General features: G+C 44.5%; 1 long non-coding RNA gene across 2 annotated transcripts; it reads left to right on the top strand.

The window, feature by feature from the left end:
- The first annotated feature begins 4,160 nt into the window (after positions 1 to 4,160).
- On the top strand, positions 4,161 to 52,376 carry LOC147108341 (uncharacterized). Of its 2 annotated transcripts, XR_015080717.1 has the most exons (5): positions 4,161 to 4,490; positions 23,295 to 23,455; positions 38,340 to 38,395; positions 42,874 to 43,020; positions 50,656 to 52,376. It is a non-coding gene; the product is annotated as an uncharacterized LOC147108341 (long non-coding RNA). The 2 variants fall into 2 exon arrangements; XR_015080716.1 differs by lacking the exon at positions 23,295 to 23,455 and having other exon boundaries at positions 50,656 to 52,374.
- The last annotated feature ends 19,713 nt before the right edge of the window (positions 52,377 to 72,089 follow it).

The following is a 72,089-nucleotide window of genomic DNA, read 5'->3' on the forward strand; positions in this document are numbered from 1 at the left end:
GGAGCATGTGTCGCACCTTCGGACTCTCTTCCAACGCCTCAGCCAGCACGGCCTAATCGTCAACCCGGCCAAGTGCCAGTTCGGGCTGTCCTCGATCGACTTTCTCGGGCACCGCATCACGAAGGATGGGGCGGTGCCACTGCCATCGAAAGTGGAGGCCGTGATGGACTTCCCGCGACCCCTCACCGTGAAGGCCCCACAGGAGTTTTTGGGCATGGTGAACTTTTACCATCGTTTCGTCCTCCGAGCAGCCCAGCTTATGCGGCCCCTTTACGAGGCCCTCAAAGGCAAGCCCGACAAGCTCGCCGTCGACTGGTCCGAAGAGATGGACAATTCTTTCATGGACATGAAAAGGGCCCTGGCTAACGCGACCATGCTGGCGCATCCGTTACCTGATGCGCCGATCGCTCTCACCACCGACGCCTCGGACTATGTGGTCGGCGCCATCCACGAACATTGGGTCAACGGCACCTGGCAGCCGCTCACCTTCTTCAGCCGGCAGCTCCGCCCCATCGAGCGGAAGTACAGCACCTTCGATCGCGAGCTTCTCGGCCTCTACCTCGCCGTCCGACACTTCCGTTTCCTACTGGAGGCTCGCCCGTTCACAGCGTTCGTGGACCACAAACCGTTGACCTTCACCATGGCCAAAGCTTCCGAGCCGTGGTCGGCCCGTCAGCAACACCAGCTGGCCTTCATCTCAGAGTTTACAACGGACATCCAGCATGTGGCTGGGAAAGACAACCCCGTTGCCGACTGTCTCTCCCGGGCCATCGCCAGCGCTGTACACCTCGGCATCGACTACACCCGCATGGCGGATGACCAGGCCTCCGACCCGGATGTCCAGGCCTACAGGACGGCAGTTATGGGCCTTCAACTAGCGGACATCGCGTTCGACGACGCCGGCACCACACTCCTGTGCGATGTCTCCGTTGGGCAGCTACGTCCCGTCAGGCCCGACGGGTGGAGGCGGCAAGTTTTCGATGCCATCCATAATCCTTCCCACCTGGGCAGGAAGCCGTCACAGAAGCTGATGGTGGCTAAGTTCATCTGGCACGGGCTCAGGAAAGACGTTCGCGACTGGGCCAGCACCTGCGTAGTATGCCAATGCTCGAAAGTGCATCACCATACTAAGGTCCCATTGGCGCCTTTCGCATTGCCTGAGAGGTGGTTCGACCATGTTAACGTGGACCTGGTGGGGCCCCTGCTGCCCTCGCGCGGGTTCACCCACCTCCTCACAATGGTCGACAGAACCACCCGATGGCCGGAAGCCATCCTGCTGTCTTCAACGACGTCCGCCGATATGGCTCGGGCTTTCATCAGCACTTGGGTCGCCCGGTTCGGCGCCCCATCTGACATTTCCTCCGACCGGGGGCCTCAGTTCACGTTGGAGCTCTGGAACGCTGTCGCCCGAGGCCTCGGGTTGAGACTCCACCGCACCACAGCATACCACCCTCAGGTTAACGGACTGTGCGAACGGTTTCATTGCTCCATGAAGGCCACGCTCCGGGCCAGCCTCCGGGACGACAGTTGGATCCACAGACTCCCGTGGGTCATGCTGGGACTCAGGACCGCCTCCAAGGAGGACCTCCAGTCCTCGTCCGCTGATCTCGTCTACGGACAGCTGCCGCGGGTTCCTGGGGATTTCATCCCCAATGCAACGGAACCTTGGTCCGCAGCCCATCAGCAGTCCGACCTTCTGGACAACGCCAAGGTTTTCGCGCCGGTGCCCACGTCACAGCACGGCCTCCCACAGTCCCACATTCCGCTCGACCTTCGTGCGACAGAATACGTTTTTGTCTGCCACGACGCCCACCGGGGACCTCTTCAGCCACCCTACGATGGACCATTCCGCGTCCTGGAAACCGGGGACAAGACCTTCGTAGTGGATGTTGGCGGTAAGCCAGACTGCATTTCCGTGGACCATCTTAAGCCGGCCCACCTGGATCTAGACCGACCCATTGAGTTGGCACAGCCCCCGAGGCAGGGCCGACCTCCGGTTTCTGCACCCTCAGTCCACCACCGAGCGCCCGAGGTCCCTCCGACGAACCCCCCGGTCACCGCCCTGGAATTGAGGAGCCGTTCCGACCATGTGATCCGGCTCCCCCAACGACTGACATTGCCAGTGCTAGTGAATTCTGGGGGGACGTATGTGGCGGAGACCACATAGGGACAATAACACAATGTATAGCCAATGTTGTTATATGTACCTAAACACAATTCACTATGTATAGCCAATGTTGTTATATGTACGTACTTGGTTGGGTTATCGGGGCAGGGTCCCTTTAAGAGCATCGGTAGCGTGATGACATCATGCGTCGGTAGCGTAATGACGTCATAACCCTGCAACGAGGCTGAGACCCTCTGTCCTCATGGAGAGTGAATAAAGTAACACGCATTTTGCTTTTGCTGCAACAAAAGTCTCAGAGCCTGTTGATTTCTAGCGACCCCAACAAGACCATCTTAGGATACTTTTAAACATAAAAAAGATGCATTTCTATAGTGCCTTATCATGAAACATCCCAAAAAATGTCACATATAATTAATTACTTAGAATTGCAATCACTCTTATGCAGGCAAAAAGTAACCATTTTGCACACAGCAAGATCCCACCAATAGCAATGAGATAAATGACCAGTTGAAATGTTTTTTCAGTGTTGTTGCTCCCTCAAAACAACATTGGCCAGAACACAGGAGAACTCCCTGCTCTTCTTCAAAATAGTGCCCTTGGATCCTTAAGGTCCACCTGAAGAGGCAAGCTAGGCTTCAATTTGATCCCTATCTCTGTAACCTCCTCCAGCCCTACAACCTACCCAGATCTCTACACTCCTCCAATTCTAGCCTCTTGCGCATCCCCAATTTTAATCACACTGCCATTGGCAGTCGTGCCTTCAGCTGCCTGGGCGCTAAACTCTGGAATGCTCTCACTAAAGCTCTCCACCACTCTCTCCTCCTTTAAAACACTCCTTAAAAACTATCTCTTTGACCAAGCTTTTTGTTATCTGTCCTAATGTCTTCTTATGTGACTCAGTTTGATAACGCTCCTGTGAAGCACTTTGGAATGTTTTACTATGTTAAAGGTGCTATATAAATGCAAGTTTTTGTTGATGCCTAATCTGAGGGATGGACATCCAGCAATGAAGTGCTACCTTAGTATCACACCAGAATCTCATCCAAGGTTATGGAGTGGGGCTTCAACCCAAGACCTTCTGACTCAGAGCTGAAAACACTATCAAATGAGCCAAGCTGACAAATTAAAATTTAAACAAATTTTACATTATAAAGAAAGAAATACAGTACCAATTGGTCATGAACTATTCATGGAGAGTGTGTACAAAAAACAGGCCTCGTTTAGCTGAATGTCTGTGATCACTGTGACTTTTTAAATTACACTCAGTTACAACAAAATGGTCACATGAAGGATCTAGCAAGCAACAAATGTAAAATGAGAACTTAGACTGAGTTCTGAGTGATTTAGGATATCATTTTTATTAAAAATTGAAATATCAATTTCTGCAAGTCAGTTGCGGCAATTTCCCTCCAACCTTCTTCACACGCAAAATATTCAAAATGATGTATCGGGATCTGCTCTTCAAGAGAAATCTTTGATATTTATATATCGACCCTCATCTTCCCCCCGTCCCTCGCATCTAGTGCAGAAAATTACAACAGTCTCTGTTCACAATCACAAAACAAAGTTCAGAATTCGTCTCTCCCTTCCTTCAAAAGCCTATTAAGAATCGATCTCTTTGATGTCTCCTGTGGTCCTCCCTCCTTCATATTCCCATCTCCTGCTCAAAGTCTTCGTCGTCCCCTTAAAACCCTCTGATAGATGTTTCATGTAAAGGACCCTGTATAAACGTTGACTTAAATTGGGAGGTTTTCGGTATGTTAAAAAGAATTGTAAGAGTTACTCCCCCTCAAAAAAAATCAGTGACACTGGGCAATACGTATGACAAAAATAAATTAGAGAGAAGAAAGGTGCATTGATTGGTTTTATTTTTGAAGCAGATGCAGTTGTTCCTGATGCAACTCCAGAATCTTTAATTAACAGGCTTTGTGGCTTTGTGCACATGACCGCCTCTCAGTTGCTCCGCCCCTTGTCTCAACCTTCAGGTATAAAAAGCCTGGGGAAAGGCTGCTCTTTGGCACATCACCAGGAAGCCAGGCGAGAGGCACTAGCCGTCACCTCCCCAGCACAAAAAAAAACAACACCCCAACACTCCTCGCAAGACGTTGCCAGCGTTCGAATAGAATAGATGTTTTTTTTTGAATTAATAAAGTCATCACACAACCTACCCCGATCGCCTCGATGATTGGTGCTTAAACTCGGTTTCGGTTTTTGATAAGCTGAATATGTTGTCACTTCAGTCCCGTTCCCGCCCCTCTTCATAGTTCGGTTGACGTGCAAGGAGCCTTCCCGTTCCTGTCTGAGATGTTGTTCATTTATTTTTTTTTAAACTTTTTTTTAAAACTCAAAACGACTGTTTCCGGTAAGAATATTTTTCTATTTGTATTTTGCCAAGTATTTTGTGGTAAAATGAATCCTAATGAAAATGTTATTGTATACAATGTGCCCAGACAGTCTTAACTGCAGGGTAATGATTTCACTTAAACTAAATAAATCATGAATATATTTTTGTAATATTCGATTTCCATTCATATTAAACTAGTGTTTTGGTAAATTATTTGAACTCTAACTGATTCGGTTTAATGCAGGATGCTCTGTAAATTAAAATAAGCTTTAGACCGTTTCATCAATAATAAAAATAGAAAATGCTGGAAATATTCAGCAGGTCGGGCAGCATCTGTGGAGAGAGAAACGGTTAACGTTTCAAGTCGATGTGTTTGGAATAGTTTTGTAACTTTCACCCTATTAAGTGAAGAAATTGCAATAATTCTTGATTGTAATTCCTATACTGCAAAATAAAATTGCAGTCCATTCGATTCAAATGTTAATCCAAATCTGATTGTTAGTAAATTCCTACTTCCCCACGTTTACAAACGATGTTGAGTGTTAAAAAAAAAATCAGCAGTAGAGTTAATGGAAAACCTCGAAACAAAAATACCCATTGAACTTTGTCTGAAATGATTGGCAGGAAGACTTTGTTTATTAGTTGTAACATTTTGTTCAATTGCAATAAAAAATAATGAAGGATTTTTGCAAAGCAAGTCCAGCTCAATGAGTTTATAATTTTAAGGTCATTTATTGATGGGGAGGGAGAAAAGGGTGTGTTGAGATTTGCCGTGGAGATCTCTACTTATTGCTGATTGTAAAACATCAAAAAACAAGCTGCAGATCAAAGAGCTGGCAATACAAAGCATCCCAGGAAAAGCAGGTTAACGTTTCGGGGCGGAGACCTTGAGACCCAAAGTCCTGACTAGGTCGACACCTGAAGTTCCCCTTCTAGTTTTGAGGAGAACCTGTCGAGTAAAATTCAATCTTAATCCTAGGGTGGAATGCCAGTTCCCGGTGGTTAGTAGCCGAGTTACTTGTTCCGAAACTCCTTCACTAAAAGCCGATTATAATGTTACAGCATGTAAGAATCAAGGCAGATCGGATAGATACTGGGCTATAGAATTCAATTTAAGAAACAGATGGCTTTTAATCTTTAAAATTATTTTTGAATCAGTAACAAAACTGTTATTAATTGGTCTTAAATACCAGATTTGTATTTTCCAATATGCATTAATGGATTTGCATAAAAAGGATTTGCAATTTTTCCTACTACATTTATCACGTTCTGTCTAATTAATCATTCACTTTATTTCCTTAGTGTTAACATTTCTGGGTTTTCTATTTGAAATGTTTGCTTTATAGCTAAATGTTTAAAAATAAAATGCTTCCATCATTTCCCATGGGAAGGGGAAAAGGGACTCACTTTGCTATTTAACACGTTTATCTGCGGTCATTAGCGATGTGTGGGGGTTCCGGAGTTAAGTGAATTGACGGGGAAATTCCACTGTTAATGAGGCTGCTTAACAACCAGATCGAGCGAGTGGAGGTAATTACTCAAATCTGGCGTAAAATTGTGCTGGAGAAGATTTTTCCACCGTCAGTTTCGTCTATCACCTGACGACTATTTAAGCTAAAACCACGTTGTTGTATTAAACACTAGCATTTTATCTCGGTAGAGACGTTTGGCTACAGAAATGGGTTTTGTTCTTGATCCCGCTTTCTCCTTTCCCTGGGGGGTCTTTACACAAGGCACCTCATTGGCCATTCTTCACATGCCAGCCCAGACATTAGTGCTGGAAGGCTATTCGACTAAGGAGGGCAGTGTCTTTTTATAGTTTTGTTTATTAATGTCCATACGATTCCTGTAACAAGGAGTTGGGTTGTTGGTTGTGACTAAAACAATACCCGATTCATTGCTAACAATCTGCTAATTAATTGCTTCTCCAATTTGTTTTAATGACACAGACTGCCTGTGAAATGGGAAAGCTCTCTGCCAATACGCTCTCATCCTAAAGGCCCTCAGCAGGCACCCGAGCCTGCTGCTGTCTGAAGCATAGCCCGTGAACCTAGTTTTTACGGAGTGACCGTGGCGTTGGCGGAGGGGAATCCGCCAGCTAAGGTTCGATAGTAGCGAATCGAGAGCAATTCTAGCTCATTTCTCAACCCAGCACACTGCACTTCAAGTAATTGATTGTGTGAAGCGCTTTAAGATGTAATACATTACGCAAATGAAAGTAATGGTATTAATTAATCTTCCAGCAATTAGTTACTTTGGAAGAGAAGCTGCATTTCGTAAAAGTTTAAAAAAACTCTTATTTACGTTTTACATATCCAGATCTAATAATGTCCTCACCCAACAGTCCCGGCATCCAAGGGTTAATCCCGCGCTCTCGGCGGGAGGCTGCATTTGCAGGGCTGTGGGTCGCAGAGTTGGTGCTACAGGGCGGGAAGACCCATCTCTGGCCAAACTTCCCCTCCCTGTAAATGTGCTCGCTGCTGTGCCCGGGGGCGGTGGGTCTGCAATTACTTGGACGTGTCTTTTGAATCCATTTACCAGGCGGGGAAATTGTATTTTCAATGTAAAGATGGATGTTGATGCATTTGGTCATCAAATCACCACTTCTCAATATTGTACATTGGGTATATATTTAGTTATATTTATGAATTTAAGCCCATATTGAATACACATGTAACATTATGGATATGCAGAGTAGGTCGGTCAGCATCTAGAGACGGTTCACCGTTCTTGTAGGGAGTCTCGCCCGCAATGTAGAGATGCCTTGCCTTTCAGCGGCTGTTGGACTGCTTATTTCCAGCATTTTACACCCTTTGCATCATTTCTCATCAATACTGACTAGACTTCCGCTGATCTCTTCCCCACAAAATATACACATTAAGGCGATTATCGTGGCAAAATTATGCACTTAAATTGAAAGTAAATGCTGTGAAGTATGGGTTTTTTATTTTAAAAATACAATGAAACCTTAATTGGAAGAAGAAACTGGGAGACAATTTGATCGCAATATACGGTTTGGAAAAGAACCAGGGCTATTTATTTAAAAAAAAACTGATTTCCTTTAATGGAGAATTTTCATCTTTTATATTCAACCAATGACTAACTTTTTTCACATAGTAAATATTAAACGAAAATGTAATGTCCTCGCCCCACACAATGTGGGTTTTATTTTGTTCGATAGCTGAGTGTTTATCTAACCGTTGGTACACAGGTGTTTGCTTTAAATAAAAACTTCAGCAAAATATTAATTTAAATTAGCTTAATTGGTTCCACTGTATAGTGTAGCAAATGGGTGAAGATCTTGATCGAGAGGACATAAAGGAGCAGCTGTTTGGAGAGATCACCGCACTCTGATTCTCAGCTGTGCTTTTTTTTTAAAAAAAGCTGTTTGCAGTTTTATTGCAGAATTTATAACTGCGCAGAAAATAGAATAAAACTGTTAATGTTCGCAGTAAATTCAGCAGTCGGTAAAAGTGACTTGTAATCTGACCACTTAATTTCCATACACCGCTGCTATTTACAATTTCTGATCTCCGCATAACGTTGAAATCATTTCGTTTGACTACTGAAGAGGATTATAAAGGCAGGTTTCAGCATTAATAGTTAATTTCTGCTAACTACTTTTAACTTTTTGTTCTCCCTTTTCCCTCTATTACTGATTTGGTTGCAAGGTAAATGATTAACTCGTTTAAGCACAGTTTTCAATGCAAGAAAAAAATCTGTTTGCTAGTGTTCCCCGTGCAGTGCCAGCCTGGATAAGCAGTCGTCGTCATTTCTAGCGCAGTTGTGCCGAGTGGATGTGAGTTATGCCAAACGGATCATTGATTTGTAGTAAACGAATGCTCTGGTCCCAAGGCCGGCACACTACAAATTGCACAGTTTAATCTGGAGTCTATATATGGTTTTTAAAATCCTGTGTAAATTCTAAGCAAACCAGCTCATTATTGGGGACGATAACAAGAAAAAGGTAAATTATGGAAATCTGGAATAAAAACAGGACATGCACGGCAGGCCTGCCAGCGTCTGAAGAGGAAAAATAGGTCAACATTCCAAGTTGGACCCTGCAGCAGACTCGCTTTTTATTGGATCTGGGGATCTGCCCATGTACAGAATACTTTGATCATCTGATACACCAGAATAAATACTACAGTCCTCCTGCCCTCCTCCTTACACAGGGACACTGCAGTTTTCCCCTACTTTCAGTTCGACTTGCTGTGATCTTCCCATATAGACAGCAGCTTCCACCTGTTCCTTCAATATCAATAAATCATCTTTCTGACCCCAGCCAGCAATGAGCACTTAAACTGTTGTGTTCCTTGCCTTTTCTCTTAAAGTATGTTTGCCTCTTTGGTCCCAACTCCTTTAATTCTGGTGTTTAGGTCATTTGAAAAATGAATTGAATGAGATGCTGGAAAGGGTTACTTAACAATGATTTAAATATTCTGTAATTAGGGAGTTAATCTATTTGGGAATAGCAGAAGGGCAGTGATTTATTAGATTGCTTTCTTGAGTGTCAGTGCTTGTCTCAAAGCAGAGCTGCCAATGCTTAGTGTGCTTGAATTTGAACTTAAACCTTGGGGCATGAGTATCAAAGTAAAAAGCTAAAATAAACCTATACAACTTGTAGGTTAGGCTGCAGTTAGCATATTGTGTCCAGTTTGGGCACCTTACTTTAGGAAGGATGCTGAGGCAATTCAGAGGGTGCGGAAGGGATTTGCCAAGGCCAATGTTGGCTTTACTTATGGAGTCAGACTGAAGACACTGGAGCACTTTTCATTTGAACAAACCAGGTAATGAGGGGATCTAAAGTGGTCAGAACTGAGGGGTTTTGATGAGGTATAGCAGGAAAACTACTCTAGTTGAGTTGGTAACCAGAAGTAATAATAAATTAATTAGGTGTCTTTTTGAAGGTTTAGATATTCTAACATTTTACCAGAAATGGTGCTTGAGGCAGAATTCAGAATAGCTGAAAGTGGATAAATAGAGAATTTTTAAAGAATCTGGGGAAAGGTAGTGAAATAAAACTAAGTGGATCATTCTTTGAGCCAACACAAGAGGGTAGGTTGAATGGTCTCCTTCTGTGCTGTACAATTCTAAACTCTATCTACCTGGCGCAAGCCTTCCTTTTGGGACTGAGTAAAGCAGCAGATGGATGACACTAGTCTGAAGCTGTGCTTCCCCTCTTATTGAACAGGATTACCATTGCAACACATCATAAGGTAAAACCGTCTCACGACAGTCTAAGTCCTACTTGTGTTCCCTATTAGTGGGGAACAATCAACGCTTGGTGAATTCTGCTTCTGGCTGGGCCTTTGCCTCTGGTTGCCTGTGACTAAACCACAGGCCAAATAGGTTCTAATTAGTTGGAATTTTGATTTCAAAAATTTTTAGGAAACTATTTTCAGCAGCACACAAGGCAAAACAGAACCCAGGCTATCGGGGCAGCATCTGAGCTACTGCCTAGTGAGAGTTTTAACAAGAGCCAATATAACTGCAATTATATCAATTCAAACTGGAGACAACTGGGTGAAATTCAACTTTGGCAGAGGTGCAAAACTGGCAGTAGCGACTCAGCTGCCTGTTCTACTACCCACCTGATTTTCCTTTCCACTGAAGGCAATGAGGTGGGCAGCTGATCTGCTACTGCCCCTTCTGCACCCCCACCAAAGTAGAATTTCACACCCCATGGTACTTTTAAATTTGCCCAAGATGAGAAACTTCATTTACAGAAGGTGTCTTTCTCTCCAAGACGTGACCTGCCATTTATCTGGAACTTTCCATCTTCGTTGATTGCTACTTTTGTACTCTGGCTGTCTGAAGTACTGCTGCAAGACCAATGTTCTGGAATATACTTTTATTCATATTTGTTTCAATCATGTTGGATCTAGTGTACAAGCTAAGTTTTTTTAACAAAAGTAATTGTTTCATTTTTTAATAAATTAAATCAAATCAAATTTCCTTGTTTATAATTCAACTGTTTCTGAAGCTTGTGGATTGTGACTGTTTTTAATTTTGTATTCTTCCCAGGTTAATACATCTAACGCTGCAACAGTAGGATTCTAAACTATTTCAGATGTGTGACTGCTCAATGTACAATTTTATTATATAAAGAAGCAGAGTATTATTAGATGTTCTCTGGCATTTTTTATACCCATTCCTGTTGTAAAGTTCAGCATTTAGTGCTGTGGGAACATTCCAGTACCAGGTTCTCAATACCTGTAGCATATTCCCTTTTTATTCAGTCTTGTCTGTATTTGTGAGGACAGTATAGTAAAGAGCCTTACTCCCTAGCATAGCTGTCCCAGCCTGAAAGCAGAAGCACTTGTTTTTATTCTGCAATCACTAAGCACAGCAGTGATCTGGGGGGAAGGGAAGGATTGCTCAGTCACTTTGTGCAACAAAATCATAAATCTGTTCTTGAATGCATTTCCAATGTTGCTACACATAGACTATTCCAAAGCTCTCCTGGCCTCCATCCCATCCTCTAAGCTTTCCCTTATCCCCAAGCCTGTTTCCAATCCTGCACCAAGTCCCAGTCACTCTTCACCTCAGTCCTTGCTGGCCTACATTGGCCCCTGGTTCCCCAATGCCTCAAACTTAAAATTCTCATCCTCAATTTTGCTCTCGCTCTTGCTAGAAGTGCCTTGGGGCAGTCCCATTTTAAAAGGTGCTATATAAATGTTAGTAAAATAAAACTGGATGCAAAACAAGTCAGTAGATACCTGAAATAGAAAATACAAGCTAATGTTTTGAGTGGGACCATTCACTAGCACCTTTTAACCTTCATAACACAGATTGGCCAGAAAAAGCAGTAAACCTGAGGATTGGGAGCAGTTTAGGATTCAACAAAGGGATTAATTAAAAGGGGGAAAATAGAGTAAGCTTGCAGGGAACATAAAAAATGACAAAGCTTTTATAGATATGTGAAGAGAAAAAGATTGGTGAAGTCAAACGTAGGTCCCTTGCAGTCAGAATCAGGGGAATTTATAATGGGGAACAAAGAAATGGCAGACCAATTAAATACATACTTTGGTTCTGTCTTCACAAAGGAGGACACAAATAACCTCCCAAAGATGTTGGGGAACATAGTGTCTAATGACAGGAGGAACTGATAGAAATCAGTATTTGTAGGGAAATTGATGGGATTGAGGGCTGATAAATCCCCAGGGCCTGATAATCTACATCCTAGGGTACTTGAAGTGGCCCTAGAAATAGATGCATTGTGGGTCACCTTCCAAAATTCGATAGACTCTGGAACAGTACCCATGGATTGGTGGGTAGCTAATGTTACCCCACTGTTCAAAAAGGGTGGTAGAGAGAAAATGGGGAATTACAGACCGGTAAGTCTGACATCGGTAGTGGGGAAAATGCTAGAGTCCATTCTAAAGGATGTAATAGCAGAGCACTTGGAGAAAAGTGACCGGATCGGACAAACTCAACATGGATTTACAAAAGGTAAATCGTGCTTGACTAATCTACTGGAATTTTGAGTATGTAACTGGTAAAATAGATAAGGGAGAACCAGTGGATGTGGTGTATTTGGATTTTCAAAAGGCTTTCGATAAGGTCCCACAAGAGATTAGCATGTAAAATTAAGGCACATGGGAGTGGGGGCAAGGTATTGACTTTGATAGAGAACTGGTTGGCAGACAAAGCAGAGTTGGAATAAATGGCTTTTTCTGAGCGGCAGGCAGTGACTAATGGGGTACCGCAGGGATTGGTCCTTGGACCCCAGCTATTCACAATATATATTAATGATCTGGATGAGGGAGCTAGATGTAATATCTCCAAGTTTGCAGACAACACAAAGCTGGGTGGGAGTGTGTGCTGTGAGGAGGATACTGAGAAACTCCAGTATGATTTGGACAGGTTGGGTGATTGGGCAGAAGCATGGCAGATGCAATATAATGTGGATAAATGTGAGGTTATCCACTTTGGTGTCAAACAGGAAGGCAGATTATTATCTGAATGGCAATAGATTGGGAGAAGGGGAAGTGCAATGAGACCTAGGTGTCCTTGTGCACCAGTCGCTGAAAGCCTGCAGGTGCAGCAGGCAGTTAAGAAGGCAAATGGTATGTTGGCCTTTGTAGCAAGAGGATTCGAGTACAGGAACAAGGATGTCTTGCTGCAGTTGTACAGGGCCTTGGTGAGACCACACCTTGAGTATTGTGTGCAGTTTTGGTCGTCATATCTGAGGAAGGATATTCTTGCCATGGAGGGAGTGCAGCAAAGATTCACCAGGCTGATACCTGGGATGGCAGGAATGACGTATGAGGAACGATTGGGTTGATTGGGCTTGTACTTGCTGGAGTTTAGAAGAATGAGGGGAATCTCATTGAAACTTATAAAATTCTGACAGGACTGAACAGACTAGATGCTGGAAGGATGTTCCTGATGGTCAGGGAGTCCAGAACCAGGGGCCACAGTCTAAGGATAAGGGGTAAGCCATTTAGGACAGAAATTAGGAATTTTTTCTCCCAGAGTGGTGAACCTGTGGAATTCTCTACCACAGAAGGCAGTAGAGGCCACTTCATTAAATATATTCAAGGAGTTGGATATATTTCTTAAGGCTAGGGAGATCAAGGGATATGGAGAGAAGGCAGGAACAGGGTACTGAATTTGGACGATCAGCCATGATCTCATTGAATGGCGGAGCAGGCTCGAGGGGCTGAATGGCCTACTCCTATCTTGTATGTTTCTGTCCTTGGAAAAACAAGCTAACTACACACCCCAAAACACCATGTCAGCTGGTGAAACCTTACTGCCAGGTTCAGTTATAAAACTGCTGGCATAAGTTTGAATTTGGTGTGGTTTACACAGAATAAATTATAAACTTTTGAAATTCATATTAACAGGAGGGGGGGGAGAAATAGCTTTGTTAGCCCTGCAGGGCTGAGACTCATGGGGAAGATTTCCTCTGCACTCAAATGACAACCATAAACACACTCCATCAGCTCTACAATTCCATTAGAGATTTCAGAGGAAATCTGCCTGTGTTAACTCAATAATGAAATCAAATGCAGTCTTGTAATGGAAGTGGGGGCAATGAGAAATTTAGAATTTCAATGCATTGTGACTATTCAGCTAACTCAAACTTATTAAATAGTTATAGATTTCCTTTGGCTGAGCCTTGCTTGTAGTACTGGATGAGCATAAATTTCCTCCAACTAAACATTAGACTGAAGCCATTGTTTTCAGTCCCTGACAAACTCCATTCCCTAGCCATTGACTCCATCCCTCTCCCTCGCCATTGACTGAGGCTGAACCAGACCGTTCACAAACTTGGCGTCCTATTCAACATGAGCTTCTCAACCCCCAAATCCCTGCTCCATTGCCAAGACCACTTGCTTCCACCTCCATAACACCTGTCTCTGATCCTGCCTCAGCTTATCTACTGCTGAAACCCTCATCCATGCTTTTGTTACCTCAAGACTTGACTATTCTAATGCTCTCTGGGCAGCCTCAATTTCCACCCTCCATAAACTTGAGCTCATCCAAAACTCTCCCATTCACCCATCACCCCTGTGCTCACTGACTTACATTGGCTCCTGGTCTGGCAACACTTTTTTTTTTTTTTTTTTTTTTTTTTTTTAATTTTCATTGTTTTCAAATCTTGCCATGACCTGTAACTCCTACAACCCCACCTCACCACCCCACCCTGAGATGTGCTCCTCCAATTCTGCCCTCTTGTGCATCCAATTTTTTTTAAAAAAAAGTCACTCCATTGGTGGCTGTGCTTTCAGCTGCCTAGACCATAAGCTCTGGAATTCCCTCCCTAAATCTGCTTCCCTACCTCATCCATTAAGATGCTCCTTAAAACCTACCTCTTGGACAAGCTTTTGGTCACCTGACCTAATCTCCATATCTGGTCTGTTTGAGAAGCTCCTGTGAAGTGCCTTGGGATGGTTTACTACGTTAAAGGTGCGATATAAATGTAAGTTGTTAGGTGAATTGAGACACTTTCTTTGTCCCACTGATGTAATTTAATATTGGTGCACATCAATGCCACATATTTGTAATTTAAATGATTAACTTAATGCAGAATTTAACAATTAAACGCAAAGTTTATTTGCAATGACTTGGGCAATACATGGTTATAACTGATACTGTACCTGTGATATGTAGGGTATATAACTACAGTGAAGTTGTATTAAGTGCTGCTCTTTATACTGAAGTATGATGCAGGGGTTTGAATGTTTTGATTTTATAATGGAAGAATCCCATGTTGTGGAGTTGGGAATCACAATCACCACAGTGCAGATAGAGGCCATTTCGGCCCATCGAGCCTGCACTGACACATATCCCACCCGATCCCTGTAACCCCTACACCAACACATCCACCCTATCCCTGTAAACCCCACGTATTTAATCCCCTAACACTTAAGGGTCAATTTATCATAGCCAATCATCAATTTATCATAGCCAATCATCCTAACCTGCACATCATTGGACTAGGGTAGTCCCTATGATGTTGCAGGCACTGACTGGCCTTGTGGAGTTGGATCCTATCCTTTTGTTCCAGGGACTAACTGGCCTTCATTTTACATTGAGAAACAAGACAATCACTTTTAGGGACTTGTAGTCCTGTTTCTCAGCTTTTGCCCTCCAATAAAGCTGCCTGTCATACAAATTCCCTAACTAGAATGACACATTCTCATACTAAATAGACCCTTAGAAACTGCATGTGACCCTCCTCCCTTCTGAGTTCACCCCTGTACTCACTTGGATTTTCTTGATGCCTGAATGATCTATTCAGGCCATTTGGGTATTAAAAATCCTGTCTCCAATTCTGAGGCTTTTTTTTTTCAAAACCCATTTCTTTATGTACTGTAACTCGTTTTCTAGGTAGGGTTTACTTGGGTTGGGTTTTGTTACCTGGTTATAGTGAGTGCATTAAAAAAAACTTTGCATTTACATAGCACCTTTCATATCCTCACGACATCCCATAGCACTTTGCAACAACTAGTTACTTTTGAAGTGCAGTCATTGCTGTTCTGTAGGCAAACAGCTGGCAATTCACAAGGCAAGGTCTCAAACAGCAAATGAGAACTGAACAGTTAGTCTGTGATAGAATCATAGAAATTCACCACACAGAACGAGGCCATTCAGCCCATCGTATCTGCCAGCCAAAAAAGCTATCCAACCTAATTCCACTTTCCAGCTCTTGGTCCATAGCCTTGCAGGTTATGACACTTCCAAGTATTTAAATGCGTTGAGGGTTTCTGCCTCTACCACCCTTTTTTAGGCAGTGAGTTGCAGACCCCCACTGCCCTCTGGGTGAAAATATTTCTCTAACTCCCCTCTAATCCTTTTACCAATTACTTTAAATCTCTGGTTATTGATGCAAGAACCTCTTTGAGCCTGCTCTGCCATTCAAGATCATAGCTGATCTTCTGCCTTCATTCCACCTTCCTGCACTATCCCCATATCCCTTAATTCACAAAAATGTATTGACCTCTGGCTTGAATATACTTGATGGACTGTGCATCCACAGCTCTTTGGGGTAGAGAATTCCAAAGATTCACAACCCTTTTGAGTGAAGACATTTCTCCTCATCTCAGTCCTAAATGGCCAACCCCATATTCTGAGACTGAGTGTTCTAGATTCCCCAGCCAGGGGAAACCTATTTTCTCATTGTTAAGCCCCTTAATTTTATGTTTCAATTAGATCAATGCTCATTCTTAACTTGGGCATATAGGCCTAGTCTACCCAATCCCTCATGGGGCAATCCCCTCATCCCAGGAATCTAGTGAACCTTTTGTTGCACTCCCTCTAAGGCAAGTATGTCTTTCCTTAGGTAAGGCGATCAGAACCATACACAGTACTCAAGTGTGGCCTCACTAATGCCCTGTATAATTGTAGTATGACCTCTTTACTCATACTCTAATTGCTTTGTAACAAAAGCTAACATGCCATTTGCTTTCCTAATTGCTGTACCTGCATGTTAACTTTCTGTAATTAATGTACAAGGATACCCAGGTCCCTCTGAATGCAAACATTACCCAGTCTCCATTCAAAAAAATTCTGCTTTTTTTCCTACCAAAGTGGATAACTTCATACTTCCCCACATTGTATTCCATCTGCCATGTTCTTGCCTACTGTCAACCTGTCTCTCTGCAGCCTCTTTGCATTCTCCTCTCAGCTTACTTTCCCACCTAACTTTATCAGCAAACTTGGATATATTACACTCAGTCCCTTCATTTAAGTCATTAATATAGATTACAAATAGCTGAGGCCCAAACACTGATCCTTGCAGTACCCTGCTAGTTACAGCCTGCCAACCTGAAAAGTCCTATTTATTCCTACTGTTTTCTGTCCATTAACCAATCCTCAATCCATGCTGCTAATGCCCTCCATTACATGAGTCCTAATTTTGTGTAATAACCTTGTATGGCACCTTATCAAATGCTTTTTGAAAATCTAAATACACTGCATCCACAGGTTCCCCCTTATCCATCCTACTAGCTAATCTTCAAAAAACAGATTTGTCAAAAATGATTTCCCTCATGTTGACACTACCTAATCATATTATGATTTAAGTGTCATTATCAAGTCCCTAATAATTCATTTTAGCATTTTGCCTACTACTGATGTCAGGATCTCTCTAAGGGAAATAGATGCTTCCTAGCCACTCTTAGACCCCCATCATTTTATACACCTTAATTAAATCTCTGGCCTCCTGTTCCAAAGAAAACAACCCAGCCTATCCAATCTTTCCTCATAGCTAAAATTCTCCAGTCCTGGCAACATACTCTTAAATCTCTACTTTTTGTGCAATCACATCTTTCCTGTAATGTGGTGGCCAGAACTTTATGCAGTATTCCATCTGTGGCCTAGCTAGTGTTTTATACAGTTCTACAAAACTCTCTGCTCTTGTATTCTGTGCCTCAGCTAAAAGGAAGGAATCCCATATGCCTTAACCACCTTATCTACCTGTTCTGCTACCTTCAGGGATCTGTGGACATGCACTCCAAGGTCTCTGTTCCTCTACACTTTGCAGTATCCTACCATTTATTGTGTATTCCCTTGGCTTGTTAGCCCTCAAATGCATTACTTCACACTTCTCTGGATTTAATTCCATTTGCCACTTTTCTGCCCACCTGACCACCCAACCATTGATTTCTTCCTGTAGTCTACAGCTTTCTTCCTCACTATCAACCACATGGCCAATTTTTATATCCTCTGCAAACTTCTTAATCATGCCCCATGATGTTGGCCAGAAAACTGGGTAGGTCCATGATTACTTTCAAATAGTCTCATGGAATCTTTCGCATCCACCTGAGCTTAGTGCATGTCTTTGCATAAAAGGCACCTCTGACAATGCAGTACTTGCTTCAGTGTGGTACTGAGGATCGGCTCTGATTACTCCATTTTATTTTCACTTATTTGCTGTTGTGCACAAAATAAGTTACAGGCCTTTGTTATGACAACTTACTGCAGTTAGTATGTGGAATTTGTATCTGAAGACTTTCCTCATTGGCAAGTTTGCAGTCTAAGGTGATCCCATGAGCAGTCAGGTTCCAACCCCCCCCCCCCCCCCAAAAAAAAAACTCAAACCCTATCAGAATATACCTTTCTCCCTCACGTGTTTATGTATCTGCTATTCGCCTCAACTAATGTGATAGCGAGTTCCCCATTCTAGCCACTCTGGGTAAATTCACTTTAAATGGGATGGGGAGTGATGAGTGTGAGATATTTAATCATTCAAACGTGAATGTTTTGGGGGAGAAATTACTTATTTTTCACTCTTAAAGAAATAGATAGTGGATAATAGATTATAAAAGATGTAATAGCAGAGCACTTGGAAAACAGTGACAGGATTGGACAAAGTCGACATGGATTTACAAAAGGTAAATCATGCTTGACTAATCTACTGGAATTTTTGAGGTAATTGGTAGAATAGATGAGGGAACCAGTGGATGTGGTGTATTTAGACTTTTTAGAAGGCTTTCGATAAGGTCCCACAAGAGATTGGCATGCAAAGTTAAAGCGCATGGAATTGGGGGTAAGGTACTGACTTGGATAGAGAACTGGTTGGCAGACAGGAAGCAGAGTTGGAATAAACAGGTCTTTTTCTAAGTGGCAGCAGTGACTAGTGGGGTACTGCAGGGATCGGTGCTAGGACCCCAGCTATTCACAATAAATATTAGTGATCTAGATGAGGGGACTAGATGTAATATCTCCAAGTTTGCAGATGACAAAGCTGGGTGTGTGTGCTCTGAGGATGCAGAGAAACTCCAATATGATTTGGGCAGGTTGGGTGATATGACAGATGCAGTATAATGTGGATAAATGCAAGGTTATCCACTTGGTGGCATAAACAAGAAGGCAGATTATTTTCTGAAAGGCAATAGATTGGGAAAAGGGGAAGTGCAACGAGACCTGGGTGTCATTGTGCAGCAGTTGCTGAGGGTAAGTATATAGGTGCAGCAGTTGGTTAGAAGGCAAATGGTTTGTTGGCCTTCATAGCGAGTGGATTTGTGTACAGGAGCAAGGATGTCTTGCTGCAGTTGTACAGGGCCTTGGTGAGACCACACCTTGAGTATTGTGTGCAGTTTTCGTTGCCTTATCTGAGGAAGGATGTTCTTGCCATGGAGGGAACGCAGCAAAGATTCACCAGAGTGATACCTGGGATGGCAGGAATGACTTATGAGGAGATTGGGCTTATACTCGCTTGAGTTTAGAAGAATGAGGGGATCTCATTGAAACTTATAAAATTCTAACCGGACTAGACAGACTAGATGCAGGAAGGATGTTCCTGATGGCAGGGGAGTCCAGAACCAGGGCTCAGTCTAAGGATAAGGGGTAAGCCATTTAGGACAGATGAGGAGGAATTTCTTCACCCAGAGTGGTGAACCTGTGGAATTCTCTACCACAAGGCAGTTGAGGCCAATTCATTAAATATATTCAAGGGGTTAGATATATTTCTTGAGGCTAAAGGGATATGGGGAGAAAGTGGGGACAGGGTACTGAATTTGGATGATCAGCCATGATCTCATTAAATGGTGGTGTGGAGATGCTGGAGTTGGACTGGGGTGGACAAATGTAAGTCGTCACACAACACCAGGTTATAGTCCAACAGCTTTATTTGAAATCACAAGCTTTCTGAGCGCTGCTCCTTCAGGTGAAGTGGAGAAATGCATAAAGACACAGCTTATATAGTCAGAGAATCATGTCAGATGTTTACAGGTAACCTTTCCAACTGCCATTTATCACACCACAGCAGAGAGATAATCACAGCAGTCAAAGGTGTGAATGGTGTCCAAACAGGTCAGTCAGGGAAACACTACAGACAGTTACCCGCAGATCCGACCAAAGAACACACCCGCCAACTCAACAGACTGATCAAAACCTTCGATCCAGACCTTCAAAGCATCCTACATGCTCTCATCCCACGTACTCCCCGCGTGGGAGACTTCTACTGCCTCCCAAAGATACACAAAGCCAACACACCCGGACGTCCTATCGCATCAGGCAACGGAACCCTGTGAGAGAACCTCTCTGGATATGTCGAGGGCATCCTGAAACCCATCGTACAGGGAACCCCCAGCTTCTGTCGCGACACTACAGACTTCTTACAGAAGCTCAGCACCCACGGACCAGTTGAACCAGGAACACTCCGCCACGATGGACGTCTCGGCACTCTACACCAGTATCCCCCACGATGACTGCATCGCTGCGACAGCCTCAGTACTCAACACCAACAGCCAATCTCCAGACGCCATCCTACAACTCATCCGCTTCATCCTTGACCACAATGTCTTCACCTTTGACAACCAGTTCTTTACCCAAACACACGGAACAGCCATGGGGACCAAATTCGCACCCCAATACGCAAACATCTTCATGCACAAGTTCGAGCAAGACTTCTTCGCTGCACAGGATCTCCAACCAACGCTATACACCAGATACATCGACATTTTCTTCCTATGGACCCACGGCGAAGAATCACTGAAAAGACTACACGATAACATCAACAAGTTCCATCCCACCATCAAACTCACCATGGACTACTCCTCAGAATCGGTCTCATTCCTGGACACACGAATCTCCATCAAAGACGGACACCTCAGCACTTCACTACTGCAAGCCCACGGACAACCTCACGATGCTTCACTTCTCCAGCTTCCACCCTAACCATGTTTAAAGAAGCCATCCCCTATGGACAAGCCCTGCGAATACGCAGGATCTGCTCAGACAAGGAGGAACACGATGGACACCTACAGACACTGAAAGATGCCCTTGTAAGAACGGGATATGACGCTCGACTCGTCGAGCGACAGTTCCAACGGGCCACAGCGAAAAATCGCATAAACCTCAAGACAAACACGGGACACAACCAACAGAGTACCCTTCGTCGTCCAGTACTTTCCCGGAGCGGAGAAACTACGCCATGTTCTTCGCAGCCTCCAACATGTCATCGATGACGACGAACACCTCGCCAAGGCCATCCCCACGCCTCCATTACTCGCTTTCAAACAGCCGCCTAACCTCAAACAGACCATCGTTTGCAGCAAATTACCCAGCTTTCAGGAGAACAGCGACCACGACACCACACAACCCTGCCACGGCAACCTCTGCAAGACATGCCAGATCATCAACACAGATACCATCATTACACGTGAGGACACCACCCACCAGGTACATGGTACATACTCATGTGACTCGGCCAACGTTGTCTACCTCATACGTTGCAGGAAAGGATGCCCCGGAGCATGGTACATCGGCGAGACCATGCAGACACTGCGACAGCGGATGAACGGACACCGTGCAACAATCACCAGGCAGGAGTGTTCCCTCCCAGTTGGGGAACACTTCAGCAGTCAAGGACATTCAGCCTCCGATCTTCGGGTAAGCATTCTCCAAGGCGGCCTTCGAGACACACGACAACGCAAAATCGTCGAGCAGAAACTGATAGCCAAGTTCTGCACCCATGAGGACTGCCTCAACCGAGACCTTGGGTTCATGTCACGCTACATGTAACCCCACCTGACGCAGGGTCATCCAGACTCGAGTCGACATTGGCTTGTTCTCTCTACACAGATGCGGCCAGACCTGCTGTGATTTCCAGCCAAAAAAAATGTTTTTTGTCTTTTTGTTTTTCATACAGACCCCAGCATCTGCAATATTTGACCCCTTGTGACCCCACCTCATTGTTCTTTGTAATGTTTCCCTGACTGACCTGTTTGGACACCATTCACACCTTTGACTGCTGTGATTATCTCTCTGCCGAGGTGTGATAAATGGCAGTTGGAAAAGTTACCTGTAAACATCTGACATGATTCTCTGACTATAAGCTGTGTCTTTATGCATTTCTCCACTTCACCTGAAGAAGGAGCAGCGCTCAAAGCTTGTGATTTCATTAAATGGTGGCGCAGGCTTGAGGGGCTGAATGGCCTACTCCTATCTTCTATATCAGCTTGTGCCCCAGAAAGCAATTTTGAGGTAGTGAAATCATAAACTCTCAATGGGTGAAATTGTAATGCTGGTGTGATTAAACTCACTGCTCCCTTAACCTGTAATCTGCTGTGGAAACCATTTGAGGTTTAGAATCTTGGCAGGTGGGCCGTTACTACTACTGTTGGGGGACCCACCACAGAATGAGGCACTATCTTCAGGACAGCAGTGGTGAGGAGAAAACCAGAAGGCAAACTTAGGGTCGTTTTGACTTTGGTGTAAAATGGGTGATGGGGAAATGGTAGCCCATTCCACATTTTTCCCGTTTTTATTTTTACTTCCATTTCAGTCATCGTGAATTGGCCACGTGCCTGACTTAATATTTTATTAACAGCGTGGGTTCCACTATTGGCCTGTCAACCACCGGAGGGAAAGGTGTTTGGTTGCCTTGTAGAGATGGCCCGCTAGGTTACTCCTTGCTGGGCCTCCTCTGCATTGGAGCAGCACGGCACTGCTCTGACACACCGGGCCGCTGTTGGGACAGGCGCCGCTGATGTACCCTTACAGGGGTGATGCGCCCACCCCGAGCATAGCAATGACGCAATCCCTACCAATTTGGGGCCGGGTCAGCGATCTCTTGGAGCTAACTGACCCCGGCTGAACTCCATCCAGCAGAGCTGAAGCCTTTACCACTGAACCGCCGGTTCCACTGAAATTCAAACCGCAGCGGGATCCTCGTGGCCTTGAATTTGGCCCCGCACCATTTGTAGCCTGATGTGCTGTGTAACTGAGTCAACCAATCATGTGGGAAGGCAAAACAACATTCCAGCCATGATTGTGTTGTATCTGTGCGGACACCTCAGCAGCCATACTGAGATTCAGAGCGGTTGTTTAATAATATTGGGGTAGATTTTCGACTTGTAGCGCGTGTAAAAATGGCGTTGTGGATCGACCGCCCTTTATAGATTTATTTAAAAAATCCAATCGAATCAATTTTATGTCTGGGGGCAAGTTGTAAATCTCCCCCATAGACTTTATAGAAGTGGGTTGAAATTGTGCTGTGCAATATTAGCAAGCACCTTTTAATGTGTTGGTGTGCAATTCCTTATTTAATGCAATAATCCAGTTACCAATTCATTAAAATAAGGGATAAAGGAGGTTTTTAATGAATGATCTAGCTATTCATGTCGCCAAGTGCGATCTCAACCCAGTTGGCTGTCAATCTGTGTAAAAGGTCATTTTTTTGCATCAACTTTATTAATGAACTGAAGTTATTTACAAAAAATCCGGATTTTTTTTAAGTTGCTGCGTTTGCCCACACTGCACTTCGAGCTAAGTCAATGGCTCTGAAGGTCTTGGGGCAGTTCTGAACGAAGTGATGAGGTGCTGTAAAACTGAAATTCTTTCCTCCTTTCGCCCTTGAAGACCACGTGTGCCGCACTGTTCATGACCTGCAGTGTTGGAAAATATTGCTGCCCCACATCTTTTGTGGCTTTCTCTATTGGACTGGACCATGGCTGTACGAAGTTCTGCACTCCCTAAAGCCAACTATCAGAATTGAGTTCCCCCTCCAGGCAGCAGTGTCGGTAAGAAGGAGCAAAGGAAAGAACTTGCTTTTATATCGCGCGCCTTTCACAACCGCTGGACGTCCCATTACAGCCAATGAAGCATTTTAAAGTTTAGTCACTGTTGCAATGTCAGCCAATTTGCGCACAGCAAGCTCCCACAAACAGCAATGACCAGATAATCTGTTTATTAATGATTGAGGGATAACTATTCGCCAGGACCCTAGGAGAACTCCCTGCTCCTCTTCTAATAGTGCCAGAAATCTTGCATCCATATGAGGGCAGGCCGAAAGACGACTACTCGGTGAAGTGTCCGCTTAAATTATGTGCCCAAGTCTCTGAAGTGGGCTTTGAACCTACAACCTTCTGAATTGAGGCGAGTGTGCCTCTGAGCTACAGCAATTCAGTCACTGCAATCCTCTTAATTTTCCTCTTGCATAGAATTACATACAGGCCATTCGGCCCAACCAATCCATGCCGGCGTTTATGCTGCACTCCAGCCTCCTCCACCCTTAACTAACTCAGCATAACCTTCTATTTCCCCCCCTTATGCTTATCTAACCGCCCCTTAAATGCATCTATACTATTTGCCTCAACTACTCCGTGGTAGCAAGTTCCACATTCTCACCACTCCCAGAGTTTTTTCCTGAATTCCCTATTTGATACTTGGTGACTATCTTATATTGATGACCTCTAGTTTTGCTCTTTCCCACAAGTGGAAACACTGTCTCCTCTATCAAAACCTTTCATTATTTTAAATCACCCTTCTCTTTTCAAGAGAAAAGGCCACTCGGCCTGTTCATCCTTTCCTATAGGTATAACCTCGCAGTTCTGGTAGCCTTGTAAATGTTCTCTGCACCCTCCAGTGCCTCAATCCTTTTTGTAATATGGCGACCAGAATTGTACACGTACTCCCAAGTGTGGTCTAACCAAGGTTCAATACAAACATAACTCCTCTACTTTTCAACTCTATCCCTCGAAGTAATCCCTAGTGCTTGGTTTGCTTTTGTTGTGGCCCATTGAACTGCATCTGAACTTTGATTTGCATATTTGTACTCCCAGATCCCTCTCTGCTCCTCGTTTAGATTCTTTCCTTGCTTCTCCCCACCCACAAACATCACTTATAACCCTGTAGGTCCTGAGACCGTGTTTGCAAGTTGCTAAGCAACAGAGGTACAACATCAATCGTAGGTCTGATTTAAGAGCTTCATCTCGCTGTCAGTCATTTAAAAGCAGGTGACTTACGAGCGAACCCTTCAAAGTATTTAAAATAGCAAACGGGATAGAATCGGTAAATGCGGAACATGACTTCACGCTAAATCGTGACGGTAAGGACAGATCAAACGGTAGATTTAGGGCTGATGTCAGGAAAGCTCTTCTCTGAACAGCAATCAACACGTAGTGGCGAGGCATGAATCGTGGAACCATTTAGGGACCAGTTGGTGTGATGGGGAGTGATTACTGGTACTTTCTGGATGGATAGGCTGGGATGAGCCCCAAGGGCCTTTCTCAGCCGTACGAACAGTTTGCGACGAAGCTAAGCTTTTAACGGCAGATGTCCTAAATTGAGAATACTACACAAGGGCCCATTTGCAGATCTCCCCTTCCAGGTTCATTTTGATCTTTTTATTGTCTATGCAAATGTGGGCTAATTCCCAGCTCCCCCTCCTAATGGAGAGAGTTGGAGATTCAAGGCTAGTGTTGCAGCCCTGTCTCTGATCTGCTCTCCCTTCGACCACAGCTTCCCTTCCGAGATCGTAGAATTAGCTCTTGTATGCCGTGAGTTTAAATGATTACACCAAATAAAATATCCAAATGATTACTATTATACCAGGCACCTAACTTCGTGAAAACGCGCACACCTCTTTCAGCAACTGCACAGTTCTGTTGCATGCAGCAGGGAGACTAGACTGGGCTAGTAGTTAAGTAGATTCAGTAGGAATCGCTATGCTATACCTTACAACAGGGGTCTGATTTGGGCATACACCAGTCAATGAGTCTCCTCTAAATGATTGGCTGTCCACATTTAAGTGGAGGCAGATGTTGCAGTTTGTACTCGGGTTCGTCAGCTGGGAGAGCAGTCTGTCCCCATCCCCCCGGTCAATAGCCAGCCAAAGGGCAAAAGATCAAACGCTAGTTTGGTTGCAGTGATGTGTTCAGATCACAGTTTAGAGGGGGGGAAAAAGCCTGCAATAGCGCCTACACCTAGATTTGTTTTGCTTAACTGATGGGTAAATTTTCGACAAGACTCTGTTCTTTGTGCAAAGCCTCGCTTGATGGGAGACTGGATACGGAGGTCCTTGTGAAGGAGCTGACCTTTGCTGGGATATGGTTCTGATCCCCTCATCTACACTTTCAAGCAGGAACAAACAGTCTGACTGATTCCTTCCCCCTTCTTTTCCCTGGGGAGTGGGAGTTGAGTTTGGGTGTACCGCTGTACATGTTCCCCAGGTTGCAATTAACTAGCACAGTCCATGGATTGAACTGAGATCTTCCTGTTCTATATAGTTCAGCACCACACTGGATGGTACAGCTATCTACTGCATCATCACCTGTTAGAAATGCCTATAGGTTCTACTGCTCACTTATCTCCTGGCTGATTGCAGGGTCTTGTACATCAGGAGTCGCTGTACTTCAAGTAATAGTTAAGCGCTGTGGGGTGTTTAAAAGGCCTGGTAAGGCGCTATGCCACATCACTGACTCACAGACTCTCGTGGCTGTCTAGTCCTGTACAAAATACCCCTGAAGCTGCTGTAACTGATCATTTTGTGCAAAACCTTAATTCACCAGGGCCTAGTTTAGAAGATAAATTCAATAGTTGGCGAGATCTGAATTGGATTTAGTTTATTGTTCGACTTGGCATTCAATGCAGCAGCTCAAAATTCGAGGTGTAACCTAATACACAAACCGTTTCAAGTAGAAAAATGTGCTTCAATCAACGGTAAAGAGATTGAACAGAAGTTTTATTGAATTAAGTTTCTTTGTTAGCTAATATGATTGAGGAGATCAGGAACAGAACATCACCCCAGACCCTCAATCTGCGCTAGTTGTTCAATAACCTGACTGTTCTGTCACAGGGGATTGTTGTACAGATTGTGGCTCGAGGCTCAAGCAGTGGCATTGGGGAAACACCTGGGTCAAAGGTTGCAAAAGATTTGGCAGGGACTACACTGCTGGACTTGTATAAAAAAAGAATGGGACTTCTCCTAACAAAACCCACTGGTAGAGAACACCAGGTAAATGCTACTGGGCTCCAGTATCGAGCCTCATTTGACAGGACAGATTGAATTGACCTTGCGTTAAAGGATTCTGCACTCGCTTTTCCCCTCTTTTTTCCTATTTTTTTTTTTTTTGCCTTTGCTCTTCCTCTCTGATGGCAATTATTGATTACTGGGTTACACATCAGCACCAAATGCGCTCGTCTGTCAAGTAGAAACTCTTCATATGTGACCCTAGACTGTCAGCAGGCTATTCCGCTATGGGCGCATTAGTCCAACCCAATCCTCTTTTCTCGCGCAGACATGGATGCACTATTACGTCTAACTGCAACTTGACCACGATGTATCATCTGGTCGGTTGGAATGCTATAGTGGGAGTGAATGGGGAGAGTTGTTCACTTGAATTCCCAAATTTGGGATGCGACAGGAAAGATTTTTTTAACTTGTTCCTGGCTTTGTGGTGATCTGATTTTCCTTTGTACAAAATTGCCTCCCAAGACCCAATAACTTCCCAACATGGAGTATAACAGCACGTAACAACACATGGCTGTTTCTCTCCGTGCCACCTGCATGGAATTCTAGAGTACAAAACTGGACATTCTCTTCCCATGTTTGAAATCCTAGTATACAAGACCACTTCTTGGTGGTAATTTTCCGATGTGTGTCTCCTGGCAGGTGAAGCTTCCTGCTGGGAGGGCCAAGTCAGGGGAAGGTAATGCACAGCAGGAAGACCGTTGGCAATGCATCTCCAAGCGAATCGGCAGCTCACTTTACACGGCATCCTATTTTTATTTTCCATTGAAGTCGATGGAAAAGGAAATTGGACGCAGGGTAAAGCGGCTGGCGATTTTTCTGAGCGCATTTTGCGCTAATTGCGAAGACTATTTCACTCCTGCGAAGTGCTGGTGCCAGATCCCTCGTATCATTGGGCCCAGAGACCTGAGTCCTCTCTATACCTGCTGCACACAACAATGCAATCATGATGTGCTTCAGCTGATTTGAACCTGCGCACTCGCAGAGCACAACACTTACCCTTAATTTGAATTAAATAAATCCTAAGTCCCATAATGAATTTGGAGCACCTGAGCTGCGATCCCCTTTGAAGTTCCGTTTAAAAAATGTGACACTTGCTGGGTGGTCCCCCTCCTCCACACAAGGCCACCTTTTGTTGCAGGACTGTGGTCTGATTTTCCTTTGTACAAAATTGCTTCCCAAGACCCAACAACTTCCCAACATGGAGTATAACAGCACGGAGCAACACAGCTGTTTCTCTCCGTGCCAACTGCATGGAATTCTAGAGTACAAAATTGGACATTCTCTCCCAATCCTCCAGCATTCAATCTGGGGACACCCTCTTCTGCCACAAGGCATTTTGGCGAAAGAACCAGGCATAGCTCTACAGGCAGCCGTTGAGTATAAAACACACAGGCCATTCAGCTCAATTGGTCTATGCCGGTGTTTATGCTCCACACGAGCCTCCTCCCACCCTTCATCTAACCCTAACCCTATCAGCATATCCTTCTATTCCTTCCTTCCCTCATGTTTATCCAACTTCCCCTTAAATGCATTTATGCTATTTGCCTTGACTACTCCTTGTGGTAGTGTTCACATTCTTGCCAGTCTTTGGGTAACGAAGTTTCTCCTGAATACCTTATGACCTCTAGTTTTGTGCTCCCCCACAATTGGAAACATTTTCTCTACATCTGCCCTTTCATCAGGCCGCCTCTCAGCCTTCTCTTTTCTAGCTAGCAGCCCTTTAACAGATATTGCTCTCTCCAACATGGCTGAAAGATTATCTCTGTACAACTCCTAACACTGATGTGTTGAAGTGCCTGTGGACATTGCTATTATGAGCTGCAAACCTAGGAACTGAGTTGGTCCATTACACTTGCACAATATGCCCATGGTTGTAACTTTACAATAATTGCACCAAGTACAGCTAGTGATTTTAAAAATATTAATCTACTACAAGTGCAAAATGTGAGGTTAAAATGTCTGCAGACTAATCTTGCCTCCCTGCATTTCCTTCATTATTGTGTTCAACTGAATACTTTCAAAAGCACAAGCTGTTCATTCACTTTAAATCTTTGTCTTCAGATTGACTCCCACTGGGTATTTGAATGGTTGAGTCTGGCCTCCCCAACAAAATTCCACATACCCAAAAATGACAGCACATCAAAAGTTCAGTCATGTGGCAAAGAGCCTTAACATCCCAATTTGAACATTACAGAGCAATTTGCTGCTGGCCAGATGAGGACTGTAAGAAGCATCTTAAAAGCTTAAAGCAAACACCCCTCAGACATCTGTATCTCAGTGCTAGGGAAGTGGGACTACTCCCTGTCAATAGAGAACTAATGGCTTCTTCAGAGAGACTATAAATGGTTCTAATGGCCCAGGTGATTAGTGTTGAATAGCCCATTAGCTTGCATGTTAGTTTAGTGAGTTTATACAGTGTAGCTGAATCATCCCAAGTTCCATCCCCACTCATGCAGAGTTAGCTGATTTCAGCCAAGGTAGTAATAGGAGTGCTACCAACAGCCACAATGCCTCCGGGTCAGGGAGCAGAAAAGATGACTCCTAGATTCCTGCTGATCATTATTCAGCAACTCCTGCTGGAAGGTAGTGTGCACAGGCATTGGATGAGGACCAGGTCCAGCTCAGCAGTGCTGCCCTTCCAGGTTGAATGGCCTCCTGTGATTAAACACTGGAGGGCTCATGTGAAGAATAGCCACTGGACAAGTTACTGGAGAGTAATCACTAATGGAACTGTAACCCTGCAGAAGGGCAGAATACTGGAAAAAACATTGTATGAAGGTTTGTGGTCCCTATCTAATGACTCCTGCTGCAAGGTGCACTTCTAGCACAATGGATGTAGAGGGTGTGGTGTATGTGCCTTTAAGAGCCTCCTGTGTACTGTAATGCTGGTAATGGCCACTTGGGCTATATAAGCCTGTATAGTGTCTTGTATCTGTTAGTTCACCTCCAGACTTAAACACCTGTGGAAACCAACTCCCGCATTCTGTGTCTCCATTAACACATGGATACAACAGTGGTGACGAATTGGAAACGGACTTACCTGCAATTCGGCAGCACCTCAAGGAGATCAATTCCTCAGACGAAAGTCGAAAAAAAACACAAGCTGGTGGCAGGTACTGCAATAATCCTTCTGGGCGGCGGGCTGGGGCTCCATCGGCTGGCTCTGCAGCGGGGCCGAGCAGCGAAGACGGAGGCAAACAGACAGAGGGTGGAGCACTCAGGAGACGGCCGGCGCTGCAAAGCAGGTCGGCGTTCGGACCAAGCAGAGGGAGGGAAAAGTCCCAGAGTCCGGCAGGAACGAGTTTCCACCTATTAAATACCTATGTAAATAAAAACCACGGAGAACAGCATTAGCAGCGGCGGGAAAGCGCAGGAGGTGCCATTTTTTTTCTGCGGGAAAGAAAGGAAAGCGCGGGAGGCGCCTTTTTTTTTCAGGATGCCTAAGACTGGCAATATTACTGCTTTTGATAGCGATAGAGGATTGGACCACATGTGGAAAGAGTGGAGGTATATTGCACAGCAAATGAAATAGAGGATGATAAAAAGGCATCAGTACTTCTAAATCTAATGGGTGCAAGGACATACAGGCTGTTACGAAACTTAATCACTCCAGCCAAACTGAAGGACAAGAATTTTATGGAGATTGTTGATACCCTACAGGAGCACTTAAACCCAACACCGCTGCTGATAGCGGAACGATTCAAATTCTTCAGGAGGAATCAGCACAAGAATGAAAGTAATGCTGATTACCTCACCGAATTAAGGAAGCTGTCAAAGCACTGCCAATTTGGGGCAGGACTGGCAGATTCTTAGAGACTGCAGACGAATTTGTCTCAGTGAAGGAACGCAGAAAAGGCTACTTTGAGAAAGATTTGACACTGGACAAGGCTTTCAGTGTGGCTGTATCATACGAAGCAGCCGCAAGAGGAGCTGCAGAGATACAGCAAAAGCCACAGGACTTCGGCCGGCACCCATGAAATGACACACAGGGTTTCGAGAGATGTTATCGCTGCGGCAGATCCACCCATGACCATAGGCACTGCTGGTTCAAGGACAAAGCATGCAGGCAATGCGGAAAGATTGGACACATTGCACGTGTATGCTGATCTGGAAACAAAAAATCCACGGACAAGAAAAAAATCTAAGGGAAAAGTACAAAGGTACAAATGATGACGGACAGGAGCTCCGAAGACCAGAAGAGCAATGCGACTCTGGAAACAAGAGACTAAGCTGTCTCAAATTACATAATGTAATTGCCAAAGATTACCAGACCATTTGGGTTACCCTCACGATAGCAGGGTCCCCAGCTAAAATGGAGCTAGATACAGGATCAACTCTGACCGTCATAAGTCGACGGGATTACGAGCGGTTATTTCCGCATATACCTTTGAAAGACACATCCATTATCTTGCAAACATATACGGGGCAGAAAGTATACCCCAAAGGGAAAATAAGGGTGCCTGTTGTATACAACAGCAAGGAAATACAGAAGTTGTATTTATACGTTCTGCAAGATGGTGGTCCACCGCTGTTGGGATGTGAATGGATCAGGAAGATACATTTAGACTGGCACTCCATTCAGGCACTGATGGTGACCAGTAAGAAAAAAAAAAATGTCATACCTGAATGATTAAAAGACATCTTGGCCAACGCCAAGGAAGTGTTTCAACAGAGGCGTCCTGCCTCAATAAAAGTGGAAGATGCGGCAATTCCCAAGTTTAAGGCCAGGCCAGTGCCATACGCAATTCGTCCAGCAGCCGAGGCAGAGCTGGAGAATTTGGAAAAGGCAGGCGTATTATCCAAGATAGATTGGAGCGAGTGGGCAACGCCCATCATCCCCGGTCATGAAGAAAACGTTGAATAATAAATCTGAAGAACAGAGAAATTCACATCTGTGGGGACTTCAAGGTGACTGTAAACCTGGTTCTTCACACGGTACAGTATCCTCTTCCAAGGAAAGAAGATATTTTTGCCTCACTATCCGGAGGGAAACATTTCACCAAAATTGACTTGGTGCAGGCATATCTACAGGTGGAGGTTGAGGAAGCCTCAAAAGTATCAAGATAAACACAAAGGCCTGTACCAGTACAATCGACTGGTTTTCGGAGTAGCATCAGCTCCAGCTATCTGGCAAAGCTATGGAGCAAGTCCTCCAAGGGATTCCGGGGACTCAATGCTACCTAGACGACATCCTTGTAGCAGGAGAAAATGACAACGAGCACCTTGCCAATTTGGAGCAGGTGCTCACTAGGCTGAGCGAACGGGACCTACGAGTAAATCACCCCAAGTGTGAATTTTTCCAGAAACAAATCATTGTGGCCACATAATTAACTAGGAAGGGTTGCATAAGTCACCTGAGAATTGAAGTGGTTATAAAAGCCCCAGCACCTGTCTCAATTAAGGTCATTCCTGGGATTGATAAACTACTATCAAATTTTTACTGAACTTGTCAACTCTTCTGCACCCTCTTAATGAACTGCTACAGGAGTAATTTGGAAATGGAGTGAAGACTGTAAACGTGCCTTCCATAAATGCAAAGGCTTGATCACATCCAAGGAAGTGTTGGCTCATTACAACCTATCACTGCCAATCAGACTGGCGTGCGATGCATCCCCTTACGGCGTAGGAGCGGTATTATCGCATAGATTCCCTGATGGCTCAGAGCGGCCAATAGCTTTTGCGTCATGCTCATTGAACTCTGAGCGTAACTGTGCCCAGATCGACAGGGAAGCAATCAGCCTGGTATGGGGAGTGAAGAAATTCAACCATTACCTACACTGACAAAAATGTACCTTGTTGACTGACCATCAACCCCTCGTCTCCATATTCAACCCTAAAAAGGGTGTTCCCATTATAACAGCGCAAAGGCTACAGAGGTGGTCCCTTTTTTCCTAGGGGCACACCAATATGACATAGAACACAAAGGATCAAAACCGCATGGGAATGCTGACGGTTTATCGCGCCTACCGTTGCCAATGGTAGAGGCACCTACAGTAGACCCAGTGGAGATGTTCCACTCAACCATAGTGGAATGTCTACCAGTAACAAATTCTGCCATTGAAAAGGAAATGAGATGACCCAACTCTCGAGTCTATGACTTAACGGTGAAGGGATGGCCAGCACATGGCGAACCTGTTGCCAGCATTCTCGCAAAGAAGAGAACAGCTGTCAGTGTGCGGAGGAACCTTGATGTGTGGATCCAGAGTGGTGATTCCACCCAAACTCCAGGATAAAGTGCTAAAGGAGCTTCATGAGGGGCAGCTGGGTGGAGTGAAAATGAAGAACCTAGCCAGAGCGTTTGTGGTGGCCAGGTATCGATGGAGACATTGAAGAAATGACCAAGGGCTGTAGGATGCCAGAAGGTCCAAAACGCCCCACCACAAGCCCCTCTACATCCATGGGAGTGGCCCTCATCTCCATAGCAAAGGGTACATTGACTTTTTGCTGGTCCATTTATGGATTCCATGTTCTTAATCGCAGTTGATGCACACTCCAAGTGGCCGGAGGTAATAAAGATGTCCTCCACCCCCCACGGAAAAAACCATCACCGTATTAAGGACCATATTTGCCAGGAATGGGCTGCCTGAACAGATCTGTTCTGATAATGGACCACAATTTGTGTCCGAAGAATTCAGGAAGTTCTTTTATTTATTTAAAAAAAAAAAAAAAAAAAAAAAATGGGGTTAAGCACTACATGTCTGCCCCATACCATCCCGCCACCAATGGATTGGCTGAAAGATTTGTCCAGACCTTCAAGAAGGCCATGAAGGCTATGGGTAATGAAGACCTAAATCTGCAGCATAAGGTAGGTAACTTCTTGTTTGCATACAGGAATGCAACACGTGGTTAGAAACCAAACTCCCGCCATGATCTTCAATAGAAGCCTAAGATGCTGGCTGGATTTGATCAAGCCAAACATCAGAAGGGACATAGAGAACCAGCAATTTCAAGGCATGAATGAAAGGTCAACGAGAACCTTCCAGGTAGGTCAACAAGTTTTGGCCCGGGACTACTGTACCGAGAAATGGCAGCCTGGAACTATTTGCACACGACTAGGACCGCTGATGTGTATACCGTAGACATTGGCGAAAGCATAATAAGGCGCCATGCTGACCAGATCATAGTCATCTGAAAAGGGACAACCTACACCACAACTCTATACGCCTAATGAAGTAGAGATACCCATAGTATCTACCTCCGATCCGGTGATACTGGAACCACATGAACCTGACACTGGCATTCAAGCCGAATCGACCTTGCCAAAAGAACCTTGCCAAAAGAACCTACTACACCACCGAGGCGTTATCCGGACCGAGTCAGGAAGCCTCCAGAGAGACTGACTTATAATTGATTAACGGCAGCAAATGTGTAGATTATTGTTCTTGTAACATGTTAATGATTACTTAATGTTATGTACTGGTTGTCTAAGGGGAGGAATTGTAGTGTATGTGCCTTTTAAGAGCCCCGTGTGTACTGTAATGGCCACTCAGGCTATATAAGCCTGTATAGTGTCTTGTATCTGTTAGTTCACCTCCAGACTTTGTTCAGTAAACACCTGTGAAACCAACTCCTGCATTCCGTGTCTCCATTAACACATGGATACAACAGAGGGGATCAAGTGCAGTTTTGATGCTGTCTGTAGTCGAATAGCCCACTGACACTCGCTGGTTTAAGAATAGCCACTTGTGTGGGGTGCCAGAGGATAATTGGAACTTTACCTGAGCATGAGTCAGCATCTTCTGGAGATAGAGGACGGTGAGGAAGGAGACTAAAAGTGAAAGCAAGTTGCAAGCCTTTGATTTTTAATAACAGAAAATGCTGGAAAAACTCAGCAGGTCAGGCAACATCCGTGGAGAGAAATTTGAGTTGACGTTTCGGGTCGAACCCTTCAAAACTGGAAAAAGGAATTGGATCAAAGGCAGGGCTGCGATCGGACCAAAGAAGTGAAAGAAACGAGCTAGAAAAGATGGTAATAGGCTGAGATTAGGTGTAAAGTGTACTGGCAGGGCAAGAGATAGCTGCCAGGTGTGAGCAACAAAAGGAAAGGTGGTGGGGGAGAGGAGTGGAAAAATTGCAAGAAAGTGTAATGGGGCCGAGGTTATGATCTGAAATTGTTGAACTCGATATTGATCCACTTGTAGTAGAGCGGGAATTAAATTCAGAAAAATGCTGAAATAAATATCAACCCAGAAATTCCACGCCTAGGAATTCCTGCTTTGTGTTTCCATTGTTACTCAAATAGGAAGTGGGGGTAATTTTCATACTTTGCTCTGAGGAAACTTGTCTGAGGGGAGTGCTTGTCAGATATTTGGGGACGCTTGTGCTTGACACGAAACCATTTATTGTCCTGAGGATATTCAGCACTGAGGGTTAAGCCACCCAATACCTAATTGCCTTATTCCTACCTAATGACCTGTTGATCAATGCATGGCTGTAACAGGATTATCTCAAAGATCTAACACTGCACCCATCTCAGTTTGCCCAGAGGATCAGGACATGGTCAATCGATGCTGTACTCTGGGATCTTCAGACAAGCATTGATATTAGTCCTGCATTTTTTAAAATATTTCAAGCACCTTCTAAACCACTTGCAGCTAGTTGAGTCTGTTAAATGTCAACATGTCCGGTGCCTGACAGGACTACCTCCTGATTGTTGTCCTTGCCTACATAATTTCACTTTTTTAATTCATTCTCTGGATGTGGATGTCACTGGCAAAGCCAGCCTTTATTGCCCATCCTTAATTTTCCTTGAAGGTGGTAGTGAGCCATTGCCTTGAACTGTTGGAGTATGTGTAGTGAAGATACTCCCACAGTGCTGTATTAGCCCAAGCCTGAATGTTGTCCAGGTCTTGCATGCAAGCACAGACTACATTATCTGAGGAGTTGCAAATGGAACTGAACACTAACCAGTGAGCATTTCTCCTTTTTACGATGCTCCTTTTTAAAACCTATACCTTTGACCAAGCTTTTGATCACCTGTCCTAATCTCCTTGTGGCTTGATGTCAAATTTTGTATAATAACTTAACTATGAATGCCTTGATGTTTTACTACATTAAAGGCACTATATAAATGCAAGTAATTAAAATTAGAGCTAGGTCATTTAGGAGGGAAATTGGGAATCATTTTTTCATGCAAAAATAGTAGAAATCTGGAATTGTCTGCTCCAGAAGGCTATGGATGCTGGGACAATTGGAGCTTTGAAGACTGATCAATAGATTTTTGTTGTATTGAAGGATTATGAAGTTAAGGTGGGTAAATGGAGTCTAACTCTGCCCTCTTGAGCATCCCTGATTTATAATCACTCAACCATTGGTGGCTGTGCCTTCAGCTGCCTAGGCCCTAAGCTCTGGAATTCCCTCCCTAAACCTCTCTGCCTCTCTTTCCTCCTTTAAGATGCTCCTTAAAACCTACCTCTTTGACCAAGCTTTTGCTCACCTGCCCTAATCCCTCGTGTTGCTTGGTGTCAAATTTTGTGTATTAACTTACATATGAATGCCATTGGATATTTTACAAAGTTAAAAGTGCTATATAAATACTTGATGTTGTTTGGCAGAGCAGGCTTGAGGGGCTGAATGGCCTCTTCCTGTCCATATGTTTACACTTGACAGTGGGAGGCCTGAGCATCAACAGTCAGTGGTACTCTATAGTTTGCCTGTCTCCTTGCACAGATCCTATTGCAATAGTGCCAGCATTCGGAGTGTTAATCCTACCTCGTCCTCTGGCGGACTTGATGTTGTTTCCACCTTTCAGCTGCGACATTGAAAAGCTGAATAGCTTTTTATGTGCTGTGTGGGAGCAGCTGTGTCCTGCACATTAGGAAATGGTTGAAACCATAGCCATCTAGTAAAAGACTCATTACAGCAAATCACAATGCAACTCCATAGCCACCATATTATCCAGGAACACTTGTTATTCATTGAGTATTTTCTGTTTAGGACAAACTATTATTTGTCAGACAGAATTTATGTTGACTAGATTTACAAGTATGGCTGTTGGGTGAAATCTATTCACCCACTTTCTGGCTTTATTCTGTTAATTTTACTCTTGTGTGAATATCTGTTATCTACATGCACGTTAATTATTTTCCACAGAAATCAAGTAGCATCTTTTCAAACCACCATTAGAGGCCATAGTTTGTCATTACTACCTTGCCCTCGATCTCATTCCCTAAATCTGAACACCCTGCTGCACTCCCCTTCTGCTTACAAAAAGCACAAATGTCAGGAAAAAGTGATTGGATCCTGATCGCCAGGTCGCTGCCCCATTTACACTTGAAGTTTGCAGAGATTTCCTGGGGCCAGAGATTGGCCTGTGCCTGAAGTTGGAGCAATGCTGATCGGGAGGTCAATACAGTAACTCAATTAGATTCCAGTTCATAATGCTCTAACCATATTCTGTGTATAAAACATTTGAGCTCCTCAATTACATTTCAGTCTGTAACTCCACTCCCAAGTAAAACCATTTGAATATAAAAGGAATAAATCCCACTGTTTTAGTGCCACAACACATGCTGAGCTTTAAATGTCACATCCCTCCATGCATAGTGCACACGGTACTTGCTTTCCTAACAATAGCTGAAGGGTCATAAGATGAGCAGGAGCACTGATTTTCTTGCTCAGCCAGGGGTACTGAGGCTAATAGTAGCAACCCAACTGCAAGCTGAACATTGAAAGGACCACCTTGCTTTGTGGAGCTCAGTTCTGTACTGGGCAGTGCACTTGGTTCCTGATGGCTCAATTGGTGCCAATTAAGGGCTCCATGTAAAACATTGCAATTAACATGCTCAACTCCTGGTTTTTTTTATGTAGGCTGATACTCACTCCAGTGCAGTAATGAGAGGCTGTTGTGTACTGGTCAGAGATCCCATCCTTCAGATGCAATGTTAAACTGAGGCCCTGTCTACTTGTCCTGGTGCTTTGCTGCCTGTTCTGGTGCTTCTATGTATGTTAAAGATTCTAGGGCACTATTTGAAGAGGACCAGGGACTGAGTTCTCCCAGGAAGGAAGAAACCCCAGACAAAGTTATCCATCTCCTTGCTGTTCCATGTAAATTGGTGAGCAGTTCTGGTGTGCTTTGGCACAAAACATTAAAACCATTTTATTATTTTAAAATACATGAATGGGTTGTCCCGTCACCTGATTACTTTCATTGTCAATGTCAGTGCTGATTTTAAAAGGGGGGTAGTAAATACTGCTACATAGTCTGTCTGCCTTGCACTCTTTATCAAACACTTAGATGGTGTATTCCAAGACATGACGACATTTATTTAAAAAAAAAAAAACACAATACTTAATGGAAAATGTGGCTGAATTCAAATGACTGGTAAAAGAACTACCAGGAATGGTAGTCACTGTCACTAGGCTTGGATACTTCAGACTCCTCACTATTGTATGTTACTGTTCCTGCCTTACTGACCGCTTTAGTTTTGTTTCCCTCTGGCAGTCCCAATAAATCTTCATGCAAAACAGATTTGCTGGGCATCTGGTTTCCAGGGTCAACTTGAGGCCCCCTTTTCTATTTTGAACGAGTGCCATCAGCTGGCATGGCCCCCTGCCAGCTGTGCCAGGCTTTGGGTGCTTTTACACTGCAGTTCTGTTTTCGGGAGAGTGATCCTACACTAACTTCTCCTGTGCTCTTCTACCCCATTTAGTTCCTTACCCAGCAGAAGTGGAGTTGTTGAATACAGTGGTCAGTTGCTGGAATGAGGTAGGTTGTGTAGTTTGCATTTCCAGCTGACTGGAGGAATTATCCATAGATGTACTATTAGCTTTGATTCCAGCTTTATTTCCAGATTTAAACTGAATTCCAATTGTCAAACTGCTATAGTGGGGCTTAAACTTGTGTCCTCTGGATGATTAGTCCAGTGACACATACTCACTACTGTACCCTGAATAATGTATACACAACTGCACCCTGACAGTAGTGATACTTGTTACTGTACTAGTCATTTTGCAGTGCTGATTCCTGGAACTGCAATATGGCAACATGCAGGCAGTATATTCTATCCCAGTCACTACAACACAACCTTATCTCCAAGCTACATTGCTGTAAAATTCATTGGCTGGCAGGAGTGCACAGGGTGTTCTAAACTGGATTAGAAACTCCTATTGGGTCAAGGCCATGTCCTACCACTCGCACAACACAACGAATGAATAAATCAACACCCTTTAAGTAATATTTTAGGTATTTTATAAAGATAATTGCAAGCGGTAACATTTTTAAAATCCATATCGCATTCTATTTGGCAAGAGTACAGGAAAAACAGGCCACAAATAGTTAACCACTGCTTTTCTCTTGCCCAAACTGACCTTGAATCTATTTTGCACCAAGAAAGCTTAAAGAAAAATACTTATTGTTATAGCAAGCTTGTATTTAAGTGATCCTCTTTGTGCAGCTATGGTTGAAAGCTCTGAGGCAACCTAAAAGAAATAATTCAGCCCCAGTCTTTATCATCCTCCTTCAAAATTATCAAAAGGTAATGTCAACCAGCAGAATATGGGACCCCTTCAGTGGAGAAGGGGAAAGAAGGATAGAAAGACATGAATTTATACAGCACCTTGTTACACCTTTTAAACATCTCAAGAGCCACATGTATACCTTGAATTCCAATCCTGTGCGGTGACTGTTGCGTGGGCTGAGCTGGCAGCCATTTTGAACACAAGATCCCAAAAACCTCAATCAACCAGTTAATCTTTTGAGGGGAGGAATGTTGGCCAGGGCAGATGGGGCCTTGGTTTAACCCTTGATACTGCCCTGGTGCATTAGTTTAGATTCTGTGCTCATGCCCTGGAATGGAACTTAAATGCACAACCTTCTGTCTCAGAAACCGAGTGCTACTAACTGAGCCAAGCTGACGCTGCAGAACAGACTTTTGGGCTTTGGCTTTTCCTTCACAGCAGAAAGTTTTGTTTGATTCCAGCCTTTACTTTTCTTCCTTCCCTTTAGTTAATTTACAGGGTTTTTTTCTGTGTTTTAAGGCACTTCTACTTATTCAGAGAATGACCTCTGTGGCACTCCACTTTCCTACTGCATGTCGGGGGTTGGTTTACACCCGGGGCCATGCTGTGACCCAGAGTGCAAATGTCTAGAACCATTTACCATGTTCACTTCATTGAAACTAGTGGCTTTAAACTGATTGCACTTCTGCATATGCTTAATGATTTCAGCCTACTCCTAAATTCCTCTAGCAACCTCTTAATCCTCTTGTGCATGAGAACATTCATATCTCAACCAGCCTTTGATCTTGCCCTATTTCCCCTCACTATCTTCTTCCTGTCTGCCCCAAACCCTCCACCTTGAGTAAAAATATTACCTCCCAGCTCCCTTTCTAACATCTGGCCTTCTACTGCCATCATCCCATTGCTTCCCTCAGCTGATTCAACAGCTTCATTGCCTCTGCTGTTGACGTGCTCAAGCCTGCCAGGCTCCCACTTCTGTTGCTCTTGCTGTTACAACACCTACCTTTGCATTTCAAATCGGAGGCTGAAAGTTCAATTACATATAGTGCACGGCTGGCCTGGCTGTCCGAGGCCAAACTAGCTCGACCATCTGGAAAAACTAATAACCTCTTCCTCTCTGCAAACAAACCATTCTATTACTCCCTGAAGCATCCTGGATGACCAGGAAAATCCCAGACTTCTCAATTACAAACTACCTTTGAGCTCCCCTCCCAAGCCCCAGTAACCCCTCCTGATAGCCATGAGGCGCTCATGAATTTCTTTGCCTAAAAAATTGAAGTTATCCACTGAACTGAGCTTCGCCAACAGCATGCTACCATATTTAGTGAAAATCAGTACTTTGAGCAGAGCCAAGCAGAAATAGCAGCAAAATGCCAAAGTTCTAAGGCTCGCTATACTGACAAACACAACCTTCAGTAGCCCCACGCAAAATGGCCTCCGTGTGGTATTCACCTCTGGTATAATTTGCAGCAACTCTGATTGCCACTCATAGTGGTAATTTATTTGGGGCTGAAATGGAGGGGAATGGCGCTCCAGACAGTCCTAGCGAGTGGAGACTGGAGCTCCAGCTCTGAATTCTGGCTTGATATCCAGCCGGATACGTGTGGGTGGCCCACCCCTCATTGAATGGGCTGTAGAAGCCCATAAAACCCTCCCTCTATCAACTGGTATGAAGATGGTTATGACCATGGCAGGAGTGATCACATTGGTCAGACTGATGATCTGTCTACGAATCATTTCACTGTTCTCTGGGGATTCTAAGTGTTTAAGATGCGCTTAAAAGGGCAATTCTGTGGGGTTAAATTTCGTCAGGGCTTCTCCCGCTCTGTGTAAATACCGTCATTATGGCGGTGGCGTGGGAGAAACTCCGGAGGAAATTCACCGAGATTTGGCCAAAGGTCTTGGAAGAGCAACTTCAGGGCCTGGGTATTGTTACACTGGATCAACAGCGAGCAGACAGTTGGTTGTAGAGTTCCTTGGATGTTGCCCCAATACGATGCTTCTGCTTTACTGATTCTCGGGGCATCCCTCCTGCTCCTGTTTACCTCATTGCCTATCCTTAAACCGTCTCTGTTCTATAGAATTAGTATCACATTTCAGGTGTGGATTAACATCCACCAAGAACCCCCACCCCAGGGAATGCTGCCCTAAACTGTTCTTTTTCTGATACATTTACTTGCAGTCTTGTGGCTAAGGTGGAAGTTCAAGATCCCATGGTGGTATTTGAAGAGTAGGCAGTTCTCCCAACAACATCCCCAATAATTACATTTCCCAACCAAAAATGGATTAGCTTGTCGTTTACTCATTTAGTGGATCTTGCTGTGCTGAATGACTCCTGATATTACTTGTATAATGGTAATTGCACTTCACAATTCATTGCGTGTGAAGTGATTCCTAAATAAACCTTTTGCTCAAAAGAAATTCTGTGCTCCGTGTTGTGATCTTGTCCGTACGCTGGGTTAGTCTGCATTGAACAGGCTTAAGTGGCTTAGTGTTAATACAGTATTTACTGTTGCTATGCTATTAATGGGGTCTCTCTGCTTGCTACAGATATTTCTGCTGAAGAATTTGTTTAAAAACAAGCACTCATCACTGCCTTGCAGCCTGGTCAATTTCGGGAAATTACAGTGCAAGGAACTGTGGGGGGGCGGGATCACACTTTATTGCTTTATAGCCGCTTGTGTCTTAGAATCATAGCAACATACAGCACAGGAAGCTGCCATTCGGCCCATGCTGAATTTCTGTTCTCTGTTCCCCTGATTTTTCCTTCTCGCCCTCTGATGCCTTGTCTGAGACGATTCTTCGTGTGAGCCCACTGTTTCTTCGAGTTACTTGATTGTGGAGGGTACCATAGCCAAGCCTGATTCAGATGATATCTGTAAAGGCATGCGGTTTGTGGGATGTTGTGTGCAAATTGGCTGCCATTTCCCCTACATTACAGATGTGACTACACTTCAAAAGCTACTTCATTGGCTCTAAAGGGCTTTTGGACATCTTGAGGTTGTGAAAGGCACTATATAAATGCAAGCTTTCTTTCTGATGGGGAACTGAGCTTTCAAAATGGGTATCCTAGTGACCCTGCTCTGAACCTTTCCAGGACACCCCCGCCGCTCCCCCCCCCCCCCCAACCACCATGGGAGGGGACCAAACTGGGACACCCTATTTCAAACAAGTAGGGGGAAGCCTGTTTAATTTCTTTTTGCCCTTTACCCATTTGTATCCCTCAAATTAGCCTGTGGTTACAATAAGCTAACATGGCACAGACTTGGAATAAACTTGGACATTTCTGGTCTCTATGGCTCAATACTACACTTGTGCTGAAATTTTGATTGAACTGTAGAACTCTGCATCCTAGGACTGAATTAAAATCAATCCAGTCTCTCTTTTTTGTTGCTGCATAGATGACATTTATTTGATGTTTGGTAGGTGTGTTTTGTACTGCTAAGATTTTTTTTGAACCTTTGATTTGTCATAACCCTGTCAATGGCTTGATTTAGTCTGTGCATCTGGTGTCTGAACCTTGACTGGGTTGGAGTGGTTCTGTGACAAGGCACTGCATACTAGAGCATTAATTGTCTTTCTTTCTCTTCACTGTCATTGTCTGTCTCGCCCTCTGTCTAATCTCTGACTGTCCTGCTCTCTGCTTTCTTTCTTATCTGTCTCTTTCTAACTTTGCTTTTTGCTCCCTCTTGCCCTTTCCCTCAATCTCTCTCAATTTGCTTGCAGAGACTGAACAATTCTCGAACATTTATTTTACTAAAAGGAAATAACATTCCCATAGCAACTGCCAATGCCAGAAGTAACCTTGGGCACAGGATGTTCGTGGAAGAAGGGAGACCACCCTGCAACATGGTGAAATGAACTAGAGACAAGGTAATGATTCGACATCGGTTAGGGTTTAAGTGCTGGGTACTGTTTCAGATTAAAACTGCACAATGAAAAAAATATTAAACTGCTGCATTTGCAATCTGCCACTGTTCATGCTGTGACACATTTTGTATGACGAATAATGTAAGCAACAGGTTTGTGGGAGATAAAGCCGCTTTAAGAAGCACTGTCTGGCTTTTGCTGAAGTGCAGGGACAGAATCCAAGGCTGTTCACCATTTCTGTGGCAGAGTTCAGCTTTTAAATAATGTTTGAAGGCTGATTTTCTCTGATGGATGGTTTAGGGAATGTTATGCAGATCCTCCTGATTCCTCAATCTGGGCAACTTTTAAGGGTTGGCTTTTTTGCCAAGTCAAAAGCTAGATGAGGGCAGAATGGCTGCACTGCAGGGTGTGGGAAGAGCAATGTGATGGGGCAGTGTAGGGTGAGATGAGGGATGGGGCAAAGATGAGGGTGAAGTGGGACATGGCAGGGGTTGGGAATAGGGGAGGGGCAGTGGGTAGGGTGCAGTAGGGCAGGAGTGGGATAGGGACTTGAATACCAAGATGCATTTCTGTCCACGGATGTTGCCTGACCTGAGTTTTTCCAGCATTTTCTGTTTTGCATTTTACCAACATTTAGGCTGTGAAGTTACTCCAGGGAACACCAGCTAACTCAAATTCTGCAGCGAGGACTGTTCATGAAGGACTTAAAGCATTTACAATAAAATAGTGCAGAGGAAGGAGTTCCAGATGAATTCATTAAGCTAATATCCCACAGCCTAAATTCAAGGCCCAAATGTCCTGTTTACATTAACAATTTCTACACTCTCTCTCTCTCTCAAGTGCCCCATCCAGAATGGATGGGGTGTGACCCAGGGTACTGCAAAACTAAACTAATCATCAGTCTTGCAGGTGCTTGACTGGTTGGCACTTTGCTTGGAGAGTAGGTGAATGGTGATTGACAAGGGTGGGTGAAATCAGTTGTGCCTGGTTTCCTAGTGTGGACTGCAACACACATTGCTAGTTCCTGCAGGTGACACTGTTCAATGCAATTGCTTTCACCTTTCAGATGTGGGCTCATCAGTTATTCAAAAAATGTTTGATTGGTGATGTGAGGATTGTTGAGTGTCATTGACCCAGTGTTCAGTGCCTGACTCTGCCCCTTCTTTTGATGACTTCTTTCAAGGTTCAGTCAGACCATTGCTTACAACAGCAAGAGATCAGGAGGGGCAGATGGGAAACCCGCCAGAATGTGGATGCCTGTACATCGCAGGATACACTTTCCAAATGTATCCTTCCAGTGGACAACCTAACCCACTGGGATCCATAAGTGGGAAATTGTGGGTACACTCATTAGATAGAAAACAATGGGTTGCACACCTGTAATTATGCCATGTACCCCCAAAGTGGTGGGTTTGGGGGGGGAAAGCAAGGGCTACTTGCGAGTGGGCATTCATAACATTTACCCTCACCTATCAAATTTACAGCTGCAGTGCAGGACACCTCTGGCACAGATGGTCCCTGTTGCAAGCTGCAGACTGGGTACACAAGCAGAGTACCCAAGCCATTATGTGCAACATGGCAGGTCAGTGGTAGCACTCTTGCCTCTGTCATAAGTTATTGGGTTCAAGCTCCACTCCACAGCTCTAATCCAGGCTGGTGCTTCAGCGCAGTACTGAGAGCTGCATTGAAGGTGCTGTCTTTCAGATGACTCACTAATCCAAGGCCCTGTCTGCCTGCTCTAGTGGATGTAAAAAAAAAACATGGCACTATTTGAAGAGCACAGGGTAAAAACCAACAGGCTTGGATACGAGGTGCTCCACAGTTGAGTATTGCTGGTAAGGCTTGCAAATGAAGAATGGCTTGAGATATTCACATTGAAGCAGAGATGGGTAAAGACTCTTGGGATATGAGCAACTAGGTATTTATTGCCCTTCTCTAGTAGTGTGGAACAGTTGCATGCAAGTCAAACAGATTAGTGAAGGCTGATTTCCTTCCCTGTGAACCAGTTCTCCTCTTACAACCAATTACCAGATTTATTGAATTCAATGTGAACTTGTAACCTCTGGGTTACTAGGTTAGTAGTGTGACCATCAAACCCTTAATGGATGTTTTTAAAATTAGGAAGGGGTTTGATGGTGAATAAAGGACTTTCCTGTGGTTGGAGTCTGAGGTCACTAATTAAAGAAAAAAAAAATTATTTGGGGAATGAGGAGAAATTTCTTTATGCAGAGAAACTACGATGGTATGAGGTGCGAGTTGGGTAGGATTGATTGGGGAATGTTATTCAAAGGGTTGACGGTGGGTAGGCAATGGCAAACATTCAAAGATCGCATGGATGAACTACAAAATTTGTTCATCCTTGTTTGGCACAAAAATAAAACAAAAAAAGTGACCACTGTGGCTAAAGGGAAATTGGGGATAGCATAAGATTCAAGGAGAGGACATCTAAATTGGCCAGATAAAGCAGTAAACCTGAAGATTGGGAGCAGTTTAGGATTCAACAAAGGAGGACAAAGGGATTAATTAAGAGGGTGAAAATAGTGAGAGTAAGCTTGCAGGGAACATAAACTGACTAAAAGCTTTTATAGATATGTGAAGAGAAAAAGATTGGTGAAGTAAAGTGTAGGTCCCTTGCAGTCAGAATCAGGGGAATTTATAATGGGGAACAAAAATGGCAGCCAATTAAATACATACTTTGGTTCTGTCTTCAAAAAGGAGGACACAAATAACCTCCCAGAGATGCTGGGAACATAGGGTCTAATGAGAGGGAGGAACTGAATGAAATTAGTATTTGTAGGGAAATGGTGTTAGGGAAATTGACTGGATTGAAGGCCGATAAATCCCCAGGGCCTGATAATCTACATCCTAGGGTACTTAAGGAAGTGGCCCTAGAAATAATAGATGCATTGCTGGTCATCTTCCAAAATTCTATAGACTCACAGTTCCCATGGATTGGAGGGTAGCTAATGTTACCCCACTGTTTCAAAAAAAGGTGGTAGAGAGAAACTGGGGAATTATAGACTGGTAAGCCTGACTGCAGTAGTGGGGGAAAATGCTAGAATCCATTTAAAGATGTAATGGCAGAGCACTTGGAAAACAGTGACAGATCAGACAAAGTCAACATGGATTTACAAAAGGTAAATCGTGCTGGAGTAATCTACTGGAATTTTGAGGATGTAACTGGTAGAATAGGTAAGGAAGAACCAGTGTATTTGGACTTTCAGAAGGCTTTCGATAAGGTCCCGCATAAGAGATTAGCGTGTAAAGTTAAGGCACATGGGATTGGGGGCAAGGTACTGACTTGGATAGAGAACTGGTTGGCAGACAGGAAGCAAAGAGTTGGAATAAACTGGTCTCTTTCCGAGTGGTGGGCAGTGACTAGTTGGGTACCGCAGGGATCGGTCCTAGGACCCCAGCTATTCGCAATATATGTTAATGATCTAGACGAGGGAAGTTTGCAGACGACAAAGGTGGGTGGGTGTGTGTGCTGTGAGGAGGATGCAGGGAAACTCCAGTATGATTTGGGCAGATGCATGGCAAATGCAGTATAATGTGGATAAATGCAAGGTTATCCACTTTGGTGGCAAAAACAGGAAGGCAGATTATTATCTGAACGGCAAGAGATTGGGAGAAGGGGAAGTGCAACAACACCTTGGTGTCCTTGTGCACCAGTCGCTGAAGGTAAGCACACAGGTGCAGCAGGCAGTTAAGGCAAATGGTATGTTGGCCTTCATAGCGAGAGGATTATAGTACAGGAGCAAGGATGTCTTGCTGCAGTTGTGCAGGGCCTTGGTGAGACCACACCTTGAGTATTGTGTGCAGTTTTGGTCGCCTTATCTGAGGAAGGATGTTCTTGCCATGGAGGGAGTGCAGTGAAGATTCACCAGACTGATGCCTGGGATGGCAGGAATGACATATGAGGAGAGATTGGGTCGATTGGGCTTATACTCGTTGGAGTTTAGAAGAATGAGGGGATCTCATTGAAACTTAAAAATCTAACAGGACTAGACAGACTAGATGCAGGAAGGATGTTCCTGATGGCAGGGGAGTCCAGAACCAGGGGCCACAGTCTAAAGATAAGGGGTAAGCCATTTAGGACTGATGAATTTCTTCACCGAGTGGTGAACCTGTGGAATTCTCTACCACAAGGCAGTTGAGGCCAATTCATTAAATATATTCAAGGAGTTAGATATGTTTCTTAAGGATCAAGGGATATGGGGAGAAGGCAGGGACAGGGTACTGAGTTTGGATGATCAGCCATGATCTCATTGAATGGCGGAGCAGGCTCAAGGGGCCGAATGGCCTACTCCTGCTCCTATCTTCTATGTTTCTATAATTGTTGAAGCAGGGAGTGCTTGTGCCGCACAGCAGTCATGCCAGAGACCGTTGCATCTTTTTAAAGGGAAGAGTGGGTCTCTATCTGAAGCATAGGAAGCTGCAGGGCAATGGGATTAGTTTGCCTAAATCACCCCCTCCTGTGCTGTAAACCTCTGGCTCTATCTGCTTGATTGAGGTACAGTACTGGGAAACTACCAGGTCCTGCGAATCAATACTTCAAGTCCATGCCTATAGGAGAGGGTGGAATAACATTTGAGGGAGAAAAGAGAATGGGAACTGAAGTATTTCTACCAATTTCTTTTTTACAAAAAGGGCTACATAACTGGTTTCACCAAGAACAATTGTCATCCCTACAACTCTGAACACTTGGATTTCTGTCTTTAACTGATTTCCAATACTTTTTCTTCATCACAGATAAATGGTTGACAGCAGGTAATTCTGGGTGTGAATCATGATGCTGTTGTCATGGCAAGGTCTGGCATGAACGTGACAGCAGCAGGTAATGGTGTTTGATTAACTGTCTGTGGGAGGCAGTTCAAGAGCAAGGATCAATTGGGGCATGTATTCAACCACCTGCTGTTTGCTGCCCTTTCCAGATCAGTTGGTTTTGGGTGGGTGTGGAGAAGCTGCATCAATGGGCACTGTCTGCACACCAAGTGTCTGCCGGGTTCATCCTCAACCAGTTCATACACCACCTTCATGTGCTTTAACCCTTTTGTAGGCCACAGCACAACCACTTCTCCATAGCAGTAGGTCCCAGAGCACTTTACAAGGGCTAGAGGAGGGCATTGACAAGGCAGGGGAGATAAGTGACAAAGTACAGTCAGAGAGGCTAAGAGCCAAGACCCAGTAATTAGGAAAAGTGCGAAGATGCAGGTGCATTGTGGCTGAAGGATCAGAATGGGAGGGGATGATGTGCAGCAACTATGAATCTTGACGCTCATCAAAGAATTTCACTCGGGTAAAGTGGAGCAAGACTGGATGAATGAAGCAGCCAGTCATATCAAGGGAAGATTTGCTCTTGAGCTGTGACAAAATCACAACCTTTTTCTTTAAGGCTTTATGATTTTGAATGACATAAGAACTGTGAATCATGGCCTCCAGCCCCAGGTTTGAGCCAGGCTGCGGTGTACATACTATTAGGCCGAGCTGTTGATGTAATTCCTTGTTGCTAAGCGACTGATGTCATAGTAACCCTACTCTAATAGCAGTCAATATAAATGAAGAGTAAATTTTAGTGGATATGTACTGTGTAATAAAATTGTTCCTGACATCAAACCATTCAAACTGGAATTTTCAATTATATTAAGCAGAGGTGACCAAATATCATCATGGTTTAAATATTAAATTCATTTATACACCCACACACCAACAAACTTAACTACACAGATAGACATAAGACAAACATGTACAAACAAATTGCATACAAAGCAAGTCTGGGTATGGTGCCTCCTTTCAGACTTGACAGTATGTTGCATGAAAGAAGTTTGAAGAAATGTGTATTGTGTTGTAACATTGCCTGTTTGTGTCCCTGCCTCAGCTCATCTGCTCCCCTCATCCATGCCCTTGTTACTTCTAGAGTCGACGATGCCAAGCTCTCCTGGCCGCCCTCCCACTTTGCACCCTCTGTAAACTTGAGGTTATCCAAAACTCTGCATGTAACCTAACTCGCACCAAGTCCCGTTCATCCATTTCTCTTTTCTGCTGCCTCTTCTCCCCGCCCCCACAGCTTGCTGACCTATATTGCAACCTGGCCTGGCAACACCTTGAACTAAAATTCTCATCCTTGTTTTAAAATCCCTTTACGGCCTTGCCCCTCCCTATCTAACTTCCAGTCCGCCAATGTCTCTGTGCTTCTCCAATTCTGACCTCTTGTGCATCCCCTAATTTTCTTCATCCCACTTCAGCTGCCTAGGCCCTAAGCTGTGGAATTTCCTCCCTAAACCCCTCCATACCTGTACCTTAGTCTCCTTCTATTAGAACGTACCTTAAAACCTACCTCTGACAGAGCTTTGTCACCTGTCCTAATATCTCTATTAAAAATAATTAGATACACTTTCTTTCTCCATTGTACAACTTGACTGGTCTCCTGACTGAATTTAATTTAAAATGGGCTTATTTTACAGGATGGTTGCTGTGTATATTTTTTTCCCATTGTCAAATTTTGTTTGACAATTGCTCCTGTGAAGTGCCTTGATGATTTACAATGTTCTATATAAATGAAAATTGTAGAGGTGGAGTGTAGCTGCCTTTCAAACATCCACTATAAGCCCACTTCCTCCCATCCCACCCCCTTTCTGTAAGGACTCTATTCCATTCTCCCAGTTTCTGCCGCATCTGTTCTGATGCCACCCTCCATACTAGTGCTTCTGACATGTTTTCCTTAACTGAGGATTCCCCTCTACCATGGTTGACATGGCCCTCTACCATGTCTGTTCCATTTCCCACACTTCTGCTCTCACCCCCTCCCTCCCAGAACCATGATAGGGTTCACTTTGTCCTCGCCTTTCACCCCACCAGCTCCACATTCAATAGATCATTTACCACCACCAAACAATCTTCCCCCTCCCCTTTCAGCATTCCAAAGGGACCACACCCTCTGCAATACCCTGGTCCACTCTATCACCCCCAACGCCCCTTCACCTTCCCATGCAAGCACAGGAGACGTGACACCTGCCCTGTTGCCTCTTCATTCCCACTGTCCAGGGCCCCAAACACTCCTTCCAGGTGAAACAGCGATTTACTTGTACTTAATTTATTATATTATTTGCTTACGATGCGGTCTCCTCTGCATTAGGGGGACCAAACTCTGATTGGGTGACCGCTTTGTGGAACACCTCTGTTCTGTCCGTAAGGGTGACCAAGCTTCTGGTCGCCTGTCACTTTAATTCTCTGCTCCACTCTCACTCTGTCCTTGGCCTCTTGCACTGTTCCAACAAAGCTCAATGTAAGCTCAAGGAACAGCACTTCATCTTTAGAATAGGCACTTTACAACCTTCTGGACCCAACAGCCAGTTCAACAATTTCAGACCATAACCTCCACTTTTTTTTCCAGATGGCAGCTGTTGATTCTGCCATTCCCATTTGCAGCATTTAATCACTCTTGCCTTCCACCCTATCCCAGACTGTCCCTTGTTGTTCTCTTTCTCCCCCCCCCCCCCCTTCCCTTCCCTGCCTCTGCACTTGCTTAAAACCTTTTCCATCTCTGACAAAAGGTCACTGACCTGAAGCATTAACTCTGTTTCTCTCTCTAGATGCTGCCTGACCTGAGTATTTCCAGCATTTTCTATTTTATTTCAGATTTCAGCATCTGCAGTATCGTGCTGGGCTGATCTCTGCTACCACAATCAACTGTTTAACCCTTGGAGGGCTGCAGTACATTTCTACACTTTAACGTTCCTGAATGAGCTTTTCACATGGATGATGGCCGTGCTCAATGTCCTACATCGCCCTGCATAAGAACCTTTTCTCTGATGCAGGAGGTGTATTTTTTCCCCCTCCAGAGGATGTTGGCTACTGTTCCACAAGAGTTGACTAGTGCCTCACCCAAGTCATTGTTGTTTGTATGTATGTCTAGATGCTGAGTGTAGATAGGGTTATTTGATCTCAGCCAAGCCTAATCATTTTCTTGCCAAACTTCTCGTGTGCACTTGCCACCAGGAGTTGGAACGCTGATTGATTCATTTTTCCCTCCCTCACCCAGGAATTCTGAGGCCACTTGTGCTTTGGTTAAGATTAGCTAACCTGGCACAGATGGGGCTCAAATGTGGGAACTTCTGGCCTGTGTAGCTATCTAGAATTACATGTGTAGAACAAAGATGTGCTTCAACTTTGTTGAAGTAAAGTACAAATTGTTAGACTATACACAGCAATGTCATTTTCTTGTAATCCATTAAAGATGTTAAATTTTACTTGTGCTCAAATTGGAAGAAAGATTGGCATTTATATAGCGCCTTTTACAATCTCTGGACATCCTAAATGCTTTACAGCCAATAAAGTACTTTATAAAAAAATTTTTAAAAATTTAAAAAAATCACTGTTATAATGTAGGAAACAGGGCAGCCAATTTGCACACCAAGCTCTCAAACTGAAATAAGTTACCAGATCATCTGTTTTACATGTTGGTTGAAGGTAAATATTGGCCAGGACACCAGGGAGAACTCCCTAGCTCTTTTTTGAATATTAGTGTGGGATCTTTCACATCTACCTGAAAGGGTAGATGAAGTCTTGGTTTAACGTCTCATCCAAAAATGGCACTTCCAACACTGCAGCACTTGGTATTGAATGGGAGTGTCTGGCTAGATTATGCGCTGAAGTCTGAGTGGGGCCTGAACCCACAACCTTCTGACTCGGTGACAAGAGTGCTACTGAGGCACAGCTGACATCTTAATCATGTAGTAATTTACATTTTTATTTTCCATATGCACATCAGTGTACATCAATTAAATGGAGCCTAACCTCCCCACCCCCTTTCTCTTGGATGTAACCTCCAAAAATAGACTACTAATCCAGAGGCCTGGACTAATGAGTTCAAATCCCACCATGGCAGTTGGAGAATTATTTATTCAGTTTTTTAAAATCTGGTATCTGTAAAAGTGACCATAGAACTGTTGAATTGTTGCAAAAACCTAACTGGTGTCATTTGAGGGAAGGAATCCTACCCATAGCCAGAGAATGAATAAAAATGCAGGAGCACAAGGCAGGAACAGATTTAACTGGTCATTCAAAATAACCCTGCTGTCAATATTACAGTAATGGAGGTGATTGTAGAGAAAATAATCAAATGGCAATACACCATTTGAGTTTGGCTATCTGAATCCCACATTGATATTTTCATGTAATCATTCCCTCGTGCCAATGTTCTTTAACTTGCACCAATGCACATACTTTTCAGCTGGCGTTATAGTGATCAGAAACCTGAGCTGCTGTTTCTTCCACCCCAATTCTGACCCAGAGACATTGAGCCCAATTCTAGTGACCAAATGCTGTTGAAAAATTAGCCAGAGTTCCTGCTCTGGATCACTATCCAGTGATCCCTGGAAAGTGTTTGAGTGGAAATCAGGAGAACAAGATTGCAATTGTTCTGAACACGGTACAACATTGGTAATGAAGGAACACGTGTATTTAAGGATTAAAGGTTTTATTAAAGTAGCTTATGGAGTAATTTCATAAGAGCATTAACAATTACTAATATTGCACATCCCAACCTCAACCCACTTGAGTTGGAAACGGTGCTGCTGTATTTGAAGAGCCAATGGGTCGGAGCGATCATATGATCGAATTCTTCATTAAGATGGAGAATGAAGTATTTGACTCAGACTAGGGTCCTGAATTTAAATAAAGGAAACTCCGATGGTCTGAGGAGCGAGTTGGGTAGGATTGATTGGGGAATGGCACTCAAAGGGGTGACGGTGGATAGGCAATGGCAAACATTCAAAGACCGAATGGATGAACTACAGAAGTTGTTCATCCCAGTTTGGCATAAAAATAAAACAAAAGGTGACTCAACTGTGGCTAACAAGGGAAATTAGGGATAGCATAAGATCCAAGGAGAGGACATATAAATTGGCTAGAAAAAGCAATAATCCTGAGGATTGGGAGCAGTTTAGGAGTCAACAAAGGAGGACAAAGGGATTAATTAAGAAAGGGAAAATAGAATGAGAGTAAGCCTGCAGGGAACATAAAAACTGACTGTGAAAGCTTTTATAGATATGTGAAGAGAAAAAGATTGGTGAAGTCAAGCGTAGGTCCCTTGGTCAGAATCAGGGGAATTTATAATGGGAAACAAGGAAATGGCAGACCAACTAAATACATACTTTGGTTCTGCCTTCACAAAGGAGGACACAAATAACCTCCCAGAGATGCCGGGGAACATAGGGTCTAATGAGAGGGAGGAACTGAAAGAAATCAGTATCTGTAGGGAAATGGTGTTAGGAAAATTGATGGGACTGAAGGCCAATAAATCCCCGGGGCCTGATGGTCTACATCCCAGGGTACTTAAGGAAGTGGTCCTAGAGATAGTAGATGCATTGCTGGTCATCTTCCAGAACTCGATAGACTCTGGAACAGTACCCATGGATTGGAGGGTAGCTAATGTTACCCCACTATTCAAAAATGGTGGTAGAGAAAAAGCGGGGAATTATAGATCGGTAAGCCTGACCTCGGCAGTGGGGAAAATGCTAGTCTATTATAAAAGATGTAATAGCAGAGCACTTGGAAAGCAGTGACCGGATCGGACAAACTCGACATGGATTTACAAAAGGTAAATCATGCTTGACTACTGGAATTTTTTGAGGATGTAACTGATAAAATAGATGAGGGAGAACCAGTGGATGTGGTGTATTTGGACTTTCAGAAGGCTTTCGATAAGGTCCCACAAGAGATTAGCGTGCAAAATTAAGGCACAAGGGATTGGGGGCAAGGTATTGACTTGGATAGAGAACTGGTTGGCGGACAGAAAGCAAAGCATTGGAATAGCGAGTTTTCCGAGTGGCAGGCAGTGACTAGTGGGGTACCGCAAGGATCGGTCCTAGGACCCCAGCTGTTCACAATATATATTAATGATCTGGACGAGGGAATTGGATGTAATATCTCCAAATTTGCAGACGACACAAAGCTGGGTGGGAGGGTAAGCTGTAAAGAGGATGTCGTGAAACTCCAGGACGATTTGGACAGGTTGGGTGATTGGGCAAAAACATGGCAAATGCACTATAATGTGGATAAATGTGAGGTTATCCACTTTGGTGGCAAAAACAGGAAGGCAGATTATTATTTGAATGGCAATAGATTGGGAGAAGGAAGTGCAAAGAGACCTGGGTGGTGGTGTGCGCCAGTCGCTGAAGGTAAGCATGCAGGTGCAGCAGGCGGTTAAGAAGGCAAATGGTATGTTGGCCTTTGTAGCAAGAGGGTTCGAGTACAAGAACAAGGATGTCTTGCTGCAGTTGTATAGGGCCTTGGTGAGACTGCACCTTGAGTATTGTGTGCAGTTTTGGTCCCCTTACCTGAGGAAGGACGTTCTTGCCATGGAGGGAGTGCAGCGAAGATTCACCAGGCTGATACCTGGGATGGCAGGAATGATGTACGAGGAGAGATTGTGTCGATTGGGCTTATACTCACTGGAGTTTAGAAGATTGAGAGGGGATCTCATTGAAACCTATAAAATTCTGTCCGGTCTAAACAGACTAGATGCAGAAAGGATGTTTCTGATGGCCGGGGAGTCCAGAACCAGGGGTCATAGTCAAAGAATAAGGGGTAAGCCATTTAGGACAAAAATGAGGAGGAATTTCTTCACCCAGAGAGTGGTGAACTTGTGGAATTCTCTGCCACAGAGGGCGGTGGAGGCCAGTTCATTAAATATATTCAGGAAAGAGTTGGATATGTTTCTTGAGGCTAAAGGGATCAAGGGATATGGGGAGAAGGCAGGGACAGTGTACTGAATTTGGATGATCAGCCATGATCTCATTGAATGGTGGAGCAGGCTCGTAGGGCCGAATGGCCTACTCCTGCTCCTATCTTGTATGTTTCTATGACCGCAATCATTTTAAGGAATGCAAGGTTTTATTCTGTGATCTCACACTGCAGGCAACTTATACTCCATGAAAGCTCAGGCCAGAGATGCTCAGACTTGTGCCTCCTGTGAATTTATCGCCCTGCAGGATCACAGAATTACCTCCATAGTTCTTGGAGGGAAGAGGCTGTTTTCCAAGTTTTCTGGCAGGGAAAAGTTGTATACTGTGCATAACCAGCTATGCACCACACATCCCTGGGTATATACTATACATTTCCAGTTTACTGTACATCTCCAGCTATACACTTGCTCATTTCTAAGCATATACTGGAAATCCCCACCTATATGGTGCACATCCCTAATTGCATCATGTAAGTGCCCACTATATGCTATCCTATAAAGAAACATGAGTGCTGGCTTTGTTCTTATGAAGACCCCACCCACCCAATGTGTGAACCTGTCTTTTTTTTCTCTTTCAGCTGCAGATTGACCTCCATCTTTTCTGATTTTTGTTTCGGATTTCCATGATTCACATTTGTTTTATCTCCTGTTTATATTAGGCACACACTGGCAGACCTCCCGTGGCATAACATAATAATATGGGGTCTGAAGCGGGGTTGTAGCTCCAAACCTTGGCTTGTCTCGACCATTGCTCAACTATTCCTTATGGGAATCCAGGTAAGTGAAAATTGTAAATAAAAACAGAAAATACTGGAAACACTCAGTAGGTCAGGCAACATCTGTAGAGAGAAATGGTTAACCTTTCCAGCCAATGACATTTCAGCAGAAATGAATATGTTCGAGATGAACAGCTTTTAAGTAACTACAGAGCCAAGGAAAAGGGAGGTCAGTGATAGAATAGGAGTGATTAAAGGACAAACTAGATGGTACCAGGCAAAACAAGATAACAATGAGACAAGTAAAGAAACAAAAGATGGGTCCAGAGGAAATGTAAATGGTTAGATGGAAAGAAAGACTTGCACTTATAGTGCCTTTCATGACCACTGGATGTTTCAAAGCACTTTACAGCCAAAGAAGTACTATTTGAAGTGGAGTTACTGTTGCAATGTGGGAAACATGGCAGCCTATTTGTGCACAGCAAGGTCTCAAACAGCAATGTGATGATGACCAGATAACTTGTTTGTTATGTTGGTTGAGGGATAAATATTGGCCAGGATACTGGGGATAACTCCCCTGCTCTTCAAAATAGTGCCATGGGATCTCTTGCGTCCACCTGAGAGCAGACGTCTCATCTGAAAGATGGCACTCCCTCAGCACTGCACTGAAGTGTCAGCCTAGCTTTGTATTCAAGTCCCTGGAGTGGGACTTGAACCCACAACATTCTGGCTTGGAGGCGAGTGTGCTACCAACTGAGCCATAGCAGAGGAGGAGGGAAGTATGGAAATATGGCCCCTCTCTGCCCCCTCCCTCCCCCTCTCTGCCGCCTGCCCCCCCCCCCCCCCCCCCCGTCAGTGTGTGTATGATAGATAGATAGATAATCTCCTTTCATAATGATGTTGACCCTTATTGCAATTCAGTTCCACAGATGCCAACACCAATTCAGGCCCCTCCCCATGTGGACTTGGCTCCAAGTGTCACCAGGATATTTCACCAGAGGCCATCATTCCCATTCTTCCCTCACGCTGCACTGTCCAGCAGAGGTCACTTCATGGTGACCAGCAATTGAATTCCTGCCTGATTTGCCTCCTGCCCCGGGTGTTGCAGCCAATAGTTGCTGCTTAAGCTGATGTCGGCTAATTCGGCACAGGCCAAGGATGGAACCTGTGACCCTTCCAGTATGTGTCAATAAATGGTATTCCTGGTGTAAAGTAGAAAGGTTGTCTAGTGACCTCCCATGCCTTTTAAATGCTTTACGTGTAATGAATTACTTTGAATTGCCGTGACTTTCTATGTGGCCAATACTGTGACTTCAAGTTGAAATCTCCCAGTAAGATCATGTGAATACAATCCAGTTATTGCTTTCATTGTTTGTAGTGAAATACTAAACCAAGTATAAATGTGAATGACTTATGCAATTTTTAAAAAAGGGACTAAGTCCAGGTGTGATGCAGCTGACAGAATTAGGCTACCTACAGGTGGCATATGTCATTAAATAGTGTCCTCGGGCACTGTCTGTACCATGGTCTGGGTGCTGCTGGCGTATCGATCTGTCACAGGATCCCTAAAGGCTGTGACCGCACTCCGCAGAGCTAACGAGGCACAGGTGTGAGCATGTTGGCATGGTGACGTGGAGTGCCAGTTCCTGTTTGAGTCCCCCCTCCCCACCCCCATCTCTCAGCCACACAGATGTGATTCCACTGGACACCTACTGACTTTGTAATTACTGAAATCTTTTGTTCCATAATGGTCCGGTCTTCAGTCAATACTGCTGTAAGCAGAGAAGACGGGTCAAAGCTGGGTCAAATTATTCATCAGACAATTGCAACAATTTGATTTTAGCAATGGCAGGACTAAGAGCAGGGTGATTGCATGTCTAGAAAAACAGGCACACGCCAATTTTTCATCAATAGGTATGCTCACTAACTGTACTTGGCATGGTTTTAGCAGAGCTACTTACAATTTGTGTTCAGCAGGTCGAGCAGCATCAGTTATGAGTAATGGGCACCTGGCACTCCTGGAATCATATCTCAATAAGGACTCAATGTCTTCAGGAGCGGAGCAGAAAAAAGGGGTGCAAAGAGTATACATAAGCCATGTTTCACTCAGGAATATTATGTTGTATGTTCTAAAATTATTAAATTGTACAGTACCTTGCAAGCTCTGAGTAATACACATAATGGGCATAGTACTGAGAATTGACTTCAATACCTCTGGACTACAGCGATGAGACCAAGTGTCAGCCTGACTGTCACTCCTGATCGCTACCTGGTTAGCCCATCTCGTAGTTTATATGTATGGATATCAAATGACACCAAGATTGGCCTTTTTTAAGTCAACATCTCCTAAAGGTACTCGCTCTGGTACAGTGTCTGGTGTACTTGGTCATTTCCGACCCTCATTTCTCCATTAATTTTCTCCCCTTCCCTCCTAAAGACTCCTTGGGTTATAATAGGGTTTTAGCTAGGTTCAGTTGGTAGCATGATTGCTTCTGAGTGAGAGGGTTGTGGATTCAAGCCCCAGTCCCAGACTTCAGCCATGTCATCTAGGCTGGTCCTTTAATGCAGTAGAGTGAGTGCTGCGTGGTTGGGGATGCTGGCTTTTGGGTGAGTGGTTAAACCGAGGCTCTGTGTTCCTGTTTATGGATGTTAAGATCCTCGCACTATGATGCTATGACTATTCAAATAAGAGCACTGAGTTGTCGTGTCCTGGACAACATTCTTCCCTCAAGCAACACCACCAAAAAAAAAATCCAGATTCATTGGTCATTTAATTTGCTGTTGTGGGACCATGTGTTTGCCCATAAAACAAGTGTCTCCAAAAGTAATGCATTGGCTGTACACGTGTTTTGGAATGTCCTGAGGATATGAAAGATGTTGCATCAATACAGATTCATTCCTTACATACTTGCTAATAAGCAGCAGTTACCCTCCAGTCCCTCCCCCAAGAGTGCTACCAACTGAGCCAAGCTGCTTTCCTTTGATTGTAATCAGAGAGATACTCAGTTTAAACCCCCAAATAAACCCTGAAAATCAAAAGGCCCAATTCTCCTCTTTCCTCATCTCGTATACAGATACGGTGTTCCGATACCCGACGCATATGGATATTCTTCATATGCAGCCTTATACATGGAGTGCTGGCACGCTATTCAACTGAACATCACAGCCGCGCTTGATTCTGTCATGCTCACAGACACGTGTGTGTACATGTTTACTCAATGTCACATACATATTGAACGCATCTCTACCAGGTAATTCAGATGTGACAACATTTTCGCAGTTTTAAGATGTGTCTTTAGGATTATTAATGGTGCAAGCTTTCACTTGGGTTTTATATTCAGTGAATAGGCAGACGTATTGATTGTTGGAATCTGACCCCCGCTTAAAAATCTGTTTTCTAGTACTCTGGTCTCAATTGCCTGATTCTTAGATAGTTATTCTGTCGTGATAACTTGGTAGCAGCTATTCATGTTCGCAAACCAGTGTCACTTCAGTGAGCTCTGACCGTTCATTAGCACTGTTTCGCTTTAGTCAAGCGATACTGCATCATCATCATGCTATAAAACGAATAGATGATCGCGAGAGAATAGACTCATTTATTTGCGAGGTTCCGATGAAACCACTCTAACTTTGCTTTCATATTTTCATGGCATTATCCAAATCGTTACATTCACAAAGATAAATGGACATGAGGGAACCCATTAGGCCCATCGAACTCGTTCTTCTGTTTACTGTGGGGAATTGTACCGCTACCCCAATGCACTATGTAACTGCCTCTGCTACCTCTAGATATTGGTCAGTTTTTGTGTAATGTATTTCGCTACATCAGTCCCAATAGCCGATATTTTACCACTCTGCCCCAACTGTGTTCCATGGTACTATTTGAAAAATCTAAGGAGCATAAGGGAATTAATATAACGTGTGTAATGCAAGTTAGAATAATGAGTAGTAAGGGTAAGTTTAACATGAATGCAACTGAGTGCCCCACACACCCAGGTGCCACAAGTACACGTGGGCACAAAGATCAGGGTATGCATATATAAGCGTACACTTCAAGGCGCGCACAAACATGAACGCCTATGCACGAGAACATAGAGGCAAATGCATACACATGGCCACATGCATGTATGCATATCTAAGGATAAACACAGGCATAGATCCATGTGGGCACTTGTATGCATGGGCACTTAAGTACACAGAAGGGTATGCAGAAACATTGTCATATACATATAAGCATGGATGCACATGGCAATATACCTACAGACGTGCATGTACACATATACAAGGGCACATACAGATGGGCACACACTTGGGCACAATCACCAATGCCTATACACGTACAAATCAGCTTCTCATCCAGTCTATGTATATTAGAAGAAAAGATCAAATGTAAGATTTGGATCACAGGTCACACACACATTACCCAGAGGGTTTTAGGAGTTGTAAAGTGTTTTATTAAAGAGCTACAGTTTAAGCATAATCGGATACTACATGCGACTGAAGTAGACATACACCCCATGACATAAGAGCGATCTATGGCCCTGGAACAGAACTGAAGGACCAGACAGATGGTGAGGCAGTACGGTGGTCCCAGATTGGGTGGGTTCCTGCAGTCAGCAGCAGCGGTCACTTCCGTTGGGTCGTCCCTCGAGCTGTTGGAGGTGTTAGGTCATCAGCCAGCATTGATCCACCTCTGAGGCTAAACTTGACAAGTGTTGGGCCGTAGCCAGCATGCATCCATCTGAGAAGCCTTCATCCCCACCTGCCTGTTTTCCCCTCTCGGGCATCTGTTTTTATACCTTATTTTGATGGGCTGGTGGATACCTGGTGTCAATCATTTTTACCCATCCCATTGTCCAATTACAAGGGAGAGGGTACCTCTGACAGCCCCCCTCCCAGCCTCGGGAGGTCACTTTCCTGCTCCTCTCTGTTCTAATGGTCTTGTTGCCCTCTCGTAGACTGCTTATTTATCCTATGGCTTCTTGCTCTATCCCTTACTAGGCCTAGCTATGTCCACTCGAAGGCCTGTTTTTGTGTTCTGACCTTGTAATTCAGCTCTCTGTGCAACTCCTTTTCTGACATGACTGGAATCCTTCTGTGTCATCAACCTAGGCAAACTGCTGAACTAGGGATCCATAACAGACTATTATTTCTCCCAATCCACGATTTCTTACACAAGAAGGGAAGAAAATAAAATTGATACCTTTTCAAAAATCTACTCTTAATTACCATGACAAACTGAATCCATATTTTAAGGGTAAATGTGTGTGTGCGCTCCCAGTGAGGAGCTCGCCTATATCAGGAAATCTCCGGCAGCTCGCGATTTTCTGTCCATTGGAAAGTCATAGTCTGTGCCCAATTGCAAAATCTACCCTCGAATCTGATTCTTTAGGGGGTAAGTGCATTAAATACAGATCACAAAGGTTCTCGCTTCTATACCTGGTCTGTGCTGTTTTCGCTGATCACAGATAGGGCAACCATAGGGATGCTACAACTGGCCTCAGTACCAATGGGCTACAGGAGAAAAAAATCAGCCAGGGTTTTCTCTCCTGATCTGATCTTTATCCAATAGTTACCCCTGCTGGAAACGTGTGTGGACATTGATCAGACTCGACCAGTCGAATACCTGCCAGCACTGTATAGACTGGTACATTTGAACAAGCTGCTGGTGTGCTGTCAGTGAGTTGGCACATTGCCCAGTACGAGTTGGCACTATCAGGAGCAAAGCATAAAAAGATAAAATCTAAGCAGAAGGGACATTTCATAATCACTTTGTCTCTACAAAATTGGATGATGGCTGTATTAAGAGCTCTGATGCACTAATCGACTGTAGGAGGATTGACATTGTAGGAGGAGCAGTGGATAAATCACACACGAATCAAATTGTGAGTACAGGGCAAAAGCTGTGAGCTGGAAGAACAAATAAAGCTCCTGCTGTACCACCAATACAGTGCAAGAACACCTACTGCAGGTGCATCGTAACCTTTTAATGCTCTCGAGGGAGTCACACCACTGGCCTCAGACCCCAGTTATACTGCCATGTATCATCAATGCAACCACTTCAAAACCTTAATGTGATAGTAAAGTGGAACCTCTAGTAAAGCGTGTGTTAATCAGAAGATGTTCTGCTCTTTGAATCATCAGCCACTCAGCTCTTTGTCTGGTAAGTCTCTGTGTTTCATAGATGAGCTTCTCTGCAGTAGATGTTTTTTATTTGAAACAGTCGGACCGAGATCTGTGGCCTGCTTCTGTTTGGAAGACTAGTGATTTTGTTGTTTTTTGTCTGATGATTTGACAACAAGTCACAGTCTGCCGTACAGCATCAGGCGGAGCCCCAGGAGAGCACCGCGACCTGCAAACAATTGGTGACCTCGTACATTCTCAATATCGGGGCTTTACTGTAAGGATTAACTGGGCAATGTCTATTGAAGTGCATTCGTTATTTCTACATTTAGAGATTCACAGCTTGCCACCAAATGGCTCGGTTGGTAGAGGCTAGGAAAATTACAAATTCAACCCCTAGTCTGTGCTCTGTTAACTGATCAAGGATAGCCTGATTATTTCTACATTACAGAAATGGCAATCAGCATATCTCCCCTTCCTAATTGGTATCCAGTGCAAGGTATGTGAATAATGTGCAAGGATCAAGCTTGTTTGTGATGGCCTGCACAGAGGAATAGCCCGCTGACACTCAGGGCTGGGTATTCCGCTGCTAGACCTCCTGATGGTGGATGGTATAATGGAGGAAGTTAAGGCTAATTTGGATAGGGAGGCTCACAACCGCATTCCCACCTCGACCGGGATTTCTCCTAGCCCTGCTCCAGCAGGGAAGGCTGCCAGCTGCCTTTTGTCACCCTGCCACATCTAATTATTCTGGGGAGGTGGGGGCCGGGGAGTAGTGCGAGGACGGGTGGCTACAGCCAGCCAACCCAGCTGATTTCCCTGCCTTTTTTTCTCCTGAGTCAGAAGTTTGTGAGTTCAAGTCCTGCTCTAGAGACTTGAGTGCAAAAATCTAGGCTGACACTCCAGTGCAGTGCTGCACTGTCGCAGGTACCATCTTTCGAATGAGACGTTAAACTGAGGCCCAGTCTGCCCCCTCAGGTGGACGTAAAAGATCCCATGGCACTATTTCAATGAAGAGCAGAGGAGTTCTCCCTGGTGTCCTGGACAATATTTATCCCTCAACCAATATCACTAAAACAGATATACAAAAGCAAAATACTGCGGATGCTGAAAATCGGAAATTAAAAACAGAAAATGCTGGAAATACTCAGCAGGTCAGGAAGTACCTGTGGCGAGAGAAACAGAGTTAACGTTTCAGGTCGATGACCTTTCATCAGAACTTATCACCAAATCACACATTAAGGTTCATATATGAACTTCACTGGAGTTTTCTACCCTTTGATCCATTCATAGACGATATATCTGAATGTTTGGCATATCTGTTTCCAACTTGGGAGTTATTTTGGAGTCTGTTCCCCTAATCCTCTGGCACCTTATCCTCCTTTAAGAATCTCGCCTCCTTCCACCCTTCTCGCCTCTCATTTAAAATCCTCATTCTCTACCGCCCACCCAACTACCATGCCAATTTTCTCACCGAGATATCGTCACTGCTTTCCTCCTTCAGCCTTTGCACTGAGAGACTTCCCATCCTGTGATTTCAACCTCCATCTCCACTCATCATGCTCTCTCTCCTCTGAGTTCACTGCCCTCCTATCCTCCCTCAATCTCTCCCTCCATATAAACTCCATTACCCATATTCACAGCCACCCCGTGGACCTTCCCATCTCTCATAGCCTCGCTACTCCTATTGTGTCAATCACAGATAAGGCCATCTCTGATCACTTTTTATTGCTCTCCACCAACCTCCCCCTTCCCCCTCCCAACCCCACTTCCTTCTGTGTCCGTACCTGGAAAAAAAACTCTCCCAATTCACTTACAACTGCACTTTCAAAATCCCATTCACCACAACATTTCTACAGCTACCGATCTGCTCAACCACACCCTCACCTCCACCTTTGATACCCTAGTCCCCATAAAAATCATTATTCTCTCTCACCCTGGTCATTCCCCCTAGTATGGCTCTCATCTCTGCTCCCTTAAGTCCAAGATATGGTGGACAACTTTCTTTAGCCATTCATCACCAGATCTGACTGGATCACATAAAGCACTATTGGGTCTGACTCTCCTCTGCCACAACTGCTCACTATTCATAGAAACATAGAAGATAGGAGCAGGAGTAGGCCATTCGGCCCCTCGAGCCCACTCTGCAATTTAATGAGATCATGGCAGTTCATCCAAATTCAGTACCCCGTCCCTGCTTTCTCCTGATATCCCTTGATCCCTTTAGCCTCAAGAAATATATCCAACTCCTTCTTGAATATATTTAATGAATTGGCTTCAACTGCCCTGTGTGGCAGAGAATTCCACAGGTTCACCACTCTCTCTGGGTGAAGAAATTCCTCCTCACCTCAGTCCTTATCCTTAGACTGTGACCCCTGGTTCTGGACTCCCCCGCCATCGGGAACATCCTTCTTGCATCTAGTCTGTCTAGTCCTGTTAGAATTTTATAAGTTTCAATGAGATCCCCTCTCATTCTTCTAAACTGTAGCGAATATAAGCCTAATCGACCCAATCTCTCCTCGTACGTCATTCCTGCCATCCCAGGTATCAGCCTGGTGAATCTTTGCTGCACTCTCTCCATGGCAAGAACATCCTTCCTCATCATTCCAGGATCATCCTGGAATGCAATGATACTCCTGACTTCTTTTCTCTACTGCAAAATGTCTTCTTAAACCCCTCTCCCCTGCCTCCTCCACCTTCACCTCCAACAACGTGCGAGGAGCTCATGGACTTCTTTGTCACTAAGATTGTGACCAGCTGTTCAGTTGCCTCTGTCGCTTCCTTCTCTTCACTAGCCCACTGGACCAAACTTCTTCTAAGGTTCCCCCCTGCCCTAGCCCTGAACTTGCATCTTTCTCTAGTTTCTCTCCTATCTCATGTCATGCTCTCTCCGAGGCCATCTTGTCCATGAGACCCACCTCCTGCTCCCTCCACCCTATTCCCACTAAACTTCCCTTCCTGGTCTCCATGCTGGCTGATATTGTTAATGGTTCTCCTCAGGTACTGTTCCTCTCCCCTTCAAATCTGCCATCATCACCCCTCTCCTCAAAAAACCAACCCTTGAGCCCTCTGTCCTTGCAAACTACCACCCCCAACTCCAACCTCCCTTTCCTCTCAATTCCTTGAACGTGTTGTCGCCTCCCAAACCCGAGCCTATCTTTCCCAGAACTCCATGTTTGAAACCCTCCAATCGGGTTTCTGCCCCTGCCACAGTACCGAAATGGCTCTTGTCAAGGTCGCAAATGACATCCTATGTGACTGTGTCCATGGTAAACTATCCCTCCTTGTCCTTCTTGACCTGTCTGCAGCCTTTGACACGGTTGACCACACCTCCTCCTCCAACTCATCTTTGTCATCCAGCTGGGTTAGACTGCATTTGCCTGGTTCCATTCTTATCTATCCAGTGGTGTTCCCCAAGGATCTATCCTTGGTCTCTTCCTATTTCTCATCTACATGCTGCCCCTCAGTGACATCATCCACAAACACAACGTTAGGTTCCACATGTACGCTGATGACACCCAGCTCTACCTCACCATTATCTGTCTCGACCACTCCACGGTCTCTAAATTGTCAGACTGCTTGTCCGACATCCAGTACTGGATGAGCAGAAATTTCCTCCAACTAGATATTGGGAAGACCGAAGCCATTGTCTTCGGTCCCCGCCACACAGGAACATAGGAAGGAACACAAACAGGAGCAGGCCATTCAGCCCCTTGAGCCTGTTCTGCTATTCGATGAGATCATGGCTGATCTGCGATCTAACTCCATGTACCTGCCTTTGGCCCATCTCCCTTAACACTTTTGGTTAACAAAAAGCTATTAATCTCTGATTTAAAATTAACAATTGATCTAGCATCAATTGTCATTTGCGCAAGAGAGTTCCAAACTTCTACCACTCTTTGTGTGTAGAAGTGTTTCCTAATTTCACTCCTGAACGGTCTGGCTCTAATTATTAGACTCTGCCCCCTAGTCCTATAACCCCCAACCAGTGGAAATAGTTTCTCTCATCAGTTCCCCTTAATATCCTGAAAATTTCGATCAGATCACCCCTTAACCGTCTATATTCCAGGGAATACAATCCAAGTTTGTGTAATCTCTCCTCGTTAATTAACCCTTGAAGTCCGGGTATCATTCTGGTAAACCTACACTGCACTCCCTCCAATATATCCTTCCTAAGGTGCGGTGCCCAGACCTGCTCACAGTACTCCAGGTGTGGCCTAACCAGGGTTTTGTATAGCTGTAGCATAACTTTTGCCCTCTTGTACTCTAGTCCTCTAGATATAAAGGCCAGCATTCCATTTTTGATTATTTTCTGTAACTGTTCATGACATTTCAATGATCTATGTACCTGAAACCCCAAGTCTCTTTGGACATCCACTGTTTTTAGCTTTTTACCATTTAGAAAGTACCCTGTTCTATCCATTTTAGGTCCAAAGTGGATAACCTTGCATTTGCTTACATTGAAATCCATTTGCCACAATTTTGCCCATTCACTTAATCGAAAATATCCCTTTGCAATGTTATGCTTTCATCTACACTGCCTACAATGCCGCCTATCTTTGTCATCGGCAAATTTGTATATATGACTTTTTATGCCATCATCTAAGTTGTTAATAAATATTGTAAATAGTTGAGACCACAAACTCCATTCCTTAGCCACTAATTCCATCCCTCTCCCTGGCAACTGTCTGAGGCTAAACCAGACCATTCGCAACTTTGATGTCATATTTGACCCTGAAATGAGCTTCCGACCATGTATTCGCACCATCACTAAGACCACCTATTTCCACCTCCATAACATCGCCGGACTCCATCCCTGCCTCAGCTCATCTGCTGTTGAAACCCTCATCTATACCTTTGTTACCTCTAGACTCGACTATTCCAACACACTCTTGGCCGACCTCCCCTCTTCCACCCTCCATAAACCCAAGCTCATACAAGAAACTGCTGCCCGTGTCCTAACTTGCACCAAATCCTGTTCACCCATCTCCCCTGTGCTCGCTGACCTACATTGGTTCCCGGTTAAGCAACACCTCGATTTTTAAAATTCACATCCTTGTTTTCAAATCCCTCCAAGGCTTTGCTCCATCCTATCTCTGTAACCTCCTGCAGCCCTACAACCCCCCCGAGATCTCTGCACTTTTCCAATTCTGGGCTCTTGCGCATCCCCAATTTTAATCACTCCACCTTCAGCTGCCTGGGCCCTAAGCTCTGGAATTCCCCCCATAAACCTCTCCACCTTGCTACCTTGCTTTCCTCCTTTAAGATGCTCCTTAAAACCTAGCTTTTTGACCAAACATTTGGTCATCTGCCCTAATATCTCCTTATGTGGCTCAGTGTCAAATTTTGTTTGATAATGCTCCTGTGAAGCAGCTTGGGATGTTTTACTATGTTAAAGGTGCTATATAAATACAAGTTGTTGTTGTTGTTGTTGAAGTCGTCCTTTCCTTTTTAGCGCTAGCACTGTTGGCCCAAGAAGCTAGCAGGAGAGGGGCCGGACCTCCCTGGGGCAGCCTCGCCTCAGACCTCGAAAGCATTACTTATTTAGGCCTCGGCTCTGTCCTCATGTCTTTGGGGTTCTTCTGGTGCTGTAGAGACGGTCCTGTATTTACCTCCCCTTAGAAACGGGGGGCTCCTGCTTTCAGGTGGAGGTCCTGCCTGAGGCCTGCCCAGCAAGGGTGACAAACTCTGACCCAGGAAGATGGGTTGAGGGTCACAGTGGGGTCGGGTGGTGAGTGGAGGTCCCACCTTGACCCTCCTCCAGCAGAAGGAAAGAAATCCAGGCCTCATTTTCTGGGCACATACAGCCATTTGAATGAGGTACCAAAGGCTTGTCTGTGTCTGTAGAACTGTAACCCAGCGCATGTCACTGCTTTCAGTAGAGGCAGAGACAAGCTTGATGGGGAATTCCTTTATTCATGGAAGTACTTGGTATGTCAGAGTGCCTACAATATGTGACATGGACAGAAAGTGCTTGAATTTGTGTCAGCAGATCTCTGGTGGGGGGGTCAATCCTTGATCTGAACCTTCGGAGCCCCAGTTTGTTCCCCACAGGAAAGAAGGGCAAATGCGGAGGCTGAATCACCAAGGGCTACTGTTTCACACCTAGCAATCAGCTATAGTGTGTCACTGCCAGAGAAATCAACTGTAAACTCAATAGTAAATTCAGTGCTCCTACACTGCCATTGTTGGGCCACACTCAAAGGGTGTGTGGATCAGAGAACTAGGGTTTCAGTGTTGTAATCCTACTCCTGATCATCACTCACTCACGAAGTGCAGATCAACACTGGGTGTGAAGGAGTGCTGAATCTACCCGTAGGTGCAAACTTAATTTGAAAGTGATCTGAGGGTGACACAAGCCTTACAGCCCACTCATGCCTGTGGTCCTTACTGTTGCGATCATCGCGTGGGTTTAATCTTTCCATGAAAGAATGCAACAAATTCAAGCACTGTCTGAAGAGAATTCAGCTATTACAATTGAAGTCAGCCAGAACGGAACATCCCAGAGAAGCAACAAGCTTTGTAATTATTTCACTTTTCCTTTGTAGGTTGGACAGTCCAGTGAAGACTCCAGTGAATTTGGTCTGAGCAACATTTAAAGATTGGGGTCAGGTCCCAAGGTCAGGGGTGGAGAATTTGTGTTCTTTTAACCCACTGCATTTTACAACAGAGGCTGTTTAAACAGCTGAATTGGGCTTCAGCTTTAGTTTGAGCTTGGTTATATCTCAACCAGCAGCCAGAATCCTGCTTTAAATAGGCTTGATGGTGCAGCCAGTGCTAACAGCATTGAGTGCAATGCAGGAGTAGGCCGTATGGCTCCTCGAGCCTGCTCCGCCATTCAATAAGATCATGGCAGATCTTTGACCCCATCTCCACCTTCCCGCCCTATCCCTGTATCCCTTGATTCCCTTAGTGTCCAAAAATCTAGCAATCTCATCCTTGAATATACTCAACAATTGAGCATCCACGGCTCTCTGGGACAGAGAATTCCAAAGATTCACCACCCTCTGAGTGAAGAAATTTCTCCTCATCTCAGCCCTAAATGGCCGACCCCTTATCCTGAGACACTGATCCCTAGTTCTACACTCTCTAGCCAGGAGATAGAGCCTCTCCGTATCAGTTCAGACTGCTGTGAGCAAGATCCTGCTGTACTAGGTTCACAGAAAATGGGCATTGCTTTCTAACGTTCTAGAACCGTCTAACTAACGAGCTCCCAGTCTTCTAAGCTGGTCAGTTAAATATAATGACTGTTACATATTCCACTCTCCATAGTTCAGTGGTCCCATAGTGTGAGGGCCACTTCACTTAAATTACATAGAAATTACAACATGAAGCTAGCTGCTCGACCCAGCCACTCCATGTTGGTGTTTATCCACCACAGGAGCAGTATCCTCGTCCCATGTACCTGCCCTGTTTCCATATCACTTTACCCTCTTCCCCTCCCCTTTCCTTCAACTACCTATCTAACCAATTCTTAAACGTTGGCATGTGCCGGGAATTTCCCGCTCTGCCACTAACATTGCCGGAAGTGCGGTGGAAACCTCATTTGCGTTCCTGAACGGGATTTCAACCAATCTTCTGGCAAAGTTAAACACTGGCAGAGTGGGAACAGCTCCAAGGAAATCCCAGCCATGGCCACAGCCTCACAACCCTCTGTTTCTCCTGCTGTCTGACCTAAATCTCTTACATTTAACCTTGTATCCATGTTGTCTCAACCACTGGAAACTGTCTGTTTCTTTCTATCTTGTCCCATCCCTTCATAATTTTAAACACCTGTCAAATTGCCCCAGAATCTCTCCTGCTCTAATGAAAACAGCCCCAATTTTTCAAGTCTTTCTTTGAATTTGTATTTCCTAACACAAGGCAGAATCCTAGTGAATCTGTACTGTACCAATTCGATTGTTTCAACATCTTAGAGTGAGGCTGTTCAGGAGTGAGACTAGGAAGCACTTTTTCATACAAAGGAAATCTGGAATTCTCTCCTCCATAGGCTGTGGATGCTGCGTCAATTGAAATTTTCCAATTTCTGAGAGCGACAGAATTTTATTAGGTAAGGGGATCAAGGATGATATGGATCAAAATGGAGTTGAGGTGCAGATTAGCCGTGACCTAGTTTAATGGCACAACAGGCCCGAGGGGCTGAATGGCCTATTCCTGTTCCTATGTTCCTTCCTATAGTGTGGAACTCAAAACTGCACAGAGTACATTTTAATAGTATTATTCCCACGCTGTTCCTACCTCACTCTGCAACCTCTGTGATGTGCACCACATCCCTTTGGTGACCCTCAACTGACTTGTTTCAGGGCCTCTATCCACAGGCTGTCCAGCTGTGGGACGTTGGCTAAGCTGGGATTCCAAGTTGTCATTCTCTTGCTGGTATCAGCTTCCATATGGCAAGTGAATGCATTCTATTAAATCTATAATCAGGCCAATGGTTTTATAGAATCATAGAAATTTACAGCACAGAAGGATGCCATTCAGTCTGTCAGCTTTATGAAACAGCAATCTACTCAGCCCCATTCCCCTACCCATTTCCTTCTTAATTTAATTTTTCAAATATTTTCACTCCCTCACCTTCATCTTTGATGCCCTTGTCCCCAGCAAAATCTTTACTTGCTCCCACCCAGGTTGTTCTCCTGGTTTGGCCTCATCTTCACTTCCTCAAGTCCACAGGGTGCAGACTTGAGCGTATCTGGTGCACCATCACCAGATCTGGCTGGACCACGTCGAGCACTATCAGGCCTCACTCATCTTTGCCGTAACTGTCCACTACTCCAGGATTATCTTGGAGAGCAAAGGTAACCCCCGGCTTTTATTCTCCACTTCCAACAGTCTTGTTAAACCCCCCTCCACCCTCACCTCCAACAAGTGTGAGGAGCTCATTGACTTCTTTGTCACTAAGATAGAGACCATCCATTCCACTGCCTCTGCTGCTTCCCCTCCTTCCCCATGCCCACCCAGCCAAACCTCCCCAAAGCCCCCCCACCCAGCCCTATCCCCAAACCCGTGTTTCTCTCTAGTTCCTTCCCATCTCCCTTCAAGCCCTCTCTGAGCTCATCAACTCCAGAGGACCCACCTTCTCTCCCTTTACCTTATTCCTACTAAACTACTGACCACTCAACTTCTCTTCCTTGCCCCCTGATAGACAACATTGTAAATGGTTCTCCCTCCTCGTACTGTCCCAATCCCTTTCAAAACCGCCATCATCACCCTCCTCAAAAAAACACTGTTGACTCCTCTGTCCTTGTAAATCACCACTCCATGTCCAACCTTTATTTTACCTCAAGTCCTTCAATGTGTTGTTGCTTCCAAGATCTGTGCCCATCGTTCCTGCAACTCTCTGTTTGAATCTCTCCAATCATGTTTTCACCCCTCCAAGTGCACAAAAATGGCCCTAATCAAAGTCAGAAGTAATATACTCTGTGGCTGTGACCATGGTGCACTATCCCTCCTTATCTTCCTTGCTGTCTCTGCAGAATTTGACAAGGTTGAACACACTATCTTCCTCCAGTGCCTTTCTCTGTGGTCCAGCTGAGTGAGACTCAACTCTGGTTCAACGGGGAATGTAAAACGTCGTGCCATAAGCAGCGGCCGGCATATGTTAAATGATGCAAAGGGCCATCTGTAGGCTAAACACCAAAAGCAGCAGGCTATGACTAGAGCTAAATGGTCCTACAACAATGGGTCAAAGCAAAGCTCTGTATCCCAACCACATCCAGTCAAGAATGGTTGTGACAATTAATGAAAGGAGGAGGCTACATTAACATCCCCATCTTAACCAATGGTGGAATCCAGCACGTGAGTACAAGAGACAAGGCTGAAGTGTTTGCAAGTGCTTTTTGCCAAAAATGCCAAATGAAAAATCCCACTCACATCTTCTTGAAGGCCCCACCATCTTAGATGCCAGTGTCCAGCCAATTTAGTTCAATGCATTAAGAAGTAGCTGAGTGCACTGGATACAACAAAGACTATGGGCCCTGATAACATTCTGCCTATAGTGGTGACGTCCTGTGCACCAGAACTAGTAGCCCCCAGCCAATCAATTGACAGTACAGCTATGACATTGGCATCTACCCAACAATGTGGGAAAATGCCCAGTTTTGTTCTATTCACAAAAAGCAAGACAAATCTAACCTACTCAATTACTGCTTTATTAGCCTCCAGCTAATCATCAGCAAAGTGAAGGAAGGAGACATAAATAGTGTTATCAAGTGACACCTACTCACCACTAACCTGCTCACTGATGCTCAGTTCAGGTTCTATGGGAACCACTTGGTTTCAAGCCTCATTAAAGCCTTTATCCAGGCATGGACACGAGCTCAATGCCATAGGACAGGTGAGAGTAACAATTTTTGACATCAAAGCAGCATATGGCTTAAAGGAACCCTAGCAAAATTGAGATCAAAGAGCGTGGAAAAGTTCCCATGGATTGGAGGGTAGTTAATGTTACCCCACTATTCAAAAAAGGTGGTAGAGCGAAACCGGGG

Source organism: Somniosus microcephalus, chromosome 13 (genome assembly GCF_052327205.1).
Source record: "Somniosus microcephalus isolate GS21.2 chromosome 13, FLI_Smic_1.0, whole genome shotgun sequence".
NCBI lineage: Eukaryota > Metazoa > Chordata > Chondrichthyes > Squaliformes > Somniosidae > Somniosus > Somniosus microcephalus.